This window comes from Eucalyptus grandis, chromosome 5, assembly GCF_016545825.1.
Source record: "Eucalyptus grandis isolate ANBG69807.140 chromosome 5, ASM1654582v1, whole genome shotgun sequence".
Classification (NCBI taxonomy): Eukaryota; Viridiplantae; Streptophyta; class Magnoliopsida; order Myrtales; family Myrtaceae; genus Eucalyptus; species Eucalyptus grandis.
This window is the reverse complement of record NC_052616.1, coordinates 17,624,289-17,696,377: the sequence shown is the minus strand read 5'-3', so window position 1 is coordinate 17,696,377 and position 72,089 is coordinate 17,624,289. Positions and strand designations below refer to the sequence as shown.

General features: G+C 40.3%; 2 protein-coding genes and 1 long non-coding RNA gene across 3 annotated transcripts; 1 reads left to right on the top strand and 2 right to left on the bottom strand.

Annotated features, from left to right (window-relative positions):
* The first annotated feature begins 25,133 nt into the window (after nucleotides 1-25,133).
* LOC104414612 lies at nucleotides 25,134-30,523 on the top strand. The gene is made up of 4 exons (XM_039313396.1): nucleotides 25,134-25,297; nucleotides 25,687-25,751; nucleotides 29,043-29,436; nucleotides 29,992-30,523. Exons 1-4 carry the CDS (start codon nucleotides 25,134-25,136, stop codon nucleotides 30,299-30,301), a joined length of 933 nt encoding a protein of 310 aa, XP_039169330.1. The 3' UTR covers nucleotides 30,302-30,523.
* A 1,548-nt stretch (nucleotides 30,524-32,071) lies between these two features.
* On the bottom strand, nucleotides 32,072-32,907 carry LOC120294148. Its single transcript, XR_005551631.1, has 2 exons — nucleotides 32,845-32,907; nucleotides 32,072-32,289 (listed from the first exon to the last, which is right to left on the bottom strand). It is a non-coding gene; the product is annotated as an uncharacterized LOC120294148 (long non-coding RNA).
* A 20,616-nt stretch (nucleotides 32,908-53,523) lies between these two features.
* Nucleotides 53,524-54,489, bottom strand: LOC120293688 (RNA polymerase II C-terminal domain phosphatase-like 4). Its single transcript, XM_039313395.1, has one exon. The coding sequence runs from the start codon at nucleotides 54,487-54,489 to the stop codon at nucleotides 53,524-53,526; it is 966 nt and encodes a 321-aa protein (XP_039169329.1).
* Nucleotides 54,490-72,089: the final 17,600 nt, after the last annotated feature.

Below are 72,089 nucleotides of genomic sequence, written 5' to 3'. Positions count from 1 at the left end.
AGTAACATTTGCCCATCCGACCCCCCTTGTCAATTGCCTTGATCCGACGAAACTCAGCAAGAAGTTAGGGACATCACCCGTCCCCTTGATTCGGGAGCTACATCCAAAATTCCTTCCTTGAGAAAATTGTCGGAAGCCAATACACATTGAGAGAGGCTACCAATCAATCATGGATTTTCATATCACTTGTTGGGATAGAGCAGTGAAAACTCAATACCTTCACCCCGGAGATCAAAAAAGGTAGAGCTTAAGTACAAGAAGTTTGACATGTGTAATCGGCCTCGCCTGCACTAAAAAGGCTTAACCCAATAATGTCGTCATATCTCAATGGCCCCACTTTTACACCTTTATACGCCTCCGCTGAGTGATCTAGACGTTCGGTACTCGGCCCATTCATTTATTGACTTCTTTCTTGCTTTCTTAAATTTGAGGGTTTAAAACCGAAGCCATTAGGAGGAAAATTCTCTCTCCATCCAGGACGTTTCATACGTCCGAAGTTTTCAAGTATTATTGACAATTTGAGAATCTCGTCCACTTTAATTGATAAATGAATGGCATTTTCGATTATTTATAATAAAATAAGGAAGTTCACGTCACTTAACAAGTAATAACTGGTTATCAAAAAAACAAAATAGTAATTGATTTTTGTGAATGTGCGTGTCGTATACCAGGAGCATATAAGAGTTTTTCATCATGTTCCTAATACTACTTTAATTTTTCACTTTTTCGTATAGCTTTAAAAAGTTAGTTCGACGAAAAATATTTTCATAAGCAATAGAAATTCATACTCAAACCTTTGTAAAATTGATTTGGGATTTGGAAAAACAATAGGCAAAGTCAAAATGGTCCCTTATACTATTGGATAATCCAACTATGGTTTTTGAATTTTAATTTTGTCCGATCCGGTCCCTATACTCTTTCGTGTTGATCCGATATAATCCTCTAAAGTAAGTCGGAAGGTTGGTATCCGATATGCAATCTAGTTTGGCCATAATTTCCTTAATTTTAGGAAAATTGATTATCTCTAGTCTGCTTTTATTTATTAATTTAACTAATTGAAGTGGGATTGCAAAAAGAGAACTTTCTAACACGCCCGCGGCGTCACGCATTGAAAGAAGCTGCGTTGTGAACGGCCAAATAAACGGAACGTTCCGATTCTTGGGTTATGCCTGGGGATGAATATTGCAATGAACTGCGAAGGAATATACAAACACTTTTTAGAACGTTGCAAACGTCCTTTTGCTTACCGAGTGCTAATTACTTGGTGGTATTTAATTTCACTAGATTAAAAAAAAAAAACCCTTTTAATTTACCGAGTATCAGGCCGACTAGTTATTTCGACTCAGGTTTCTAAAACTTTAGATTTTGTTTTTCTAACCTCAGCCGTTCAATGGCATTATTTACTCTGATCTTGCGCAATATAAAGAGCACCCGTCAAGATTCAGATCGTCCGGTTCCATATAACCTAGTATTAAGATACAAGAAGAGGATGGGGCTACGCTGGCAAAAATTCTGGCTCGGAAGAACGTCCATGTTGTGGCAATTCCACTCAGAAGGTAACGACTTACTCTTACAAACACTGTTCTTCTATTGCTTATATGTGAATGAATGAAGAGCAATTCTAAAGGGTTAGAAGAAAATTTTGGTATGTAGATTTCACATAATTGCTATGCATATTGCCCATATCCTTAATAACTCCAAGTCCCCTTCAATGCTATTCTCCCTTATGCCTACCATCGGCTTAATTCAGTAATTGATTCCTTAATCATACTTTGCCTTCGGCATTGTAGCGCCACCACCACCTCGAGATTTCTTCGTGTTAAGGGACTCTCTTGGCGACAGCGGGAATGGCCACCACTGCGCGAGTCGACTCCCTACGGTATGGCATCGGTTATCTGACTCACCGGCCGACCGGCCGCTTCTCCAACGGCCTCAACTTACCTGACATTATCGGTATGTCAATTTCCTCTACTCTGTAATTATTAATTCATGCTCCTAGATTTGTGTCGTGTAGTTTTTTGCCTCTTCTTTTTCTGGAGCAAACGATATGCATGCTTTAACTATATATTTAACATTAACATTTACAGAATGAAGAATTATATGCCACAAATGAAATATGGGCTTCAAAATCATTAAGTCATGCGTATTCTACAACGAGGGTGGTAACTCGATTATCGAAATATCAAGTCTTGCGGACGATTTCAGATAAATCTAATGCTATCTGAGCAAGTAGAGATGCTTTTTTCTTCTAGTACTCCAGGCCCACGCGTTTAAAACTTGCACAAAACGGCAAAGGTATGAAACGTCCTTTTGGGAAAAAAAAAAATTAGATTTACATAATTAAAAGGCGAGTCAAAATGCTCGAGACGCAACGCCACGTAAGAACCAGGTCAACGAATGTTTGCACGAACCTCCGACCGCACTGTCAACATGGAATATTTCTGCTGAGACTAGGTTTTGCGAACGTGTTCTTTTTCTAATATTGGATTTCTTTCACCTAGAAGAATGGATAAATAATGAAAAAAAACGTATTGTACTCTCAGTTTCTTTGTGCGAGTTTTAAACGCCTGGCCTACCAAGGATAAAGTAAATCGCAAATAAAATGAGCATAAGAAATTTCATACGGAGGAGATTGCATTGATTCATACTATAGGCGGGACAAAAAGAAAGGGATAGCACAGGGGAAAAAATTAATTGGAAATATATTTTTCATTGTCAATCACTGATAAATATGCGAAGTGGCAAATTCAATGCATCGATGAACAACTATTACAATCTAAACACACTACATATTTTACAAACGGATAATACAGAGGAGAAAACTCCAACCTCCATTTTACATATTGCACAAACATCTTACGGTACAAAGGCGAAAAGAGAGATAGAGATGTCAAATTTTGGTCATGAGATCAACTAAACAATGTCCAGCCTATTGTTTATCGATGAGTCTTCTCGGCCTGCGACAATGACGTTCAAAAGATTTTGGATGATCGGTTGTGATTGAATGAAGCTTGTGAGTCTCGAAGAAGTCACTTCACATGTGAACTTGAAGATTTGTTTCATCTCCCCAAAAACTTGTTGGTAATCAGGATTTATAGCAACCATAGCAAGGAACAAAACGTAAACAGCCCACTTAATATAAGAATTTTGTACAATCGAGTTGATTGCTATCCCAACAACAAGACATCCTTGTAGGAGAAACGCCAACTTGATGAATGTTGTTCTGTGATTGCCTCGTGTTGTTCGCAAGTTGATGGCAAAGAGCATGATGAGAGCTATGGCTATAACTATTAGGGCCGCTTGCATATCTATAAGTAAATCCTTAGCTCCGAAAAGAGCAACTGACCATGTCAGCGAGGCTATCAAGAATTCTTTGGACTTTTCAATCATGGCATCTCCTTGATCTTCAAGTCTACCCAAAAGAACGATGAAATCAGAAATTATGAGGTTATGGCGCAGGTAAGTAGAACAAGTTCATAGCAACAGCGGTTCACCGATATGCTTATAAACTGCTCGACGGCAAACTAAAATTCAGCTTTAATGACATAACAGACTAATTATAGCAAGTAATAAATGACTCTGTTCGGAAGGAATTTGCGAAAGCTCTCTAAATATAAGTTCTGGCAAACGTAGAGAGCCGAGTGCACTAGATGCTCGTGACTCAAAAAGGAGGGTATAGTTCATAAGGAACAAGATAAACATATGCAAACAACGAAAGAGAGATGATGCAGAACTAACCTCTGTGCTTCATTTGATGTGGGGACGTCGGCCATTGATCTGCGGCACCAGCTCTCTAAGAAAGAGAGATATGCTTCTTTCACCTCTGCGCGAGAGGCAATGATTTCACAGCGAAGAATGCAGACTGCGTTGGGCTTGTCCATTTTTATAAAGCAAATTTGCATTATTCTTATTCATTTTATTTTTATTGTTAACCTATGGTGCATATGTGCATCGCTGCAGAAGCTTCCTCGTCGAGTGAAAGCTTGCGAACACTAACATTTCGGTCGTGCTCGATATTTGAATCCTTGGGGGCGTTTAAAACGTTCCGAGACGTTTTTCTTTTTGTCAAAGTTCTGAGACGTTTTGATTCAATGGAATTTTGCACGCACCCTTACCCAAAGAAAGAAAGCCAAGAGAAATTACTTAGGGTGGAGCCCTTACGTGGGATCTCCTCTCTTCTGTCTTAAGTAATGTCTCCTCCTCATTTTACATTATTAAGGAAGAAAAATACCTTGTCTAATTGTTTTACTAAGCATACTCAACAGGTCGATTTTGATGATTCGGTTAGATACAAATCCAACTTCGGTAGGGGATTCTGATTAGCTCTAGCCAGCTCAACAATCTTATTGATCAATCTAGTCTCCAATTAATTAATTTTTTTTCTAAATTAGTCGAGTGAACTAGTTTTGTGATGTTAGAACTTTATGAAGGACTTTCAGAGATTGCATTGAACAATAGTTGAACTTGAGATTTCATCCTTGTTAAAAGGTCTCGGTTATGTTACCATTTATCCAAGGAGATCACACTAAACTTGCATTTCTATAGTGTCATCAGATTAAATGGACATGTTGAACCCATCGAGCATCTGATTTGGTGGTTGCTGATAATATTAACCGCATTTCTACATTAATGATGTTATCCTCATCTACTCAATGCACGCTTTACTGGGACACCAAATTGATGGGAACGAAAGTATCTCTAGACTAACAGAGCTAGCCTAGGTAGAGGGGTTGCAGGACCCAAACGTCTCCCTGATGTCGAACGACCCTAGACTAGAACTGGCCATGGTTGGGGTCACACAATCGAAGCGAATGATGACTCCCTAGTGTCGCACGAGCCTAGACTAGAACTAGCCATGGCTGGGGTCGCACGACCAAAGCAAATGACGACGACTAGGGTTGCCCTATCCGGCTATCGATTGGCTAAGGTCGCGCGACCTCGGCTAGTCATCACCCGACCTGATGACAGTCCACGATGCCTTGGCGGCCCCTGTAGCATGTTGGACGGCATGACCATCAACACCTGCGGCCACCTCTTTCTTCTATCATTTTCTCTCACTTGGGTTTTCTTTTTAATTTTTTAATATTTTTATTCAAGAAAATTACATGTAAACATTAGGGGTGATCAATTCCAAGTTCCTTATAAGTTCCCCCAGAACCTATAACCTACTATCGGGTACAATTTGTTTTTTGGAATCTAGAATATGAAACCTATCTTGTCACAAGTTCTAGAGTCGGTTCGAGAGTCCAACAGGTTCTTATATATATATATATATATTTTCATTTTTAGTCAAACAAAACAAAAATGAATGCAACAATAATAAATAAGTTTGTTATTCATCAAAGAGAATACAAAATGAACAAAACTATTCATAGGGGAAAATGAATCTTTGGCAAGGAATTCAACTAGATAAAAGAAGGGTGAGCGATTTCAAGTTTTGTATAGGTTCAACTTGGAACTTGAAACCCATTCGTTGGAACATATTCCTCAGTTTTAGAACCTTGAAGTTACCTTACATACCATCAAATCTGGAACCTATCTTGTCACAGGTTTTAAGATCTATCCAAGTTTTACCTATATTATTATTTGAACGATTACAATTCAATAACCATAACTTATATTTATATATACGAAAAATAGGAACATTAATAATGTAAAAATCTTACTCATAAAATGAAAACTCGGACTAGTACTTCTAAATTACACTCATTATTGAATGACATGGAATATCGGAGGATTGCACAAAGACATTGACCAAGAAAAACATTAAAACTTATTGCAGGTTTTAGGTTATAGGTTCCTCCAAATAAGAACTTAAAATCTACCCGTTGAAACAGATTCCTCATTTTTTAGAACTTGAAACATACTTTACTTGGATGGAATCTGGAACTTACAAGTTTCTATTGGTCCGGTTTTCAGGTTTTATCATGAAACCATGCTCACCCTTAATAAACACCAACTTGTAGGGCGAGCAACGATGTAACATTGCCCGATATATCGTCCGCATCAGCATTTCCATTTCTATTTTAAAGGAATGATCATCCGGAAGAAAAAAACACGTATACTCCCGAAAAGTTGTTCAAGAACCTGATTAAATAATTTGGAAAAGTTTACGGGCCTACCAGGCTACTAGGATGCCTTTATCACTTACTTAATAGGTTCTTTCTCGTTCTTAAACTCTTTGAGACTTTACTCGCCAAACGCCAACAAAAGTCAATCGGTGTGGGATGCCCACTTCCATCAAGAGAGACGAATAGACTGCGAATGAGACAATCTGTACTAGGAAGGACATTTCAAGAACGTGGTCAAGAACGTTGGAAACGTTCTTTTGATTATGGGAGGGTCAATTCCTGGCTATACGTTCTTCTCCTGCAAGAAAAAGAAGAAAAAAAACGCCTTGTCATCAAAACGTCCTAATTTATTAGAATAAATTAGTCTAAAGAAAGGAAATCTTCTTCATATCCATGGTTCTCCTTTCTGGGGATCTTTATTCCAATGCCCACGACCGCTGAGCCTTGAAAATGCATTTATAATATTTTTACAACATATTTAAATATAGGAAACATCAAAGAAGCTGACATCTAATCACAAACTGTCATGTAGCGAGCTTGTGAAAGAGCCGTGATGGCTTATTGTGACCGCTTTAGTATGGTTAGGATTACAGAAGGGTCGAATCACTTCGATATGTCCATAATAAGGAATTCAAAATGGACCTGAAAGTTTAAATCTACTGACATATTTAAATTAATGAATCTATGGGAGATGTTTCGAATTAGTTTCTTTTTCTTTCTTCTATCTCCCATCTATTTTATTTAGTTATTCACTAGAGCAATTATGACCTGGAAGTCGATCTGGGGCAAGTGTTCGGATCTATTATGACATAGCCATGAGGCGCACAACGGACCTTTTAATCTTCTACAACCTTTTCCGGGCTTTAAATTGATGCAACAAAACATTTTTTTTTGTGCAACCTAGTGTAAGTGTATTTATTAATATCTCAATTCAAAGTTTCTATACGTCGCTACTTTATGTCTTACATTAGAGAGAACACGTATATATTAATTATTATTTTAATTATTTATATTAATATATTAATTATTATTCTATATTCTATTCTAAATTCCATGAACAGGTATTGGTCATTTCATTACTAATGAAATATTCCAGTATCTATATTTAATTATTCGGAAGTTTGTTTTAATAGCAGAAAAAGAAATTTATATTCTCTACTTTATCTGCGTATCCTTTATACCCGCAAAATACCAAACGAAATAGAAAATGATCTTAGAAAGGATATAATGAAATTCTTGGATTATTTTTACCAGATAAATGATAACGCTGGAAGCGTGGCCTTCCCTTTCCCAAGCCATAATATTGTCCACGCCCACCGGCTCGTCCTCCCTCACGGCTTTGTTTTCAGCGCAACGGAAGCGTACATGAAATGTATCACACAAATTAGAGGGATCTAAGTCTTATAAATTAACCCCATAACTCCCCCCCCCTAAACGATGTGGGACATGAGACGCACCCCCGCGCTAGGGCCATCACAGTGATGATTCATCTCCCACCCTCCCCCTCCTTTTGTCTTTGGAGACCTGTCTAATAACTCAATTAAATACTCAAAATATCAAAACTTGAATTTCAATGAAATTTAACATGTTTGATAATCTTAAATAGAATTGACTTAAATAATTCAATTAAATCATTAATCCACTATAAAAGAGTCGAACACATTAAATCGCCATCAATTGTGCTATGTTATATGGCCGATACTAATTAGACTACCACAACAACGATATTTGGCCTAAATTACCCCAGATGGATTGCATAAGAAAATCATCAAAAGGTTTAGAACTTCATCTACCAAATTGAAAGGAGTTTTGTGCAATAGAACCACATCATGTCTTCCTCAACATGAGCTACAACAATATCTACATATTCTTTTTCGACGAGATATTATGAAAATGACTTGTAAATCTCTTGGATCTTATATCTTGTTGAGATATCACAAGAGAAGAATGGTAAAAAATTGTCTCATCCAAATTACTAAAATCAGTCAATCAACAAGTTTTGGACAGGTCTTCCAACCTCTGCGTGAATTTCACATTTGATCAGGAATAGAGATCTCGCAGAGGACATCACGTATACACTCGAAAATGATGTAAATCCTCGCAAACCCCGACATGATAAAAGCAAGAAGAAGAAAATGGGAGACACTGAAAAGAACCGGACGTATGAAACTTGTGGGGGCGGTTTACATTTGTAAAATATTAAACGAAAGAGTGTCCTGACATGACGTACTAGTCAAAATCCTCTGCCGGCGATTGACATGAAACTTCCCCAATTATCGCTGGCGAATCTGCCACGTTTTTTCCCAGAATTCAACGGGGACTCCTCATTACCTCATTTTGCACCGAATCGAAAAGGATCGGAAAAAGAATGTTCGTTAACTCAAACGAGGTTTTCGACCAAAAAAAAAAAAAAAAAACTCAAACGAGGTTGGGTCCACGAAGCTTTAATGGCAGTACATAAAAAGGTTGGTGGTGGAGTGCCCCGAAGTGGCCCCCGTGGATCTTGGACCGGAGAAGAAAACGTAGGCGACGTCTTAAGGAATCGGGGTGAATAATTTATAAGAAGTAGCCGAATCAGGTCCATTTGGTTTGACATTTAGGAAAAGTCTTAGGGAAAATTGTAAAAGATTTTTGTGGTGTGTTTGTTTCGGTGAAAGTGTTTCTCCAAATTTTCACCTGTTTGGTTAACCAAACATGACTAATCAATCAAAAACACTTTTGTTTAATGAAAATATTCATGCATAAAATTAAGAGAGTGAATTCCTAAACCTAAAGAGGTAAAAACAATTTCCAGAATTTCTCCTACAAATTTTTTTAATATATTTTATTTTCTTCCTTTTCTTTTTCCTTCTCCCTTCATCAATCACAAGAAACAATGACCACTCGGTCGAGCTCAAGCTCACCAGATATGACGAGCTCAAGCCTTGTCTAAGGGTAGGGATAAGCCCCAAGTGAAGATTGATCTCACTGAGACCGGCAAGCTCAAGCCACGCTTGTGGCCTGTTAGTGACCTCGGCAACTGACAGAGGAAGAAGGAAAAAGAAAAAGAAAGAAAAGAAAAAGTAAAAAAAAAATAAAGAATTATTTAAAATTGATTTTTTATTTGCCTAAGGTAAAATCATAAGATTGAAAATTATCTTCCATATGAGATCCAAACACCACAATTTTTTTTTTTAATCTTATATCACTAAACAAAGGAAAATTATCCATTTTTCTAAAAAATGATTTAATGATTTATCGAAAATAATTTCCTTTATTACAAAGTTTTCCCACTTAGAGGGTGAAAGAGTTCATTGCTCTTTTTAAATAAGCCACGGAGTTGGGGGGCATGTCGATGTTACCCTATTTCACGTGAGGCCGGATGCTCTAATGTCTCAAGGCATGAAACCTTTTGTAGATTCCCCTGAAACATCGAATTTGCAATTTGGGGGCATGGGCTACCAAATGCTTTTTGCGATTTCAAATTGCGAGTATAACATGATGATAAAGACAAAAAAACGGAACGCGTTCATTCGGACAAGTTTTTTTTATTCGTGGTTCTCAAAGCCGACCGGTACGTATTAAACGGTATAATGATAGATTCGTGTCGAACGCAGTCTTTGAAAAGATGATGATAGAAGCAAAACGTAATGAAAGGGACAAGGATTGAGTCAAACACAAGAAGGCCTATCTGGCCTTTTCCATGAGGGGTCCCCCTCCAATCCGTTTTCAGTTTTCACCCATCATTTATTTATTTTTGCGTGGTAATAAATGAGATTCAATGCTTTAAGCCTATATTTCATCTTTGAGAAGAGCTTCATGCCATGATTAGCTCGAGTAGTTGTCAATTGACTTTGCCTTTACAGGCTCGTTGCAAATTTGAACAATCCAGTCATGTCCTTTGCCCAAAATCATGTACAAACAGTACTAGCATGAGAATTTTGATTATATCTTGCATAATTCTGTAGAAACTAACAATTAAGCATGTTATGTATTCCAATTATCGCCGAGATTGATAAGGGGAAACAATCTTAATATTAAGATACAGGGACGGCAAAAGGTACAAATGGAAAAATGAAGTATCATCCTTCGCTTTATCTCATAAGACTAAATTCCATTCATGGTCGTTGTACTTTGATGGTTTGCGATTGGGTTGAATCCATTCACCAGATGCCTTGAACTTTCTAAGTTCTTCATGACATATCAAAACATGGGGTGACCACAAAAAAAAAAAAAAAAAAAAAAAACAAGAATAGAGTAATTGTCTGTGAAAAACTAATAGATTAGTCCCTCCTATTGAAGTAACAAATCAAATAGCAAAAATGTCGAATTTCCACTAATCGGTATAAAGATAACATATCAAGCAGATCATTTACAAGATGATCATTTCGCTGTTGATAAAATTGTAATTTTCATGTTTAACTTCCACCAAAATGCTAGAAAAAGTACTAATTGCAGCCACGTGTTTCCATACGCAAAACAAACCCAACTTCTTGGAAAGAAAATGGAACTCTTTCTAAATGAAGTTGTAAGCGGTGAAGGATCTGCACGAATCGACAGCCCCTTTAAGGCATAATTTAGGAAAGGGTATCCCATTTGAGAATGACAATACCTTAAAGTTTGCTCAACCTTTTTAATTAAAGGGAGAGTGTCTCTCTGAGTCTTGGCTCCAACTCAAAAAAGAAAGTTTCCGATACCTCATTCCTTATTCAAATTATGGTTATAAAGAGCAAATCTCAAACTGCTTCTCCCTCTTAAACAAGCAACTGTGTGCACATTTGATTACTTGAAAGAGCCCTTCATTTTTTTCCCTTTTTGTTTGCTTATTTCAGTTGTTGGAATTGCCTGTTACTATTTGCTTATAACGTGCTGTTTGCTGGGGGTGCTCTGTTGAGGTCGAGTATTTCTCTGCGCATCTGCGTATGCAATCTTCCAACTGCTGGTCATTTCTGTTCTTAATTTGGATGGATCTCTTTCTTCTTAAATTGTACAAAGTATCGATGGATATCTTTCTATAGGCATCGGAACCAGGTGCCTTGGTCGATGTTGTCCCGTCACCGCAAGCCCCCTCTTTCTTCATCGAGCTTCATAACTCCACTCGGCCACCACATCCAACGACAGAGCCTTCCATTCTCTATCTCAATTTTGGCCACCTACCGCGCAAAACCTAGCCACCGTTGCAGGGCCACCTCTTGTCCATCCGCTACGCATCACCTCAGTTTGCCGCCAGTGGCAGAGCTCAATGCTATGTTGAGCTCCACCTCTTCTGGCAGAGGTTTTTCATCCGAGTTGGAGGCAACCACTCCTCTGTGCCCATCGGAACTCGTCGGCTAGGCTGAGATCCAACGGTCACAGAGGAGCCGCCAAACTCGGAGTGGTCTATGATGTCAACTTGAGGTGTAATTTCGTCCAATACGAAAACTCAGGATGCATAGGGGTCTTGAATAGTTGGATTCAATCGCCAGAAAATAGTAGAAGAAAGGGGCGAAAAGTAAAGCCAATGAAATTCAATCAAATGTATGTTGAATGGTATATATAGGTCAGCTTCTGCAATTACAGATGTGGTTACATTCTCTTCAGTCTTTTCTCTAAATCAGAAGCAGTACAAAGGACATACAACTACAAATCAATACACACAAGTACAGTATGATTCTGGGCGCTTCAAAAATCAAGCTGAATTTCTGAAAATGCCGTGTCATCGAATGGCTGAACAAGCTGCAGAAACTGGTTGGAGCCTCGGGCAAGCAGACCGGATGATGCCAGAGCATACACTACCAAGCAAAAATTGACAACCAGCCACATGACTAGAGAGAGGTTCGTCCAGAGAAGTAACTCGAAGCCGAGAGTCCCAAAAACAATGTACAAGTACCAGTAGACCCGATTCGGGCTCACGGATCCAGTCACCTCAATAAATGATAATAGGTAGATGACCTCGCAGATGATGTATATTGAATGGAAGCGTGCAATAATGAGCAGCTTCAGTAAACCGAACTCGACGTGGAACTTCAAGGCCGAGTCCGGCCATTCCTGTTGCTGTTGTTGCTGGTCCTGCAGCTGCTGCTGATCGTCATCCCTGCATCAAATCAACCGATCAAGAACGGACTAGTTTGCTCAACTCGCACTTCCGATCTTTTCGAAACGAGGTATTCATGAGCGAATCAAGTACCTTTCGGCTTCAACTTGAATTGTCACGCTCGTGCGATTCGCCATGTTCCTCGGCTCTGGTGTCAACGGCTCTGTTCAAACTCTGCAGATGCTGGAGCTCTGCTTTGTGGGGGAGCTCGATGTATTATGTCTCTCGAGTCTGGTAGATGACGAAGAGGAAGGTGAGCTGAACTTGCTTTATATAGCCTCCGTCGGTAGTTAAAAAATTCTCCGCTTTTCGTAATTGAAAGAAACGGGTCGATCGGGAAATGAACGGGACGTCCCGGCTTTCTCCAGTGTGCAGGGGAGCTAGGGGGGTATGCGTTGTCCGTCTTTCTGAAGTTTCTTTCCTCAAAATGACGGCCCAAGTAATTTCCCAGAAAGAGGGGGTCGACCAGATGTGTCTTAGGCCACGACATCTTTAATCACTGCCTATACTCAAGAAATTTATGTAGAGTTCCTTTGGCAAAGATGGATTCGATGAGTGAATTAGCAAATGATTGAAAAGATACGAGACTCAAATTATCGATTGAGAAGTTAAGGCATCAATACGGGTGTCAACGGTTTAGTTCGATCTGGTTCGGTTCGGGTTTTTTATTTGAATTTTCAGAAAACTTGAACCGAACCATTTTGGTGTGTATTAACTTTGAACTAAACCGCTCCCTCAAACGAATACTTAGTTCGTTTTGGATCTAATCAGTTCAGCTTTTCGGTTTTCTTTTTGAAATATTAAAAAGATGTTTAGTGGAAAATGATAGAGATTGTATAAATTGTAATATTAAGAACAGTGACGAAACTATCCGAATCGGAATATACAATGGTTATTTTTTCATTATCCTAATCGAAACCTAAACTAAACCGAAAATGCACGAAAATTCGGCTCAATTCTGGTTTCAATTCTGTTTTGACACCCCTAAATACAAGCACCATACAAAGTGTTGAATGTTGTAGCACTTGTGGTGCTTCTCCTGGAGCCAATTGCTATATATTAGTTAAGTGCTCCATGCCGGACCGATTCTCTAGCACTAGACTTTTTCCTTCGTCGAACTCTTCGCCGATGCGCCTTGACATTAATGGAGTATCTTTATGCACCGAGCTATCTCTAGCTTGAATCAAAACCTTAGCCCGATAGAGTTTTGACGGATGTTGGCGGTAATGGCATATGCGCTCTGAGTCTTCTCGTCAATTGCTTCAAGGCCCAATCGAACTTAGCAGGGAGTTACGGATATCATCCATCACCTTGATTCGGAATTCACATCCAAGATTCCTTCTTCGAAGTATTCATTGAAAGTTGATATTTAATGGAAGAAGCCACCGAATACCGCTTCAAACGTACCCGATTGGAGTTGCCTTCATTCAAAAACATTAACATGAAAATTTAGCCATTTTATCTCAATGGCCCCATCTATACCCCTTTATATGCCTCTTGTGGTGATCTAGACGTTCGGTCCTTTTCTTTTTTTTTTTTTTTTTTTTTGGCAAAAAGACGTTCAGTACTTGACTTATTTATTTATTGAGTTCTTTCTTGCTTTCTTAACTTTTTTATTATTGACAATTTGAGAATTCTGTCCATTTAAAGTGATGAATGAAAGATGGATTCGATTATATAAAATAAATTAAGGAAATTCACATTACTTAACAAGTAATAAATTGAAAGAAAGATATTTAATAATTTCTTTTTTCTGTGAACGAGGGTGTCGTTCCACACGAGCACACAAAAGTTTCCCTTTCTCATATTCGATCCTTAAATTTTGATTTTGTTCAATTTGGTCCTTACACTCTCACGTTGAACTAATCTAATCCTCCTCATTAAGCGGGAAGTTGGCATCAAACTTGCAATTTAGTTTAGCCACTTGTTGGCATATCAAAAGCCAAATCATTAGGAAATTATTTTTCGCATTCTCCTAAGTAATTTTGGAAAATTAACATCTCTCGTCTGCTTTTTATTTATCTAACTAATTGACGTGGGATTGTGGAGAAGGAACTTTTCTAAGACGCGTTTTGCAGCGGCACACACTGAAAGAAACTGCGCAGTCGACCGCCAAAAGAAACGGGACGTCCCGATTCTTGAGTTCTTTTCTTGAAAATGAAGGAGTCTCAAAGTGAATCTGGAGTGAAGAGGGGGACGCCCCGCATGTCTTTATCCATCAAAAAGAGACAAATGATGACTGGCAGTGACATAGTGTGAACTGCGAAGGAATACAAACGTTGTCAAAAACCGTTGGAAACGTCCTCCTTGTTTATTGGATTGCTAATTTGCTGTCTAATGGTCAGAAAATTGAGCTATAAGCTTGAATTGGATAAGTGAATTAGTCTAGAAAATGGGAATCTTCTTCATATCCATCTTCTCCTTGCCGGAAATCTTTATTCTAATGAAAGGAACTCTGAAAATTTCCCTCTTTTTGTTCTTTCAAAAAGATTGAAGATCCTAAAAGGTTTGATGGACCTCATTCTTATTTTTGATCTAGTTATCAAGAAAATTAAAAAAAGGAATTTCCTTGTTCCAAGATGTATGATCTTTGCTCTAACATCATTGGGTTATGCATGTTGTACGATGCGGGTGGTAACTCAATTATTGCAATCTCAAGTCTTGTAGACGATTGCACGCTATTCTAAAGTACTAGAATTGATGCAATTTTTTCTATAATACTGTGGGACTAGGCATTTTAAAATTCCAGAAAAGGTCAAGGTGTGGAACGTCCTTTTGGAAACAAATAATTATGTAATTACAAGGTCAACAACTCCTTCCGTAAATCTCTAATTCAAACTTGTTGGAATTTAGCTTTATCGGATATCTATTGGAGTACTAGATCTTCCTCTTTATAACCTGTTTCAATATAACAGTTTTCAATGGAATTAAGCAACTGATAGTTATAACCTACCATTTTATATACTATAAAGGAAACTTAGCAAAACCTTAATCAATAACGTGTCAACTAGCCCATTCCATTATGAGCTTTAGTTAAATACAATTGTCTATACTTTGCTGCTAAACTAGGCCCGCTATTAATAGATATCAAAACCCAATTCAATAAAATCATTTAAGACTGCGTTTGGCAGTCAAGATAAAATTCGAGATAGGATATGATTTACCCTATCCTACGTTTGATGCTCACTTAGGACAAGATAAAGTTGGATATAAGAGGGATATAGATAGGATAAAATTATCCCATTGGGGAGATGGGATAAATATGGATAAGATTTCTAATGTCCATAAATAGGTTATTTTTCTCGAATAACAAATTATTAAATTAAGAAAATTGAAATTATATTTCAATATAAATAATATTTGAATTCTAATTTAAGAAAATAAAAATAAAAATAAAAATATTTTTAATTAATCCTATTTTAATTTATATATTCAACTTTAATTCTATCTTATAATAAACGTTCAATCTATAAATTAAATATTTATATTTATTATATATTTTAGGTATTTTTGTATTTTAGGTATGTTAGTACGGTTTATTATTTGATAAAATTTTATTAAAGAATGATGAAAGGGGAAAAAAAGAAATAATAAAGAAAATAATATAAAAAGAGGAAAAATAAAATTAAAAAAATTAAAGAATAGTGTTACGAGAGATTTTCACCATCTTCGTTTATGAATTTAGGTTCATTTAAAATGATATGTTGTTTATATAAAAAAAAAATACGTGATATGATGTGAGCATATCCGACTTTAATATTGCAATTCTTTACCAAATAATGGATATGATATAAAAAAATCTTAGGATTTTATATCTTATCCTATCCGTCTATCGTGATTAGAAATCAGGACGACCAAACGTATTCAAGGGTTTAACAAATATTGAAATATCCGTTAACCCGATTATTTATAATAGAAAATCAATTAATTAATATAAGCTAATATTATAAGAAATATCCAACACCAATCACTTGCCCCCCGGGAATATCTTAACTGCAGTAGGAGGTGGAGGTGGTAGATTTCTTAGACCCAACCACGGTTAGAAACTGACCCGACCACTTTTGGTGTCCGATGAGTTGGGTTTCCAAGCTATTATATCATTTTTCATAATATGGAAAGTTCCATGAAGCGTTGAAGATGTGGACAAAACGTACACAAAGGATTCATGTTTCTTCCAGTTTTGTGGTCTAAGAAATGACAAATTTTGTTCCGTCCTTTTTTTTTTTTTTTTGCATTTAATACCCTTTTGGCCAATTCTTGTTGGTCACTCTAATTTGATCCACTTCACAAGAGTCGTTGCTCTTAAGTATGTGTGATAGGAATTAAGAAAATTGATAGGCACTTTAGAGCTCTGGATATACTTTGACATATTGGATTCAGGTTCTTAGGTTTGGTCACTTTGATTAGTGCTATGAAATAGATAACTTTGCAAATGATAGAAAATCATATAATCATGCTACTCAATGCCCCGATTTATTGTGAATTGAAATACATAATGCTGAGTAGCTTCAACGATATAAATACAATGTATAGTCTCTTGGTTAAGTCAAATATTTTCTATTGTTACTGCTGTTATGATTATCCATGATCTCCATATCCAATTAAATGAATTAATGGGAAGAAAAATAGATTCAAAAGAAAAGAAAACTAGCTACTTAAGCAAAGTTTTTAGAGCACAAATTGACACGAATGAATTACATACCTTTCAAATGTCACTGGATGATCGGCAATGTTGTGCAGAAGGTAGACCTCAACGAACTCCGTGACAGTTTTGGTGGATGAGAAAGTGCAACAATCACTTGGTTGCAGAGTATATATAGAGGTATTCCTACTTTCGTTTTCTAATATCTTCTGGGAGAGAAAACAAGTGTTTCGTTGTTTAATATATTTGGGGAAGGTTCCAAGATTCCTCCCTGGAAATATTAAACAACGAAACACTCAGTTTTCTAATATTCTCTCGGAACCCTCCCCTGAAATATTAAACAACGAAACTCTCATTTTATGATATTTCTGGGAGGAGCTCTGTGCATACTCAGACAAGCTCGAAGTTCAGCAGCCAAGCCCAAGCCCAAATCCAAGCCCAGAGCAAAAATAGTTAAATCTGATTAGGATCGAGACGGATTGACGTGAAACAGATTGATGAAGAAGCTGGTGTTTAAGACAAAACTCGCACCTAATGGGAGCCTAGATAGACTCAAAGCTAGGCTTGTAGCTAAAGGCTTCCATCAAGAAGAAGGTCTTGACTTCACAGAAACCATTAGCTCTGTAGTGAAGCATGCGACAATTCGAATAATCCTATCAGTAGCTATGATGAAACAGTGGACAATTCATCAATTGGATGTCAAAAATGCCTTCTTACATGGAACCTTAAGTGAAACAGTGTATATGGAGCAGCCTCCAGGGTTTAAAGACTCACAAAAACCTCACCATATTTGTCTTCTTCAAAGATCCCTCTATGGACTTCGACAAGCTCCTCGAGCCTAGTTTGATAGGTTTAGTAGCTTTCTACTTGAATATGGCTTTTTCTGCAGCTCCACTGATCCTTCTCTATTCATCCTGCATACTAAAACAGAAACTATTCTCTTGTTACTGTATGTAGATGATATTATTCTAACTGGAAGCTCTTCTCAAATGCTTTCTAGTCTCAGTACTTCTCTGAGTATTCATTTTCATATGAAGGATCTAGGCTCCTTATACTATTTTCTTGGCATTGAAGCTAAACAAACCTCAGATTACCTCTTTCTTTGCCAAACTAAATATGCTATAGACCTCCTCACCCAAGCTCATATGCTAGAATCCAAACCTCTTTCAACTCCTCTTTCCTTAAAACCACCTATTTTAATCAATGATTCTATACCTTTGAACAATCCTACTGAGTACAGAAGCCTAGTTGGAGGTCTGCAATACCTCACATTAACCAGACTAGACATTGCTTATGCCACAAATATACTCTGCCAGAAAATGCAGCAACCCACAATTGCAGACTTCAACAGATTAAAAAGAGTCTTGCGATATATAAAAGGCACTATCAAGCTTGGCTTATTCATCTATTCTCAAAGTACCATACATGTCTATGGTTACTCAGATGCGGAGGCGGGCGGGGTGTGCAGAAACCGGAAGATCAACAAGCTGGTTTCTGCACATATCTTGGATCCAACCTTATATCCTCGGGCCGCAAAGAAACAACCCACAGTGAGCAGATCTTCCACTGAAGCTGAATACCGTGCTCTTGCATCAGCCACTGCTGATCTCACTTGGGTCAGTTTTGTATTACGAGATATAGGTTGTTCTCTTACTCCTCTTATTCATCTGTACTGTGATAATAAATCAACAATCTCTCTTACTCTAAATCCTATCTTACACGCTCGAACCAAACATATTGAAGTAGACTTTCACTTCGTTCGAGAAAAAGTATCCTCAGGATCATTACAAGTCAACTATATTCCAAGTTCTTGCCAATTAGCTGATATTTTTACAAAACCACTGACAAGGAGAGCACATTCTTATATGCGAACCAAATTGGGAATTTGTGCTCTATCCATTCCCAATTTGAGGGGGGTGTTAGAGGAATAAAACAAATATTAAAAGTACAGATTGATGAAGAAGCTGGTGGTAGTAGAGAAACTGAACCTGAGGAAGCCACTGAGGCAGAGGAAGTTGAAGCAGAGAGCTGGAGCAGAGGAAGGTTGCAATCTTCTAAGCAAAGCTCAGAATAGAAATTGATGAGCTGGCGATCCGGCTGACCTGATGAGTGGCGATCCATGACATCAAAATCTGGAACACGAAGTTGATCAAGCTAATTGGAGGAGATGCACAGCCAGAGGAAATGCACGTGTTTTTCATATTTGTTTTTCTGTTGTAACAGTCCTGTAACAGAAATTGTTAAACTAGTATTGAGTATAAAAGGATAAGTGAATGAGAGAAGAGGGTAAGCAGAAGTTCATTTTCTTGTATCTTCCAACTTCTGATCTTCGTTGATTCATCTTAAGATTTTCTCTCCTACTTCTGCATTCGATAATGGTGGAAGTCATGTAAGAGGATGAACCTGAAATGAGAAGAAATCGAAGATAGAACAAGACCTATGTATGAACAAATCTTCGATTTTGAACAATCAATGAAAAATACCTCTGCTTCGATATATTTCTTCTTCAGAATTTCAGGTTCATCCTCTTACATGACTTCCACCATTATCGAATGCAGAAGTAGGAGAGAAAATCTTAAGATGAATCAACGAAGATCAGAAGTTGGAAGATACAAGAAAATGAACTTCTGCTTACCCTCTTCTCTCATTCACTTATCCTTTTATACTCAATACTAGTTTAACAATTTTGTTACAGGTGACATTTACAACAGAAAAACCAATATGAAAAACACGTGCATTTCCTCTGGCTGTGCATCTCCTCCAATTAGCTTGATCAACTTCTGTGTTCCAGATTTTGATGTCATGGATCGCCAGCTCATCAGTTCAGCTGGATCACCAGCTCATCAATTTCTATTCTAAGCTTTGTTTAGAAGATCGCAACCTTCCTCTGCTTCAGCTTCCTCTGTCTCAGTGGCTTCCTCAGGTTCAGTTTCTCTACTACCACCAGCTTCTTCATCAATCTGTACTTTTAATATTTGTTTTATTCCTCTAACAGCTTCCTCACCGAGCTGACATGGTTATCTTTTTCCGTTTAACACTTAAAAAAATTCACGGCCCTAATATGTCCCGATTTTAATTAGATTAGCTATTCGAAAAAGTTTATGAAACTACTAATGTGATATAGCTTGGAAAACCCAATTCATTATATGTTAAGTAATCACAATAGACAAGGTATAGCTCAGTTTTGCAGCGTATTATCTAAAATGATCGAAAAACTTATAATACTTTTGGTATTTTCATATCATTATGTCCCATTTCAAATAACTAAAAAAGATGATAATATGCTATGCCATTCAGTGTGGAGTGGATCGATAAATGATTTTTAATACAACATAATTGGAAAATTTATCCAAAAACCTCTAAACCTTTTTTTTCCCCAGAAACCTTTGCATGAAGCTGGTAGCTGCCTTTGATATCGCCAATTGAGACGTCGCAACAGAAACAGGAACAGACTAAAACATGATAAAAGCAAAATCGCATTCTTTGCAATCACTCCTTGAAATCGCAAACCGCAACACAATAGAAGTAGATAAGACAAAAGGCGAGCTTTCAAGGAACGGGACCGGATTAGAACGAACGGGACGTGCGAAACTTGTGACGTATCAATCAAAATTCTCGAGGGTGATTGGCGCAGAACTTTCCCGATTGCTGCTTCCTAAATTCAAGGCTGACCCCCATGTCGGTCCTACTTTGGATTTGCATAAACTGACGACACCTTTCCAAAGAGGCATCCATCATGGTACGTCTCGAAAGCGGTTGGTGATTGATGGAGTGGCCTGACGTGGGCACTATGGATCTTGGACCGGGAATGGAACGTGTGGAACGTCCCAAAGAATCGGGGTGAAATAGTTTACAAGAATCGGTTCACTTAGACATTCTACTTTAAATTTTGGTTGATGTATTGAAAAAGAGAATCTTTGCATGTATTAATTAAGCATTCTTTTATTGAAAACTTTTGGCGAGGGGAGCCCTCGTCGAGGCTCGCTCTCTCCTAGGCTGGGGTGACCTCACTATATCTAGCGGGGCTAGGGGTTGAAGCTTGTTGTCGCTAGATCTAGAGAGGTCATGCCTCACCTAAATAAGGCTAGCCTAGCCATGGCCGATGGCTGGCCATTGCCTCTAGCCGATCACTAGCAAAAGAAAGGAAGAAGAAGCAAGGGAAAAAAAGAAAAAGAAATTATTAAAAATGTCAACGTCAGAGTCAACAATACCACATAGACCGATGAGCATCCACCTCAGCAATATCTAGTCAAAATTAGTTTGAATGACTAAATTGACACTTGATCAATATATTCAGGATTAAATTGGAAATACAAAAAGTTTAGGATTAAATTGACATAAATATAATATGTTTATGACTTTTTTGAAACATTTTCCTCTTGTGATACTATGTCCTAAGGCATGAAATTTTTGCCAATTCATCAAAAACATCGAGTTTTTAAATTGGGGGCATGGGCAAGCACAAAACGACGGTGGATATGTACACATTGCCATTGCCATTTGCGACAATAATATGATGATGAATAATAGGAGAAGAAAATGGAACGTGTTTATTCAAACAAGTTTATCGTTCACGGTTCTCAAAACTATCCCCATAAGTATAAAATGTCAAAATGATAACAAAACCGAGATGAAAAGGACAAGATAAAGTCAGACAAGAAGACATATCTTGCCTTTCCATCGGTCCCTACCTTCTCAAAGGGTTGAGACGGAAACAATTTAATTTTAGATGTAAGTTTTGACTTGCGTGCCTTGTAAGGAAACGTGACAAAAGTCTGAGAATGAGAGTTAGAGTAAAATAGCGTATGACCTAAAAAAAAAAAAAAAAAAATAGTGAACGCATTGCACAAAAATTATAGCACTTATGGTGCCGCTCTCCCTATAAGCATGTGTCACTTTGTTACATGAGAAATTGCTATGCCAGATCTTTTCTCCATTTTTCACTATTTGTAACACTTAAAAAAGTTAACTAATGAAAATTATTTATATTATTACGAACTTATAGTCAAATCTTTGTAAAATTGATTTACAATTTGAGAAATGAGAGACAATGTCAAGATGGTCTTTAAACTTCAGGACAATTCCAAATTTGGTCCTTAAATTTAAATTTTGTTTGATCTAGTCTTCATACTCTTTTGTGTTGGACTAACTTAATCCTCTGATTAAGGACATTGGCATCTGATATACGATTTAGTTTAGCTGTGAGGCCAATATCTATTGGTATATCGCAATCCATGCTAGCAGGAGACTGTTTCTTACGTTTCCCTGAAAAACTTAATTCATTTTGGAAAGTTGATTTCAACCTCTACCATAGTTATCAACCATTCCTATCTCGATACCTTGACTCCAAGACATCCCAATGTTCGAATGTGATTCGGCCTAGTGGCGGGATTCAGGAATCTGCCTTTGAACCGCCTATCTCCCCGATGGTCAGGGTTTTGGTACTTTTTGGTGTTTGATGTTGTACAATTGAGCTTTTGATCTCTCTCTCTCTCTCTTCCTCACAGCAAAGGTCGCCAGCACCTCCATTGTTGACTAATGCACCCTCTCTTTTTTTGTTTTTTTGTTTTTTAAATTTTTTCTCCTTGTACGCTTTTGTATCGAACGAATCCAATTTAAGAGGACTTTCTAAAAGACACGTCTGCTGCGTCCCGTATGGAAAGTACCTGCCTCGTCGACCGCCAAACGAACGGGACGTCCCGTTTCCTGTGGGAGCTGGGGACGCACGTTGCAATGACTTTTTTGAGTTCCTTTTCCCCTAATCTTGGACAATCAATGCCGCATTTATTTTGAACTGGCACCCGTCAACGAATCGGATCGTCCTATTCCCGTAGGACCCATTGCTGAGATCCAAGAGGAGGATAGGGGCTTAGTGGACGGAAATTCTCTCGGGAAGAACGTTCATGCTGCGGCGCCGATTCCATTATAATTGCTTTGCTTACCGACCATATCCTTCAATGGCAGATTAGTTACGCCTATGATCGAAATAGAAATTTGGACTCCTCGTTCTTACTGTCGATCTTGTTGTCGAGACAATTGAAGATACATTTCCTTGTTTCAAAGTAGTTTATCTTTGCCTTAAAATCATTGGGCTATACAATCTCAAGCCTTACGGAAGATTGCTACTTTGGGCAAAAACAGATGGTACATTCCTCTAATGCTGTAGGCCCAGAAGTTTAAAACTTTGCACAAAAGGGCAAAGCTATGGAACGTCCGTTTGGAAACAAAGGAAAAATCAAATAATCAGAAAGGGGAGTCGAATTGCTGGAGACCCGACAACATACGAGGAAACTGGTCAACAAGTCTTTGCTCGAAATCTCTGATTTCAACTTGTCGGATTCTTTCTTTCATCTTTTATGGGTTTTCTACTCCAATGTGAGACTATTACTCACGATGCCATCAAATTAATGTTTACAGAAACGGTATTAGATACACAATATGTCCGGTAGCCAGTCAGATTAACCTCTTAAGACGTATTTCATCATTAATCAGATTAAGTTTATGTACTATCATTATGGAATATGCTTCCCCCTTTTTTTGTGCGAGTTTTATACGCTCGGTCCTATGGCACCGCCAACTGGTCGAGTCACAGAGTTGTTTTTCGTTGATGATTCTTCTCAGTCTACAATGTTGATTTTCATAAGATTTTCGATAATCGCATGTGCTTTGAATGAACAAGTTGCTGAGTCTCGAAGAAGTTGCTCCAAACATGGACTTGAAGATTTGTTTCATCTCTAGAAAAATCTGTTGGTAATCGGGATTGATAGCTACCATCCCACTGAACATAGCATAGATAACCCATTTGATGTAAGAATTCAGATGATTGAGTTCATTGCTATTCTACTAGCGAGACATTCTAGTCGGAGAAATGCAAGATCAATGAATTGTTCCGATTGCAGTGTTGTTCGTGAATTTTGGTGGTCATCATTTTTGCTAAGTTTCTTGCACATGTTTCGACTAGACTTGGAAAGTAATCGACAGCAACTTATTGCTTGGATCGATGAAGCTGGTAGCTGCTTTTTTTGCCAGAAACTTTTTCCAACGAGTGCTGTCGACATGAATGCTTTGATCTGCTGGAGCTTATGCACGAGGAATGCCGCAGGCCTTGCGAATCCTAGCTGCACCTCGTGGTTGATATGAGTGGCATAGATCAATTTAAGCTAAAGGACTGTGAGTTGACCACTCCCGACGAACAGATCTAGAAACCTGTCACCGAACTCATGGTTATGGAAGTTTGAATATAGCTGCGACAGGAAACACTGAGTGAAATCAGTCGAAACTGTTGGTGAGAACAAGCACATGGAGGTAGAAGTGGCCTCCAGGATAAAACTTGATGATGGGGAAATTGGATTTTGAAACAGTGGGGAAGATGATGTTCCTCGCAGGCATAAGCCCTACTGGTGTGGACATTCTTCATATGCACTGCTGCTCAGGTGAACTAATGCGAGATCGATCAGAGCTTTTCCAAAAGCAAATTGAAACCATATCTCTAGGTTGTTTTCCTATTTTAGAGATAATTAGCATATTCCTGTTGATTCTGCATATCATTTTCCAGAAGCAAATTGAAATCATTTCCCTTTGATCACTCTTCATTTGATTACAATGTCACAAGTCTAGAGAAGCATTACAAAAGACATACAGAACAAGATACGTCTAAATATACTCTGCATTCGATTACAATGTCACAAGTCTCAGTACAAATTACATACATACACACAAATACAGCAGGATTTTAGGTGCTTCAGACATCAAACTGAACTTCTGAAAATAGCGTGTCATCGAACGGCTGAATAAGCTGTAGAAACCGGTCAGAGCCTCGTGCGAGCCAACCCGATGATGCCAAAACAAACACTGCTAAGCATAGATTGATGACCAGCCACGTTACCAGAGAAAGGTTCATCCAGAGAAGCAGCTCAAAGCCAAGAGTCCCGAAACCAATGTACAAGCACCAGTACACCCGATTTGGGCTCTCGAGTACGGTCACCTCGATCAATGATATTAGATAAATGACTTCACAGATGATGTACAGCGAACCGAAATGCGTGATTATCAGCAGCTTCAGTAACCCGAAGGCAACGTGGAACTTTCTGGCAGAGTCCAGCCACCCCTGTCGCGGCTGGTGCTGGTGCTGTGGCTGCTGGTCATCGTCTCTGCACGGGGACAGAAAGAAATCGATCAAACCGAAAAAGAACAATCAAGATCGGACCACTTGCTCGACCCACAGTCCCAACCATCACAGCAGTTTTAGAAACGACGTATCCACGAGCGAATTAGCATACCTTTCGATTCCGACTTGAATTGTTACGCCTGTATGATCCGCCATCTTCCCCCAGCTCTGGCGTTGCCACTTTCTGCTTGAACTCTGCAGATGTTCGAGCTCTGCTTTGCGGAGCTCAATGAACTTGTCTCTTTGAGTTGCGTAAGAGAGGAAGATGACGGAGCCGATTCAATTCTTGGTTCCAATTTGATGGAACCGATGAGTAACAGTGTGATTCTTGATTCTAGGCGTGAAACCGCTTACCCGCTCATCCGGTATATATATTCAAAAAAATAAATTCCATCGCAATTATTTATTTATTTTGTGGTATTTTGATCAAATATATATGTGTGTATATGTATATTTGACACACACACACACTTGTAGTTATTAAATATTATTGACTATTTTTGTCTATCGTAATAAGATTAATCCCTTACACTTTTTTTTTCCATTCTAATAATCCATTTACTTACTTTCTCAATCAAAACAAAATAAACAAACGAATATGAAGTAGATGATTGATTGGAGATGTCGGTAAATGTTGTGGTGCTTTGTCGTCACAATATGAAATTAAGAGCTAATATAAGGCTGAACAAGTTTTGGTGTTCTAAAATAGAAAATAGGTTTAGCTTGATATTAATTGATTAATGCAATTTTATAGGGATTGGGGGATAAGTTCTATGGACTCGCCCAGGAACCGAATCGGACCAATGATTCGGTTCCCAGGTGGATCCATGGGTCCAATGGATGTTGGCTTTCGGTTCTAATTTTTCAAAATCGATCTTTAATAGACGATTCCTAATTTCAAGGTAGGAACCGCTCATCCGAACCATGCTTACCCTTAGCTAGTAGGATCATCAATTACCTTGGCCTAACTAAACTTAGTGGCAAGCCAGGGCCCTCTATAAAATAATTGTCAAAAACTGATGCACGTCGCAATAGAAATTCAATATCTTCGTTCAGAAGATTGCAAAGATAGAGCCCCAATCGAGGCTTTTAAGCAAATTGGATCGGACTCGCTTTCGATAAAAAAAAAAAAAAAAAAAAACCTTAAGCGAGCTTCATACCACGTAATTCTTCCACGTGGGTCGTCCCCCGATCCTTTTCACACATGCACCTAAATAAGCGATTTAATATAACTATTTTTTATTGGACTGCGAAATGAATCCGCGATATCTCAGTGGCCCGTTTTTAAACCATTCTAATGCGCCCCTTCTGAATGATCCGGACGTTCGGTACTTTGACAATTTATTTATTTAGTTCTTTCTTGCTTTCTTAACTTGGAGAGTCAAAAACTTTGTAAAAAACGTGTGTGGTGGCACGAACGACTGCCACCGTGGAAAGGAGATTCCATACGTCCCCAAGTTTTCAAGTTGTATCGACAATTTGAGATTTTCGGCCACTTAAAATTGATAATTGAAATAAGGAAGTTAGTTACTTAATATGTGATAATCGATTATTGAAAAAAAGAATTGTGATAATTAGTTTTTAATGGGAAAATTATCTAGAAAGTCATAAACTTATCATACTTTTATCAATTTAGTCATAAAATTTTCAATTTTGTTAATTGAATTTTAAATATTTTCACATTTTACCAATTGAGTTTATTCAACCAATTTTAACTAGAAATTGCTAACATGGATGTTAGCTATTTTACATGGCATGGCTAACATTGACGTAGATAATTTTTAATTATATTTTATTATTTTTGAATATTTTTAACAATATATTTTCTTTGCTTATTTTCTTTGCTTTTTTGTTCTTCTTCGTGCCAACAAGGTTCACGGGTGACCTTCGCAGTGGCCACTAGTGCCCTCACTTGGAGCCAACGAGTTTGCAAAGGCCCTCACTTGTAGCCCTGCCAATAAAGGACAAGGCATTTGTGTTCGGCGAGGGTTGCCGATGACCCTTGCTGACACAAAAAAGAATAGTTAAAAAAAGAAACAGCATAATAAAAATAAAATTTCAAAAAAAAATTATTAAAAATTATTTACGTCGGTGCCATCCATGCCACTTAGGACGGCCAATATGCACGTCAGCGATTTTAAGACTCAATTGTTAATTGAATCAATATGATAAGTTTTATGATTGAATTACATTTTTGGAAATTTTTAAAATTTAATTGCACTTTCATTAAAAATTTTAGGATTTTTAGTGCACTAATTCTTTTTTAAAATTCTCCAAAGAAGGAGTTTAACATGTTGAGTCCTTGTATTCTTTGGCATCGAACTAATCTAATCCTCCTCATTAAATCGGGATGTTGGCATTAGATACGCAATCTAGTTTAGCTGTGTGTGCTAATACTTGCTGGCACACATTTCTCCATCAGAAGCCACGCCAAAGAGACTGCTTTTCTCATTTCCCTCGAAAAATGAAAATCATTTTGGAAAAAAACTAAAATCTCTCGTCTGGATTTATTTATTCATTTGACTGATGAACTTGGGATTGTTAGAAAGAAAGTCTCTAAGACACGTCTGCCGGGTCATACGTTCAGAGAAGCTGTCTAATCGACCGTGAATTGAACGGGACGTCCCGTTTCTTGGTTGCGCAATAACTTTTTGATTTCTTTTTCTTGACCCCACGCGTCTTCGTCCCTCATTTAAATTCTGTTTTTGCTTTCTTAAGCTCCTCAAAAATCGATTTGGTGCAGAATACCCTTTTCCATCGAAAGGGACAAAGGACTTCGAGGGAGATAATGTCAATCGAGAAGGAATACAAGCATTGTGGAGAGCGTTGGAAACGTACAGATGTTGATTGGAGCGCTAATTACTGCCTAGTTGTCATCAAAGTGAGGTTTATGCCTGAATTGAATAAGCACAAAGATGGGATCTTTGATCAAAAGGAACTCCTCTTTTTCATTCTCTTAGTTTTTTTTTTTTTTTGGCCAGGCCGTCAATTTGTGTTAGATTCGTTTATAATTCGTACGAATTTCTGGGGTTAAAACACAAACTTTCATTTACCACAATAAACCACCCCCCAAAAAAAAAAAAAAAAAAACAAAGGTGTTAACTCACATTAATGAATGTTCCAAAACTTTGCAAAATAAGAGAGTTTAATGAATATAAACAGATTTTTGTTTTTGGAAGAGATTTAATATCTGAAAAGTTTCATGGATTTCTGTCATCTATCAATCATTTGATAACCAGATGATATGTCTGCGTATTAACTTCTTTTAAAATTGGGGCGTTTAACAATCATTTGACTTACTTTTATCCCACTGTCCGCTAGCGCCGTAGGACAAGGCGTTTAAAACTTGCACAGAAGGTCGAGATATGGAACGTCCTTTTGTAACATATAGAAATTACGTAATTAGAAGGCGAGTCAAAGAACATGCGTCGTAACTAGTCAAATCAACTTCTTCAGGTGCAGATTTACCAATTAGCGAGAGTAAATCGATAAGAATTTCATGTAGATGGAGCAAATATACAAAAAAATTGCAAGTTTTATGTGTGGATGGAGAACTACTATAGTTTGACCACACTTTTACATATCCTACAAGCACAATACAGAGGGAAAAGCTTACAAACGTTTTACATATCGTACAAAAATCTTATTGTGCAAAAGACAATGTAGACAAGGGGTGTTGAATTCCATATCTCGAACGACTAGGCATTGTCCTCCCCGACTATGCTTTCGTCACCACCAACCAGTTGATTTGCAGGGTTGTTAGTCATCGGTAGGGGTGTCAAAAAGACCCCGACCCGACCCGACCCGAACCGACCCGAACCACGACCCGAACACAAAACATGTATTAACGTGTTTCGTGTTCGGGTCGTGTTCGGGTAACAAATATAAAACAAGCAAATAAAATGTGTTTCGTGTTCGGGTCGTGTTCGAACATTGTTCGACCCGAAACCCGAAACAAGTTCAAAACCCAAAAACACAAACGCTTTAGGCTTTAGACTTTAGCCCCAAAAACAAGAACAGTCGAACACAACTCAAGCACTGAAGGCTGAACTTGAAGCACATACCTCGTCGGCTCCGCCTTCTTCTCCGACGAGTGCGCCTTCTCGTGAGTCCGCCGCCGCCCTCCGATCGACGCGCCTCCGCCTCTCCGTCGTCGTCGCCACCCCTCGTCTCAACGCCGGAACCCTAGCCGCCGCCGAATCAGTCGATCGTCGTCGTCCGTCGCCGAAAACCCCTCCCCTTCCCCTTCCCAAATCCCTTCCGGGTCTTCTCCGAACACGCGCCTCCTCTCGTTCGCGCCGACCCGCAACGCCCGGCAGAGGTGCTCCCTCCAGGCAGCCGCGTACCCGAGGCCCCAGGAGATTCAGTGGAGGAAGGAGCTCACTAACTCCGTCCGGCTCATCGGGATAGTCTCGACGCTCGTCGAGGCCAGGGACTTGCCCTCCGGGAAGGTCGTCGCCTGGACCCGCCTCGCCGTCCGGAAGTCCCTCACCGACACGACGTGGTAAATGCGTTTTTTGCCCCCCTCCTTTTTTCTCTTGTGGCAAAGGATGGGTGTTTTGGGCACATTGTTGTTCGTTTAAATTGGAATGTGGCTTTCGTTTTCTGCGGATAATGTGGTGGGTTTTAAGTGGAAATTGGCTTCTTGACTTGTATTCCTGTGGGAGACTTCGGTTGGACCAACGGTGTCGGTGATGCTGCTTGGGTCTCTGTTTATCTTGAGTGATTGAATTTTCTTCGGGTTCATTGGTTTTGGTATTAGAATCGGTCCATTCTCAGTAAGTTTCGCTCGCTGACGGTCCATTCTTTCCTTTTCATCATTCCATTTTCTGCGCATCCATTCTTATATCAATAGCTCGTGTTCTGTTGTTGCTGGGTCTTCTTGAATCTCTATTCTTTTTGTGATTCTTCTCGAGCTTTTGGGTCCTGGTCAGATGCTGTTTCTTTTGGGGTTCTGGAGCTGAGCGATCTGGTTACGTGATCGCAAAGTTTGGATTTTTTTTTTTATCTCATTTGGTTTGTTGTTTTAATTGTTGTTGCTTCCTTGCGTCTCTTTCAGGCTTTGCCGAATCAGCAGATGTTCAATCACCCGGGCTTCAAGCTTGTCATTGTTGGCGATAAGGGCATGGGTAATTGTCACTGGCGTGCTCTGTTTTACCAATTTTGATTCAATCGCTCGTTACTTTGTATACAGAACAGGTGCATATGCTAGATGCAAGAAAACTGAAATTTGCCGGAATTATTGCAAGTTGAAAAATGTCTGTCAAGTCTGCCTTTGGACCGGGATTCTTCTCACCGTCACCATCATTTATCAGTACTTTGAGACCTTTGAGAAAGAAAAGGCAATTGAACAATGTGGATTAGCATGAAGCAGCTTCATCACTGCAGTATTAGGTTGGTATGTTTCTTTGGAGTATCTAGAGTGGAGCACGAGTAGTGGCTCGCTTGTCCTGTGTAGCTGGTCTTTCATGAACTTAAGTTGAATTCTGCAATTCAGCACTTCATTAATGTGGCCAGTTGGGTAGGTGTTACTGGAATGATCCTTACTATCGCAAAATGTAATTGTCTCTTCATAAATCATGAGAATCGAAAAGGAAATTTGCAGTGGTCTTATGGGTGAGTTTGATAAAAAACTCAGTTTTATTTTGGATATGGAACCTGCCCAACAGGTTGAAGTGCCAAAGCTTTAGGTTTCTTGGGATTTTTCTTCGCTGCTCTGTTTTTCTACTTGGTGCTCTGCTATTGAGTTTTTATCAGTTAAAAAGACTTAGATTGATCACTCGCAAGAATGGATGTTAAAATCAGGTTCTTGTAATAAACTGTTTGCATAAGAATGGGATCAGGATGGGATGATTGCTGCAGAGTTTTAACCCAAACCCCAAAGAAAAGAAAGGTAAAAAAAAAAAAAAAAAAGGCAAGAAACCCAATAACCCGACCCGACCCGACCCGAACCGACCCGAAACACATTAGACCATTTAATGTGTTTCGGGTCGGTTCGGCCGGGTCACAATATGTGACCGATTGTGTTTCAGGTCGGGTCGGGTAACAACAAAACCCGACCCGACCCGACCCATTGACACCCCTAGTTGGAATAGTAATTGACTCAATCGTGCTGAATTCTTACATCAAGTGGGTCATCTATGGTTTCTTCATTGCTTCGGTAGCTATAAACCCCAATTACCAACAGACTTTTTGGGAGATGAAACAAATCTTGAGGTCCATATGCGAAGCAACTTCTTCGAGACTTGGCGAATCGTTCAATCAAGTACAAGTGGCTATCCAAAATCGTTTGAAAATTATTGTTCGGGGAGAAGAATCACCGATGACTAGGGGTGTCAATGGGTCGGGTCGGGTCGGGTTTTGTTGTTACCCGACCCGACCCGAAACACAATCGGTCACATCTTGTGACCCGGCCAACAGCCGACCCGAAACACATTAAATGGTCTAATGTGTTTCGGGTCGGTTCGGTCGGGTGGGTCGGGTTATTGGGTTTCTTGCCTTTTTTTTTTTTTTTTTTTTTACCTTTCTTTTCTTTGGGGTTTGGGTTAAAACTCTGCAGCAATCATCCCATCCTGATCCCATTCTTATGCAAACAGTTTATTACAAGAACCTGATTTTAACATCCATTCTTGCGAGTGATCAATCTAAGTCTTTTTAACTGATAAAAACTCAATAGCAGAGCACCAAGTAGAAGAACAGAGCAGCGAAGAAAAAATCCCAAGAAACCTAAAGCTTTGGCACTTCAACCTGTTGGGCAGGTTCCATATCCAAAATAAAACTGAGTTTTTTATCAAACTCACCCATAAGACCACTGCAAATTTCCTTTTCGATTCTCATGATTTATGAAGAGACAATTACATTTTGCGATAGTAAGGATCATTCCAGTAACACCTACCCAACTGGCCACATTAATGAAGTGCTGAATTGCAGAATTCAACTTAAGTTCATGAAAGACCAGCTACACAGGACAAGCGAGCCACTACTCGTGCTCCACTCTAGATACTCCAAAGAAACATACCAACCTAATACTGCAGTGATGAAGCTGCTTCATGCTAATCCACATTGTTCAATTGCCTTTTCTTTCTCAAAGGTCTCAAAGTACTGATAAATGATGGTGACGGTGAGAAGAATCCCGGTCCAAAGGCAGACTTGACAGACATTTTTCAACTTGCAATAATTCCGGCAAATTTCAGTTTTCTTGCATCTAGCATATGCACCTGTTCTGTATACAAAGTAACGAGCGATTGAATCAAAATTGGTAAAACAGAGCACGCCAGTGACAATTACCCATGCCCTTATCGCCAACAATGACAAGCTTGAAGCCCGGGTGATTGAACATCTGCTGATTCGGCAAAGCCTGAAAGAGACGCAAGGGAAGCAACAACAATTAAAACAACAAACCAAATGAGATAAAAAAAAAATCCAAACTTTGCGATCACGTAACCAGATCGCTCAGCTCCAGAACCCCAAAAGAAACAGCATCTGACCAGGACCCAAAAGCTTGAGAAGAATCACAAAAAGAATAGAGATTCAAGAAGACCCAGCAACAACAGAACACGAGCTATTGATATAAGAATGGATGCGCAGAAAATGGAATGATGAAAAGGAAAGAATGGACCGTCAGCGAGCGAAACTTACTGAGAATGGACCGATTCTAATACCAAAACCAATGAACCCGAAGAAAATTCAATCACTCAAGATAAACAGAGACCCAAGCAGCATCACCGACACCGTTGGTCCAACCGAAGTCTCCCACAGGAATACAAGTCAAGAAGCCAATTTCCACTTAAAACCCACCACATTATCCGCAGAAAACGAAAGCCACATTCCAATTTAAACGAACAACAATGTGCCCAAACACCCATCCTTTGCCACAAGAGAAAAAAAAAGGAGGGGGCAAAAACGCATTTACCACGTCGTGTCGGTGAGGGACTTCCGGACGGCGAGGCGGGTCCAGGCGACGACCTTCCCGGAGGGCAGTCCCTGGCCTCGACGAGCGTCGAGACTATCCCGATGAGCCGGACGGAGTTAGTGAGCTCCTTCCTCCACTGAATCTCCTGGGGCCTCAGGTACGCGGCTGCCTGAGGAGCACCTCTGCCGGGCGTTGCGGGTCGGCGCGAACGAGAGGAGGCGCGTGTTCGGAGAAGACCCGGAAGGGATTTGGGAAGGGAAGGGGAGGGGTTTTCGGCGACGGACGACGACGATCGACTGATTCGGCGGCGGCTAGGGTTCCGGCGTTGAGACGAGGGGTGGCGACGACGACGGAGAGGCGGAGGCGCGTCGATCGGAGGGCGGCAGCGAACTCCACGAGAAGGCGCACTCGTCGGAGAAGAAGGCGGAGCCGACGAGGTATGTGCTTCAAGTTCAGTCTTCAGTGCTTGAGTTGTGTTCGAATGTTCTTGTTTTTGGGGCTAAAGTCTAAAGCCTAAAGCGTTTGTGTTTTTGGGTTTTGAACTTGTTTCGGGTTTCGGGTCGAACAATGTTCGAACACGACCCGAACACGAAACACATTTTATTTGCTTGTTTTATATTTGTTCTGAACACGACCCGAACACGAAACACGTTAATACATGTTTTGTGTTCGGGTCGTGTTCGGGTCGGTTCGGGTCGGGTCGGGTCGGGTCTTTTTGACACCCCTAATTCCAACAACAAGACATCCTAGTATGAGAAATGCCAAACTGATAAATGTCATTCCACGATAGCTTTGTGTTGTTCGCGAACTGATGCTGAAGATTGCAATGAGAGCTACAGAAAAGGCGATGAAAGTCGCTTGCTTGTTCATAAGGAAATCCTTAGCCCCGAAAACAGCAAATAACCATAAAAGTGAGGACATCAAGAAATCTTTCGATTTTTCAATGACGGCATCTTCTTGCAATTCCAGTCTACCAAAAAGAACAATGAAATCTGAATTGATTAATATAGCCTAAAATTACAAGCTAGATCTTAGTATTAATGACATGCAAAGTCCATAAAATTAGTTCCAACGGGTAAATCTGCTAAAGTCATAAATGACTCTTGATCTTATGGATGGATTTGCAGAAGTTGTGCAAATGAAAAGTTCCAGTAAACATGGAAAGCCATGATCACTGAATGCTTCCGATCCAGAGGAGGAACAGGTAACAAGGAACGGGGAAACATGCAAAAACTGACCTCCGAGCTTCAGCTGAAGTAACGTTGATGTCAGACATCGATCTTCGCTTGCTTTCGGACAAAGAGAGCTGATTTTTTTTCACCGTGGCTCGAGAGGCGAAGAGCTTGCAGGGAATGCAAATCGAGATAGGCTTCATATCTATCCAACATGGTGTTCTTATAAGCCCTTTTTCATTTGATTTATTTATCATTTTTATTTTTTGTTGTTGACTTCAGGACCAGGTAGGCTAGCTCGAGACTAAGTTCATACGGCGGATGGCTTAAGAAGCTTCTCGTTGCGCGTTCAAGCTTGAACACAACATTTCATTCGTCCACTCGATGCTTTGAAACTGAGGGACGTTTGAAACGTTCTTTTTTTTTTTTTTTTTTTTGTTGATAATAGATAATGCATTCGATCAACGAAATAAACCAGTCTTACAAGGCAACGATGGAGAAAATTCCGAACATAAAATTTCCGAAAGGGGTAAAGGAGTGTTAGCCAACCAATTTAGAGGAAGTTTTTTGGCCCGATGTGTCCTGGCCAACCAATCCGCAGCTCGATTTGCTTCTCGGGGGCAATAGACCACTGTTACATTTTTGCACCTTGTTAGCTCTTCTTTGCAGGTTTGCACTATTTCTATTAAATTCCAAGGAGGCTCGGCCCGGCCCATTACCTTGTCCACGACAGGTAAACAGTCACTTTCAAATATCCACATAAGTGTTTGACTTTTGTCTCCTCCCACGTGTTGCAGATGAAGACCTTTTAAGAAGCGGATTCCGTGCAACAGGGATTCAGCTTCGGCTTGCTGCGAGGAGGAAACCCTAGCCTCCGTGACAAAGCCTTCAAGAACCTGTCCAAAGGAGTTTCGCACGATTCCAGCGATGGAGCAGATGAATTCGCCGGAAATCCAGGCCGCATCGACGTTTATCTTCATCTCGGTTGGTGCTGGCAGGTTCCATCGAACAGGTAAGCTTCGATTTGGGTGTTTTAAACTCTGTTTCGTCTTCCATCTGCTGAAGGTGAGATGCTGTTCGTGTGCTAGATCCAACAGATCCGCTGGTTTCGGATGCTTTTCTCTGAAGATCCAGTTGTTCCGAGCCTTCCAGATGTTCCATAGAACCACTCCTGTTAGATCTCGTGCGGGTGAGGCTCGGTTGACGTCGAAGACCCCCATCAACCATTGATCACAGCGTTTGATTTGGCTTTTGGTGCTGATGCCCTTTAGTCGTGGATCCTTCCATATTTTTTTGGTCCATTTGCACAATAGAAAGGTATGTTCTGTGGTTTCTATTTCGGAATTGCAAATCAGGCATAACAGGTCGGGTGCTGGTTTCTATTTCGGAATTGCAAATCAGGCATAACAGGTCGGGTGCTATTTTCCTTTTGTATAGGTTTTCTCGCGTGGGAAGGGCATTTTGGCAGAGGCTCCAGATGAAGGTCCGAATTTTTGGGGGTACGGTAAGACTCCATATTTTAGTCCATAGATTTCGTGGAGGTTTGAAGGAACATGATGCCTTGTTTTGAGTTGTGCTGGGGAGTTTTGGATAGACTCTGTTATATCCACTCTTCACAGTGTACTTCCCTGCGCTATTTTCTGTCCACACTAAGCTATCCTGCTTCGGGTTCTGATTCAGGGGGATCGCTAAGATCGCATTAGCAATGTTTTCATCAAAAAGATGGTGTATTTTCTGTTCCTCCCAAACATTAGCGTCTGCATTGATCAACTCTGACACGTAGATAGGTTCTTGGTAGTTTGCTGGTCCTCCAATAACGCCTTGCTCTAACCATTTATCTTCCTTGATTTTAATGGTTTTTCCATCCCCCACTGACCATTTAGTATCTGTTGCTATTATATCTCTTCCAAGTAACAGGCTCTGCCAGCCCCAGGATGGGCGTTGTCCCTTGCGTGCTCTCCAGATATCTCCATTTGGGAAATAGATTCCTTTTAGGACTCTGCTCCACAGAGCTGATGGAGAAGTGGCTAATCTCCAGGCTTGCTTACCGAGCATTGCGCGGTTGAAGGTTATCAAATCCTTAAATCCCATTCCTCCGTCATCCTTTCGAGTTTTTAATACTTCCCAATTTTTCCAATGTGTCCCACGCTGAGAGTCTCCTTTTTGCCACCAAAATGATGCAATTCTCCTTTCTATTGCGCGACAAATAGACATTGGCAGCTTAAATATGGACATGGCATAAGTTGGAATAGCCTGCACAACGCTTTTAATCAGGATCTCCTTCCCAGCTTTGGTGAGTAATTTTTCTTTCCAGCCTTCTAGCTTTGCATTTACTCGTGCCAAGATCCATGCAAACATTTCTTTCTTTGAATGACCCCATTCCGTTGGGATTCCCAGGTACTTGCCTGTTTTCTCAAATATAGGGACTCTAAGCTCATTGGCCAGAGTTCTTCTTAGAGATAATGGGCTATTACTACTGAAAAAACCCCCGATTTGTTTAAATTAACAGCTTGCCCCGAAGCATAGCAGTACTGATTGAGGATATGTGCCAGATTTTGACATTCGCTAATAGTGCCATCCAGAAAAAAGATAACATCATCAGCGAAAAGTAAATGAGATAGCGTTGGGCAAAACCTGTTTAATTGTATCCCTTTAATGTTGGCCTCTGCAATTGCTTTGTTCATCAACCAAGTTAATACATTTGAGATTAGAATGAATATGTATGGCGATAGAGGGTCTCCTTGCCTTAGTCCTCTCGAGGGGGAGAAAAATTGAGTTGGTTCTCCATTGATCTTGACACTGAATGACACCGTTGAAATACATTGCATGATTAGGGACACCCATTTTGCACAAAAGCCCATTTTCAGCATACAGTCCTGTAAGAAATCCCATTCGATTCTGTCATATGCCTTCTGCATGTCTAGTTTTAATATTGCCTGAAATTTCTTCTTTCTCTTGGTGATGCACAACTGATGTAAGACTTCCTGCACTATAAATATGTTATCCTGTATTTGTCTGCCTTGCACAAAGGCACTCTGCTCTGGTTCAATAATGGTAGGCAGCCACTGCTTTAATCTGTTTGCAAGAAGCTTGGAAATAATTTTGTAGCTAAAGTTGCACAAGCTAATGGGTCTGAACTGAGCAATATTCTCTGGGTTTTTGACTTTTGGAATCAATGCAATATGGGTTTGATTGAGATGGGGATCAAGAATACCTGTGTGGAAAAAATTCTGGACTAGCTGGAACAAGTCGAACTTGAGAGTATCCCATGAATTTTGATAAAAGAGGCCATTAAAGCCATCTGGGCCAGGGGCTTTTAGGGCTCCCAATTGAAAAACTACTGTTTGCACTTCCTCCATCGTTGGATTAGCCACCAGATGATCATTGATGTTCTGGGTCACTGGAGAAGGACACTGATTAAGGACAGGTTGGTAGTTTCTGGGCCCCTCTGACTTATAAAGATTTATGTAAAAAGATTCAATATGATTTTTGAGGGCTAAAGGATCTCGGCACCAGCTGTGATCTTCCATTTGCAGCATAGTAATTTTATTTTTCTGCCTCCTCTGTACCGTTGTTGCGTGAAAGAACTTGGTATTTTGATCCCCCCATTGCAACCACTTAATACGCGATCTCATACCCCAGAATTGTTCTTCCTGTTTTCTCAATTTTTCGATCTGGTTGATAATATTTTGGGCTTCCTGTCTACTGGCTTGCTGAATTGGTTGGTTAGTAATCTCCATTAAAGCCTGATTGAGCTCTTTAATCCTCCTAGGTGCATTGGCAAACTTCACTTTACTCCATTTGGCAAGAGCTTGTGCAGTCTCATACAATTTCCCTGAGAAACTGGGCTGGGAAGGGATGTTGTTTTCCATATGTGTTGTATGAGCTCATGATACTCCTCATGTTCTGTCCAGAATGCTTCCATCTTAAAAGCTCGCTTTCTTTTCTTGATTTCAGGGTATAACTGAAGTAGTAGAGGGCTGTGATCCGAGCCAATAGCCGGGAGAGCTTGAACTTCAGCTTCATGAAAGGTGGTTCTCCATTCCAAGGTACATAGAACGCAATCTAGTCTTTTCTTAACAAGAGCCTCCCCTTCCCTGTTATTTGCCCATGTGTATGCACACCCATGACTGTCAATGTCCATTAGGGAACATTCATTAAGCATATCTCTGAAAGCAGCAATTCTATGGTTATCCGCCTCTCGTTTCCCCACCTTTTCCCATACATATAATACCTCATTAAAATCTCCTATACAAATCCATGGAATGGAATTAGAAGGCTTAAGAGCCCTCAACTTTTGCCATAATATCAGCCTCTCGCCAAAATTTGTAGATGCATGAACAAAGGTTATCTGCATTACATTTCTGCTATATGGATCAATGCATTCCACATCTATGAACTGCTTTGAATTGTCTTTTACTTTCAATGCCGCTTCCTCATTCCACATTATAGCTAAGCCCCTCGCTATACCTGTTGGATTTTCTAGGAAGATGTTCTGGAATTGTAATTTTCTGCGTACTCCTTCCACCATCGTTGCTTTGTTTTTAGTTTCCATTAGAAAAACCATGTTGGGCCGTTCAAGAGCGACTAAGGCTCTTAGTTCTTGGATTGTCAGGGGGTTGCCCAGCCCCTGACAATTCCAGCTGATGATTTTCATGGCGTAGTGGGTGGCTTATTAGGGCTAGCCACCAAAGCCCACTCTTTGCCATCTTTGATCAGCTTAACTGGGGTCTCCATCAGGTCCGTGTCATCAATAAGGATAGGAGATGGTTTAGGTACACACTTCTGTTTCTTTGCCTTCTGCACCTTCATGTTCTTCTTGCTGCATTTCCCTACTTTCGAGAGAAGAGGTTTCTGAAATTCAGAACACATAATCTGTTTGCTAGTATCCTGATTTGCCTTTAAACATACTGCAGGGTCTGCCAGTACCTCAGGTTCTTGAGAGCTTTCTGTTCGTTTTTTGCTGCATGCTGCAATTCGCATGTCAGAGGCTTCTTCTCTGCCTGCTATGTCTATTTCATGGGTTCGGATGGGTGAATTAGGTATGGTCTCTTGCACTGTGATCTCTTCTTCTATTTTACCATAAAATGCCTCCCAATATGGGCTATGATCACATGCTTCTGCCTTCAACCAGGATCCATATGGTCCGATTTTATTTGCTGCCCATGGTGATTGTTCATATGGGATCTCTGCACAATCACTAGCGTAGTGGCCGATTCTGCCGCATGAATAACAGTAATGCGGTAGGCGTTCATATTTAAATTCCACCCAAAGCCATTTGGTTCCAATGTCCAAGATGGCCCCTGATTTCAATGGAGCAGTCAGGTCAATTTCCACTCTGACTCTGTCTCCTTTTTGTTGATTAGTACCTGTTGAGTCGGAATGGATTTCCAAGACATGACCAATTTTTCTCCCCAGGTCATTAAACACTTTTTCTACTCTCCAGCCAGGGGGGATCCCTCCAATACGCACCCAAAACGCAGATCTGGTATAATCATAGCAGTGCTCTGGTATTTCTGGCACACACTGTTTAAGAACCAGCAAGTTGCTTGCAAAAGACCAAGGTGCTGATTTTAGTATTCTCTCTTTTTCCTCCTCTGATTGAAAGACAAAAGTAAATAGTCCTGTTTCTTTTTGGACACAGGTTACACGTTCCAATTTCCACGCCTTCTTCATTGTGGAGAAAAAAGCAGGGAAGTTAACATTCGGTTTAGAGTATAATTTGCCGAAGAGAGTGCGGTTACATTCATCCCTTTTTTGAGGAGGTATTTCAGTGAACACTTCGACAACATCATTCTCGGACCATAAATGGCCGAGACTTTTACATAGAGCTGCCACTCTTAATTCATTATCTTCCTTGCTCTCCATACGCTCTTACAGCAGGATATAGACTTGTCAAAGAGAATGTGCAGAGATTTTTTGGGTGCCAAGCTAGAAATAGAAGTGGCTTGAAGGGAGCTCAATAATAGTCGTAGCAGGAACCTGGAACAGTTTGGGATCTAGAGGGATAAGGGATAATTAAGAAGTAGATAAATGATCCGAATCAGGTATTTATGCGTTCAAATCTTCTTTTTTCTACTCTTGCAATTTCTGCCGAAAGTCTAATGAGGAAAAATACCCATCTCTATCATCAACAGGATTGCACTCCGTCAATAAGGATTATGAAGCCCTTTGGAAGAATGTGGATAAACCTCATAAAGAATCATCCAAGCTAGTAACCATCCTCCCAACCCACAACAACAAAGATCCAGAATCCCCGTGAGGAATGAAAACACATCAGCAGAAATCCAACAGCCCAATCTATCATGAAGAAGAGAATACCGGGATCCCACCTTTACGGAGCCGCATCTACCCAATCAGTCGAATGAAGAAAATACCCATCTCGATCAACAACAGGATTCCACTACGACAAAAAGGATTACGGAGCCCTTTGGAATAATGTGGATAAAGTATCGTCAAAAACCAGTAGCCATTCTCCCAACCCACAGCAACCACAGATCCAGAATCCCAATGAGGAATAAAGGGAGACAGCCGAAAATCCACTCACATCTGCAGAAATCCATCAACCCAGACTAGCATCAAGAAGAGGATACCAGAATCCCACCTTTACGGAGCCGCGTCTACCCGATCATTCGTGCTGTTTATATCCGCAGGAAGGGGGGAAGATTGTTGTTCTACTATACGAGAACATCTCAACATTGAACATGATCAAAATGGATAATACTTCTTTCTCTTTTCTTCTGTTTTTGGAATTTTAGGACGGCAAATAAAAAGGAAAAAGGGGGCTAAGGGCAGATTGGATTTAGGGTTTGTAAAGGGGAACGCTACCATGAGGGTAGAGAGGAGCTCTCAGGGGCGAGAGAGATTGCATACGTTTGAAACGTTCTGAAACGCATCAAATCTAATGGAATTTCGCATGCAGTTCGATTTTGCACGCACCCTTTACCCAGAGAAGAAAATGACAAGGACACTTAGAGTGGAGCCCTTCTGGCTTCCGTGGAATCTCCTCTCTTCTCTCTCTCCTCATTTTTTTTTATGAATTAAGGATGCAAAATCATCATCTACTTGTTTTAGTGAGAGTATCTAACCGCCGATCTAGATGGTTCAATAAAATATAAATCCAACTTCAATAGGGAATTTCACTGGTTCTAGCCAGCTCGGCAATTCTATTGTCTAGTTTAGTCTTAAAATTTCATAGTAAATGACCATTAAAGGTAACTAGATTTGTGATGCTGGATATTACTTTCATAATTCATATGCACTGATTAGCTAAACATAGGAAAGGATTCAAGACAGGTATTATGAATGATGTGGCGGCTCTTTCTAGATTCTTAAAAGAGGCACAACGGGAACTAAATTTGGTTCGTCTTTAAATTGATTTGAGACCTGTGTAAACCTTAAAAAGATTGTCCTAAATGTACTTCATGTCTTTTCTTAACGTTCTTTCCTAATTGGAATCCTCTGAAATGATAAGGTAATCATGCCCTATCATATCAAAATCAGAAAACTGCACCTATTTCCATGGAAAGTTTGCCCCACACCAAAAACCTACACCTAAACACGTGACCCTCCATTGAGTTACACGTGTGAGCTGTGTTAAAAAATCATACAGGGATAATTGGTGTGATGTGGAGCAGTTAATATATCTTGATTGGTCTATAACTTATTGATTTAAGTTTTTCGACTAAATACGTTGAAGGGTTCGGACTTGGATTCCCTCTTAGTAATCTCTTAGTAATCTCTCTAGATGAATGTATCAAATTTCTGTTGCATACTTCAAGCGCTCCCCCCTCCCCCCTCTCTCTCCCTCACACACATCACCAACCCTCTGACATAGCTACAGCACCCGTGCCTCCACTATCACGGTTGCCGTCTCGTACCGCCAACCGTCCACCCTCTGTGGCACCCTTTATTGTGAACAATGATAGAAATGCCCCATCCCAAATTAATCCACACTGAACATATTTAGGATTAAGTTGACAAAATTGAATTGAAGCTTTAGGATCGATTGAGCAATTTTCCCCCTAAAAATGCAGTAAAACCTCGCAACCCTGGCGTGACAAAAGCAAAAAGAAGAAGAGGGAACTTCCAAGGAACGGGTCAAGATGCAAAAGAACGGGACGTATCAAATTTTTGAGGACATCCGACTTGGAATATGATACATGAAAGAATGTGGCGATGTATTAATTAAATCCTTTGTGACGACTGGCGCAGAACTTTCCACTGTTGCCGGTGAATCCATCGCGTCGTTACCTGAATTTACACCGAAAACTAAAAAGAACGAGGTGGTGGAGTGGCCTTAGGGTGGGACCTCTTGGACCAGGAAATGAAACGTATGGGACGTCTCAAAGAATCGTGGCGAAATAGTTTGTAAGAAAAGGTTCCCCTGGACATTCCAACGCTTCAAATTTTGGTGCATGTACTGATGAAGAGCACGGTTGCATTTACTAATTAAACGAGTTAGATAAGAAACATGGTGATGTATATCGAATTAGATGGCAAAGCAGTTTACTCCTCTTCTACGATCAATCATAGAGTCGGGCGGCAACCGACGACAACCGCCTCCTCTTGAAATTTCTTTCGCATACATATGCAAATTAATTTTATGTTAATCGCATCGGCCCCCAAAAATGATTCTTGGGACGTTTCATAGGAAAATGATGTTCTACTGCTAATGCAAAATCCCAAAAGTTACAAACATGGGTATAACAAATGAACATGGAGAGAAATAGTAGAAGAAAGAAGGCGACAGAAAAGCCAATGGAATTGAAGTAAAATGTTCAGTGAATGGTATTCTTGTGGGTAAATGACATACACCGTAAATCGACATCGATAAACACCTCACAGATTACTGTTACAAGTAAGGAAATTGAATCAGAACCATTACAAATGACATACACAACAGAAGACTCATACACGCAATTACAGCAGGAGGGATAGGCGCTTCAAATATTGAACTGAACTTCCGAAAATGGCTCGTCATCGAGCGGTTGAACAAGCCGTAGAAGCTGGTCGGAGCCTTGCACAAGCAGGCCAGATGATGCCAAAGCGTACACAAGTAAGCACAGATTGACGGCGAGCGACGTAACTGGAGAAAGGTTCATCCATAGAAGCAGCTCGAAGCCAAGAGTCCCAGAACCGACGTACAAGCACCAGTACACCCAATTCGAGCTTGTGGGTCCGGTGACCTCAATCAGAGATAGTAGATAAATGACTTCGCAAATGATGTTTAGAGATTGGGAACGTGTGATTATCAGCAGCTTCAGCAAACCGAACAGGACATGGAACTTTTTGGCCGAGTCGATCCACCCCTGTTGCTGCTCGTGCGGGTGCTATGGCTGCTGAACCTCGTCCCTGCATCAGATCAGAAAGAAATCGATCAAGGACTTGTTGGAGTCAACACCTAATATAATAATGAAAGTCCCATTATGCATGAAGCCTGGACGTGGGAAGCAAGTGTACGCATGAAGGAATGGATGGGCACATATTAAAATAATAGTATAATTGTTACTGGATTCTTCAAGGAGCAAGAAGCAAAGTTTAACTTTGCTAGTACTTGCACGTGAAGGAAACGCAGCCCACGTTTTTGACTGCCAAGAAGAAAAGTTTAACTTTAACTCTTGCAAGTTTGAAGTCCATGCGGTGAAATGCTTATAAATATAGGGTTACGTTAGTTTATTTAGAGTAGGGAGAGAGACAGTGAGAGAGTGAGATTGTAGAGAGAGTTATGTTTAGCAAAGCTTGTGTGTGTACTCCATTAAGCCTTTACAAGGCATATTGTGTAATATAGTCTCTCTTTGTGTGTGCACTCTCTCCCTCCAAATCCTTTTGGTTCCAACAATTGGTATCAGAGCTAGTCGGCCAGGGACCGTGTCAAAGCTAGCGATAAGGGATCGTGAATCCAAAGCAGGCCAAGGATTGGAGTGTCAGAGCCTAGGAGGTCAGGAACCGAAGTATCAAAACCAGTGGCCGGAGACCGAGAACCTAGAGCAGTCGATCAAGGATCGTGAACTCAAAGCTAGCAATGGCTTCCACCAACTCTGTTCAACTGCTACTCCCAAAGTTGAACGGAAAGAATTACAACAACTGGTCCATCCAGATGAAGGTTCTTTTCAAATCTCAAGATTTGTGGAACCTAGTGGAGAACGGCTACACCGAAGTGGCCGATGCCGAAGCATTCGATGCTTTAAGAAAGACGGAGAAAGATTTATTGGTGGAAACTCGGAAGAAAGATCAAAAAGCATTATTTACGATCTTTCAAGCCGTGGAGGAGACGATATTTGAGAAAATATCGAGCGCGGAGACTGCGAAAGAAGCGTGGGATATATTGCAAAAATCCTACAAAGGCAATGATCGTGTCAAGCGGGTGCGGCTCCAAACACTTCGAGGAGATTTTGAGTCTTTACGCATGAATGACTCAGAATCTATCTCGGCTTACTTTGATCGTGTACAAACCATCGTTAACCAACTGAGGGTTAATGGTGAAGAACTCCAAGATGTACGAGTCGTAGAAAAAATCTTGAGGTCTTTGACTGAAAGGTTTGACTACGTTGTTGCGGCGATCGAAGAAGGCCAAGATATATCAACCATGACGTTGGAGCGGTTGATGGGTTCATTATGCTCGCATGAGCAAAGAATGAATCAAAAGTCCATCGGTTCGTATCCCGAGCAAGTATTGCAGAGTCGGGTTGTTCAATCAAATCAAGGAGATTATCAAGGTGGACAAGGTCATGGAGGTACCCGAGGTAGGGGTGGAAATTCAAATTTCACTAGAAGATATAAAACACGTGACAAATCAAAAGTCAGGTGTTTCAAGTGCAATAAATTCGGACATTACAAATCCGAATGTCAAGCAGAGGTGACGGAACATGCACATATCGTCAATGATGACGAAGATGTGGTGCTAGCATGTATCGTGGATGATGCACGTACTCTCTCTAGAAATAAAAGAGGTTTCAATAGCCAATGGAGAAATGATGTTGGCATTAGGAATAGCAAACGGTGGAAAAGTCATAGTGAATGGCAAAGGCGACCAATAGCGAGGAGCACTCAACCAGGGAGAGCACACCGAGATTGTGACAAAGATAACAAAAGGTATAGTAAACGGTGCTACATTTGTGGCAAAGTAGGTCACTTTGCCAGAGTCTGTTGGTTCAAACAGGTAAAAGGAGAAGCTACAACTTTTACCAAGAAGAAGAACCATAAAGAATGGAGTCTCCAAGCGATTGTTGCAGCAGAGGAGCAAGAAGAGCCTGTAGCCACCGGTATCATCAAGGCAGATGATGTGATAGCCATTGAGACATCCCCAAAGAAGAGCAAGCCATGGGCAAGCTCGAAGAAGCAAGAAGCATCTTCAACAAGCGGTCATGAGAAGGAACTACAAGAGATGCGGGAGATGTTGAAAGAGAAGGATGAAATGCTGAAGCAAAAGGACAAGGAGCTCAAGCTAAAAGAAAGAGAGCAGGAGAAGCTCCAGTACGAGCTCAAGGAATTGCAAAGGCTCAAGAAATGTTGCCCAGAGAAGAAGATCCCCAAGGGCAAAAACAAATGGAAGATTGCAGAGAAAAAGTTCCATGAGAAGGAAAAAGAGACTGATACGCAAACTGAAATGGCATTGATGAAATCCGAGCTTCGCAAAGCTCAGTTGGAAGTCACAGTTGCCGAGGCAACTGAAGAAGATGAATATCAAATGCTATAGACGAAGAGTATTAGGTGTTGAGGAGAGTGTTGAGTCAACACCTAATATAATAATGAAAGTCCCATTATGCATGAAGCCTGGACGTGGGAAGCAAGTGTACGCATGAAGGAATGGGTGGGCACATATTAAAATAATAGTATAATTGTTACTGGATTCTTCAAAGAGCAAGAAGCAAAGTTTAACTTTGCTAGTACTTGCACGTGAAGGAAACGCAGCCCACGTTTTTTGACTGCCAAGAAGAAAAGTTTAACTTTAACTCTTGCAAGTTTGAAGTCCATGCGGTGAAATGCTTATAAATATAGGGTTACGTTAGTTTATTTAGAGTAGGGAGAGAGACAGTGAGAGAGTGAGATTGTAGAGAGAGTTATAAGCTTAGCAAAGCTTGTGTGTGTACTCCATTAAGCCTTTACAAGGCATATTGTGTAATATAGTCTCTCTTTGTGTGTGCACTCTCTCCCTCCAAATCCTTTTGGTTCCAACAGGACTGACGAGTTGCTCGACCTGCAGTCCCAACCGTGACGGCAGTTGCCGAGACAGTATCTGCATGAGTGAGCTGCGTACCTTTCAGTTCCGGCTGGAACTGGTATGCTCACGTGATCCGCCATGTTCCTCTGCTTTAGTGTTGCGACTCTCTGCCAGAGCTCTGCAGATGCCGAAGCTCAGCTCTGTTGGCGCTCGATGAACAGTGTTCCTGAGCGCTGCGAGCGAATGCCGGTGAGGAAGAAGATGAGCTGCGCGCGGTGCTGTATATATAAGGCCCTCGGCTATTAAAAAATTTCCTGCTCTTTTCATTTTTAAAAAAGAGAAGGGGGTTCCATCGCCAAGAGAACGGGACGTCTTGTTCTTCTGCAAGTAGTTTCGCAGCGAAAGGGTCAGCCCGATTCGCCTTCGGCCCCACATCTTTATGCAGACTGTGCTCAAGAAATACATACAGTACCTTCGGTGAGAAAGGATTCGATCGATAAATAAGCTAGCGATCCATCAAAAGGTTAACGTGGCTCAAGACATCAGACTAAGAAATTACGGCACCCGAATAAGTATTATACGAAAGTCAGGATACTTGTGGTGTCTTTGTCCGACCAACTGCTTTGCATTCAATTTTTTCTGCAACCCAATTGGTTCTTTGATGTGGGACTTGACATCCCAAATGTGCACCTCAACATCCATTCAAATGTCTTTCCACACTAACGTTATCTTAACTCAAATCTAAACCTGAACCAGATAAAGTTTTGCTAGATTTTAATACGAGTAACATTTACGTAAGGACATCACCCGCCTCTACCCTGATTTGGGAATTACATTCTAAATTCCTTCCTTGAGATGATTGCTGAAAGCCGATACATATCGAGAGAGGCCACCGATCAGCTACAAACTTTTATATCACTTGTTAGGATAGAGCAGTGGAAGCTTGATACCTTCGTCAAGGAGATCACAAAAATAAAACTCAAGCACAATCCGTTCGACATATGTAATTGGCCTTGCCTGCAGTAAAAAACTTAAGCCAACAATGTTGTCTTATCTCAATGGCCCCACTTTTACACCTTTATAGGCCTCCGCTGAGTGATCTAGACGTTCGGTACTTGGCCCTTTGATTTATTGACTTCTTTCTTGCTTTCTTAAATTTGATGATTTAAAGCCAAAGCCAATCGGAGGAAAATTCTCTCTCCATCCAGGACGTTTCATACGTCCGAAGTTTTCAAGTATTATTGACAATTTGAGAATTTCGTCCACTTTAATTTTAAAACAATGGTGTATTCGATTATTTATTTTAAAATAAGGAAATTCATGGTATTGACAACTGATAACTGTTTATAAAAAATAACAATAATAATTGATTTTTGTGAACGTGAGTGTCGTATCCCTAGAGCAGATAAGAGTTTCTCATCACGTTCCTAATTGAAGTACTACTTTAATTTCTCACAATTTGGTATAGCTTTTAAAAGTTAGTTCAATGAAATTTTTTCATAAGCAATAGAAATTCATACTTAGATCTTTGTAAAATTGATTTACAATTTGGAAAAAAATGAGAGGTGATGTCATCCGGTATGCAATCTAGTTTGGCCGTGGGGACTAATATTTGTTGCCATCAGCAACTCACCGTTTTTAACGTTTCCTTCATTTTAGCAAAATTAATTATCTGTAGTCTGCATTTATTTATAAATTTAACGGAAAAAGTGGGGATTGTAAAAAGGAAGTTTCTAATCACATGCCTGCGGCGCCACGCGTTGAAAGAAGCTGCGTTTGGTGATGGCTGGGGATGAATATTGCACGAACTGCGAAGGAATACAAACATCGTCAAGAACGTTGCGAACGTCCTATTGTTTACCCAGTGCTAATTACTTGGCGGTACTTAATTTCACTTAAAAAACATCCTTTAAGTTATCGAGTTTTTGGACCAACTATTTATATCGCTTTCTAAAACTTAAGATTTTGTTTTTCTAAACTTAGAGGTTCAATGTAGCATTTACCTTGAAGTTGCGCTATAAAAAGAACACCTATCAAGAATCTGATCGTCCGGTTCCCATATAACTGATTACCAAGATATGAGAGGAGGATGGGGCTATGGGGACAAAAATTCTTGCTCAGAACAACGTCCATGTTGTGGCAATTCTACCCAAAAGGTAACGAGTTACTCCTACGCCAAGTCCCCCGTCAATGTTATTCTCCTTTATGCCTATCCCTCCGCTTAATTCAGTAATTGCTTCCCTGGTCATCACCGTGCGCGTCGAACTCCTGTGGTATAGCATCGATTATCTGACTCACCGGCCGACCAGCCGCTTCTCCAATGGCACCCAACTTACCCGACATTATCGGTATGTCAATTTCCTCTACTCTGTTGTTATTACTTCATGCTCTTGGATATGTGTAGTGTAGTTTCTTGCCTCATCTTTTTCTGGAGCAATGATATGCATGCTTAACTATATATTTAACATTAACATTAACATTTACCGAATGAAGAATTATATGCTACAAATGAAATATGGGCTTCAAAATCATTGAGTCATATGGATTTTACAACGAGGGCGGTAACTATGGGCTTCAAAATCATTGAGTCATACGGATTTTACAACGAGGGCGGTAACTTAATTATCGAAATATCAAGTGTTGCTATCTGTGCAAGTAGCGATGCTTTTTTATTCTAGTACCGTAGGCCCATGTGTTTAAAACTTGACAAAACGGCAAAGGTATGGAACGTCCTTTTGGGAAAAAAATATATATTTACGTAATTAAAAGGGGAGTCAAAATGCCGGAGACCCAACGCCATGTGAGAACCAGGTCAACTGGTCCCTGCTAGAACTTCCGACTGCAATTTGTCGGAAATTCTCTCTCTTTATTATTTCATGTGATGACTACTGACGATGCGGTTGAATTAATGTTTACGTAAACGGTATTATTAGATCAAGAACATGTGTTGTAATCAATCAGATTAACGTCATGCACTGTCAACATCGAATGTTTATGCTAAGACTAGCTTTTGTGAACATATCCTTTTTCTAGCGTTGGACTTCTTCACTTGAAAGAATGCATAAATAATGAAAAAACGTATTGTACCTCCAGTTTTTTTTTGTGTGCAAGTTTTAAACGCCTGGTCCTACAATTTAAGAGGACGAAGGATAAAGTAAATCAAATAAAATGAGCGTAGGAAATCTCATCTGGTCAAAGCACCATACTTTATCTCATTGACAACTGATATTTTGCGGGAAATCGCATTGTTGATTCCCACTATAGGCAGGAAAAAAACCTAAAAGGGATACCATAGGGGACAAAATTAACGGGAAATATATTTTACACTGTCAATCTGGGGCAAATATGCATAGTTGCAAACTTAATGCATCAATGAAGGATTACTATATTCTGACCGCACTTTTACAAATCATACAAACACAAAATACAGGAAAAAAAAAAAAAACAAAAACCCACCATTTTACATATCGTGCAAACATCTTATGGTACAAAAACCAAACGAGAGATAAAGCGTGTTGAATACTATCATGCCATCAACTAAACGTTGTTCACCCTGACTCTGCTTCCGTTGCCACCAACTGGTTGAGTTGTGGAGTTGTTATTCACTGATGGTTCTTCTCGGCTTGCAACATTAATGTTCAAAAGATTTTGGATGATCGGTTGTGATTGAATGAAGTGTTTGAGTCTCAAAGAAGTTGCTTCGTACTCGGACCTGAAGATTTGTATCATCTCCCAGAAAACTTGTTGGTAATCGGGATTTATAGCTACCATAGCAAAGAACATAACGTAGATAACCCACTTGATGTAAGGATTCTGTATGATCGAGTAGATTGATAACCCAACAATGAGACATCCTTGTAGGAGAAATGCCGAATTGATGAATGTTGTTCTGTGATTGCTTCGTGTTGTTCGCGAACTGATGGCAAATAGCGTGATGAGAGCTATGGCTATAACGATGAAGGGCACTTGCATGTTCATAAGTAAGTCCTTAGCTCCAAGAACAGCAAATGACCATCTTAGCGCAGCTATCAAGAATTCTTTGGATTTTTGAATCATGGCATCTCGTTGTTCTTCGGGTCTACCCAAAAGAATGACAAAATCAGAAATTATTAGGTTATGGTGCAAGTGAGTAGAACAAGTTCATAGCAACAGCGGTTCACCTTTATGCTTAAATACTGCTCGACGGCAAACTACAATTCAGCTTTAACGACATGCAAAGTCCATATGATTAGCCTTAATTCAGACTAATTATAGTAAGTAATAAATGACTCCGGTTGGATGGATTTTGCGAAAGCCCTATAAATAAAAGTTCTGACAAACGTAGAGAGCCGACTGCACAAGAAGCTCGTGAGTCAAAGGAGGGTATTGTTCAAAAGGAACGAGATAAACATATGCAAACGGCGAAAGAGAGATGATGCAGAACTAACCTCTGTGCTTCAGTTGGTGTGGCGTTGATGGCGGCCATTGATGTGCTGCACCAGCTTTTGAAGAAAGAAAGAAGATGCGTCTTTCACCTCTGCGCAAGAGGCAATGATCTCGCAGATAGAATGCGGATTTCGTTGGTTTGTCCATTTTTATAAAGCAAATTTGCATTATTCTTATTCATTTTATTTTTATTGTTTACCTTGATGTGAGCTCGAGACTCCGTTCATGTGGTGCATCGAAGCTTCCTTGTCGTGTGAAAGCTTGCGGCGACAACATTTGGCTCGCCTGCTCGGTTTTTGAACCTTTGGGGCGTTTAAAACGTTCTGAGACGTATTGATTCAATGGAATTTCTTACGCACCCTTACCTAAAGAAGAAAGCCAAAAGAAAATATTAAAGGTGAAGCCCTCATCAATCTCTCTCTTCTGTCTTAAGTATTGGTCTCCTCTTCATTTTATATTTATTAAGGAGGAAAAGAACCTCGTCTAATTGTTTTGCTAGGCGTACTCGACGGGTGGATTTAGATGGTTCGGTTAGATACAAATCCAACTTCGGTAGGGGATTTTGATTCGCTCTAGCCAGCTCAACAATCTTATTGATCAATTTAGTCTCCAATTAATTAAAAATTTTCTAAATTAGTCGACGGGACTAGATTTGTGATGCTAGAACTTCGTGACAAAGACTTTCAGAGATCGTATCGGACAAAAGTTGAACTTGAGATCTCATCCTAGTTGAAAGGTCTCAGTTATTTTACCGTTCATCTGAGGAAACCGCACTAAATTTGCATTTCCATAGTGTTCACCAGATTAGATGGGCATGTTGAACCCATCGAGCGTCTGATTTGGTGACTAATGCGGCTGATAATATTAACCGCATTTCTATATTAATGATGTCGTCCTCATCAACTCAATAAACACTTCATTGGGACACCAAATTGAAGGGAACAAAAGTATCTCTAGACCTTCTTTTTTTTTTTGTTGGTAAAATTATCTCTAGACCTAACAAAGCTAGCCAGGTAAAGGTTGTGGGAACCAGACGTCTCCCTGGCACGACCCTAGGCCAGACTAGGGTTGCCCCATCCCAACTATCAACTGACTAAGGCCACGCGACCTCAGCTATCCATCACCCTTCCATTTCTATTTTAGCGGAATGATCATCTGGAAGAAAAAACACGTATACTTTAAGGACCTAGTTGTCCCAAAAAATTGTTCAAGAACCTGATTGAATAATTTAGAAAAGTTTAGGGACCTACTTCGATGCCTTTATCAACTTTTAAATTAGGTTTTTCCTCTCTTATACTCTTGAGACTTTACTAGCAAAACGACATACAAAAAGTCAATTGATATGGAAATCCCATCTTCATCGAGAGAGACAAATCAAAAAACTGCGACTGAGATCATGTGTACCGGGAAGGACAGTTCAAAAAATATTGTCAAGAACGTTGAAAACGTCCTTTTGATTATTGGAGTGTCAATTACTGGCTATCCGTTCTTTTCCTGCTACAAAAAGAAGAAAAAAAAAACACCTCGTCATCAAAACGTACTAATTTATATAATAGATAAATTAGTTTAAAGAAAGGAAATCTTTTTCTTATCCATGTTTCTCCTTGCTAAGGATCTTTATTCCAATGCCCACGACCGCTGGGCCTTGAAAATGCATTTATAATATTTTTACAGCATATATGAACATAGAAAACATCAGAGAAGGAGACATCTAATCACAGACTGACATTTAGCGAGATTGTGAAGAGTCATGATGTCTTATCGCGACCGCTTTTGTATAGTAAGGACTACAGAAGGTCGAATCAATTGAATTTTTCCATAATAAGAAATTCAAAATGGACCTGAAAGTTTAAATCTATTGGCATATTTTGATACATCATTTCACTATAAACTTGTGAGTTTCGAGTATGGCGAACTAGATATATCATTTGTGGTTTCTAAATAGATTTTTTTGCGAAGCAAGCGAGGTCTACTTTAACGTGAATTATATATGCTTTTGTTGGTATGAATAGGTTGCAATTTGTAATCTCTTATAGCTACTTCACGACTTTTTTTATATGGTTAAGCGCATGCATAATGTGATCTGAGTCCCTTGACTGGTGATATTTCAGGTTTTACGCACCGATGGAGTGACCTTCATTCTGACAAGCTCAAGAACAAGCTTTGAGAATAACAATCCACCTCGCTGCGGCCAAAGCTTCGAAAACCGCGATGCGCAACTTGTTGATTAAGAAGCGATACTTGGATGCAAAGCGGGAATTCAGGAAGAGAACAAGAAATGATGGGAAGCTAAAACATGAAACTTTCTACCAGTGACAGATCCTTTCTCAAATTTCTTATAATTAATTTTAAAATTTATAAGCAATGAGCGAGCTATTTCCTTGTAAGCGTGGCTGCTTAGTTGTTGCCGTCGTATTAATGCAATAAATAATTGGTATCTTGCGCCCAAAATGGCATCTGGTTATGTTGGAAAGAAAATCATTTGTATGTGAAGACGTGAAATTTGACCAATTTTAAATGAGAATGATCAAAAATGTCATCTTTTACTATAGTCGAAATAAAAATTCTAAGCCTAAGATAATGTGAGGGATAACTCATTTTCAACCAAATTACACAATGGACTAATGATGGAAGAAGGCAAATTATCCCGGTAAATCCACTTCGTTTACCTTAAGGAGTTAAATAAAAATCAGTCCAAATCAATCTCAACTCATTACGATATTTGAAGAAATACATTTCACGGTATACAAACAATTGTCCTTGCATTACGTCTGAAATTAAGATGAACGATATGACCATTGCTAGGAGTTATTGCTTCTGCTGTAAAGCTTGATGGAAACAACTGACTCTCCCCAAACATTTGGGGCAAAATCAATCTTCAACTTACAACACCAGAAAAACAGAATTGAACTCAATCTTTTACAGTGCATCTCCAGGAGAAGCTTGATCACCAGATATATTGCGGACTCGGCTCTGGACCTGTTGCACAACCTCCCGCACGTCCCTGCCCTTGATTCCTGGCTCCGAGTCAAAGTAACGCCGGTGGATTTCCTTGAGAACCTGAAGAGTGGTTGCTAACACGCTGTCTTGCTCGCCATCGTGACCGAAGCTGGGCCGCACACACCGCTTCTTGCTTCCGTGAGAGAAGAAGTAAAATGGCTCGATCGCTATCAGGTTGGCTGCATGATCCGGCCACACGGTCTCGGTGTCGTCCATGATCAGTATGTTGGATTCTTTGGCCAGGACCATGTCGAGGCTCTTGCGGCCTCTGACCGTGCAGTCCTCCCGTGCAATCACCCGATCGCTGAAGTATAGCCCATCGGGGTCCAGCAGCTTCGTCATCCTGGATGAATACACACGGCCACCCATCGTGTAGACCGTGAGCTCGAACATCTCATGGGCCTCTCTCAAGAACTCCCGCACGAACGGCCTCAGCTTGGTGATGGAACCCTCGCTGGTCTCTGACCCGGTCAAGAAGACGTCGCCCTGGCCCTCCGGACCACCTACTGCGTTCCGCTCGGCCTCGGGAATGAGTCGGTCCTCCTCCTCGGGGGTGAGATTGAAGAGCCGGACGGTGTGGAGGAGGGTGTGGTCCAAGTCGAGGACCAAGTGAAGCTTCTTCAACCCTATTGCGGCCGTGGTGCTCAGCTCACGCATCTTATCGGCGAACTCGTAGCTAAGCCTAAAAGAAGGATGAAGGAAGCCAAAGGCAACGCTGTGATCATCGTCGACAGCGCTTTCGCACAACAAACACTTGCCTTCATGGATCGCGGGATGCGGGCACTCTACCTTTTGCCGTTTCGTCCCATCGCAAGCGATCGAAAAGGAGAGCGATGGGTTTGGGCGGGCGAAGGAGGTCGGCGTGGATTTAGACAGATTGGCCATGGCTGGTTCGAACGATGAATTTGAAGATGAGAGACGAGATGGAGGAGCGAGAGGGAGAGTAGCTTTGAAGTTTGTGTGTTTTATAGGGCTGTGAATGAATATGAGTCGGTGGTACCCTTCGTCCAATAAAATCTGGGTTGTTTGTTCATTTTCTTTTGTTCTTTCAAAATAAAACAGAAGATGCCTGCAGCATGTTGTACATCTTGCCATTTTCCTATGATGGAAGTGTCTGAAAAAGCAAAGTTTTTATTTACTTGACGATAATTGACATGATAAAATCCGATATAAATATGGTGTGTTTACAATGTCTTTACGCGTATATAAAGTGACCTCAACACAAATTTATTATATTTGGATAGTTGTTAATCATATTTTATGGTGAAAAACTAATGATCGAACAATAAAATAAACATAATATAAAAATAAATTAGGGAGAGCAGCACATGAATTTATTAAGTAATATAACGAAAATTATAATCATATTTGAGTTACTCCTATACTTTTAGTATTTTTACTCCCAAATTACATCAAGCTTACTGAAAACTTATCTCGAAACAACCTCTCTAGTTCACAAAGGAATTCACAAATTTTACCACAAGATTTATTAGTTTCAAAGTACTTGTAATTTTTTTCATGATGTAATTCGCAAGGATAGCACACAATTGATTTTTAAGGTAAAAAAACACGTTTGCTCACGAAACAACAAAAAACCAACACCCATCTCTTATATTATTTGGATCTAAAAAGGACAACTCATTTTGTGCAACTCAAACTGGGAAACCTACAAAAAACCAACACCCATCACTTAAAGGAATAGAAGGAAAATTTGTTAAATAGATTTCATATGATTCCTATGCTTGTGGCCATATCCTATATAGCAAATTAGTTATGCCAACGATTGATGGAAATCTTGCAGTCCTCATTTTTATTTTGATCTAATTGTTGAGGCAATTAAGAAAAGCGATTTCCTTGTTGCAAGGTATCTTCGCCTTGAAATTATTGTGCCCTGGTGCTGTAGGGCCAGGCGTTTAGAACTCGCACAAGGGGACAAGGTATGAAACGTTCTTTTGGAAAAAATATATAGTAAAAGGCGAGTCAACATGCTGGGACACAACTGTCGGCTGGGTCCACCTTCCTGTGGGCCCAGCTAGCATTAAAAAAGAAGAAGGAAAAAATAGAAAGTGAGGAGAGAGAAAAGAAGAGAGTGAGGCCCCGTTTGTTTGTATTTCTTTTTTTGTGTTTTTAAACACTTTTTCTTTTTTTTGTTCTTGGAGAAAAAAAGAGCAACGCGTTTGGAGTGCGTTCCTTTTTTTTTTCTTTTTGTTCCGAACAAAAAAAGAAAGAAAGAAGAAAACACAAATTAAACACTTTTTTTTTCTTTTTTTCTCTTATTTTGTTCTTCTTTCTTTTGGCCGGCCGCCAGGCCTCGGCCATGGCCGGCGATCGGTCGACGAGGGCGGCGGCCCGCCCGGCTCCACGGCGAGGCTCGCCGGCCCGGCGAGGCCGACGCCGCCAGATCCCCAGCGAGGCCCGAGCTCGCCCGGCGGCGGGCGAGCCTCGGCCTCGCCCGCGGTGGCCCGGCGAGGCCGCGCCGCCCGCCGCCGGGCGAGCTCGGCCTCGCCGGATCAAGGCGAGGCCGACCTCGCGCCGGCCCGGGCGAGCTCGATCTCGCCCGGATCCGCCTCGAGCTCGCCCCAGGCGGCGAGGCCGAGCTTGCCCGGCGGCCGGCGAGCCTCGGCCTCGCCGGTGGTGGCCGGCGGGCCGCGCCGCCCGCCGCCGGGCGAGCTCGGCCCTCGCCGCCGGTCGCCGCCAAAAGAAGAAAAAAAAATGAAAAAGAAAAAAGAAAAAAAGGAAAAATAAGAAAAAAATAGAAAAAATAAAAGAAATAAAAAAATTATCCAAATTTACCAAACATGTTTCTGTTTATTTTTTATTAGAACAAGTTTACCAAACGCGTATTGTTCAAAAATTGTTAGAACATAAATTTTTTTCTATTTCGCTCGGAACAATTTTTAAACAAACACAACCAAAACGCGCCCTGAACCACCGAGGAAGTCAACCGAGAGCATGGAGAAGAAGAGAATAAAAGGATGCAACTCTAGTCTCGATTCAAGTGCTAAACATTGACGAAATTGGCTCAAATTTGAATATATTATTCATGAGATCAAGGACTACGAGTTGATGATTTTCGTTCGTTGAGAACCATCTTCAAATTCTCTCATTACAGTTATAATTTTTTTGCTCTAAATTTATTTATTTACTTATATGATGATGAAATGAGATTGGAAAATTGATATTGTGTCTCTAGCATGTTACTAGAGAAAATACTTTATCTATCCTGCTATTCTTGGTGATTATGGATGGTTCTATCTTTCCATTCATGTATATCATTGAACAAAATGGATTTCTATTGTGTTGTTGCATAGCAAAAAGACAATGATCCGTAGCTAGTCAAAAGGATGATTAATCACACTAGGACCAAGACATGGCTCAAACTCCTACCGGAGGTCGCAGTGGGGAATTTTTCACAAAGAGCAAAAGCCGCCCCTTCTTCCAATGGAACTATAATTCCTATTCCTATCCATTTATTCCCTCTTTTGGTCTATCTACATTCCAAGAAATTCATACGCTTTATGATGGAGAAAAACCAAGCATTACGATGCTAAATTAATCATGCCATACTCTTAAAAAAGCTTGAATGACCTTCAACAAAATGGTACCTATACTCGAAACCGACATAGGTAGCCAAGCAAAGTAACACAGGGGGCAAGCTCATGACCAGGTGTGTCATAACAAATCAAATTAACTTCTTAAGATGTAAATTTATCATTGATCGAGAATCCTCCCTTTTTTTCACTACCAACGTTAAGATGAAGATTCAGTTTTCTAATGTATTCTCAACATAGAATATTCTGCTATAGATTCTTTTGTGTGAACAATTTCTTTTTCTTTCTTTGTCAAGAAGTTTTCTAATGTTAGAATTCTTCTTAGAAGAATCAATAAAAAAAAGGTGTGGGTTAATTGCCAACTAAATGTAAAAGACGTATTATACTTTTCTTTGTGCAAGTTTTAAACGCCTGGGGTCCTACAACATTAGAGGACCTTGGATAAAGTAGAATGAATTGTGAATGAGAAAATTCATCCAGTCAATTGATTTATTTAATTCATTGACCACCGTTATTTTGCCTGAAATGGCATTGTTGATTGACACAAAGGGTAGGACAATAATAAAAGTGATACCATAGGGGACTCAATTAATTGGAAATAGATTTGCACCGTCAATCTCGGACTAATTAATGAAGAATCACAGCAGTCTAACCACACCCTTGCGTACCATACAAATACATAATGCAGAGGAAGAAAATCCAAACATACATTTCACATACATCTTAGGATACAAAGAGAAAAATAGAAATAAAGGTTCTTGATTTCCATCTCAAGATCAACTAGACATTGTCCTCCCCGACTCTGACTCTGCTTCCATCACTGCCAACCGCTTGAGTCGTAAGGTTATTATCCATTGATGATTCTTCTTGATTTGCAACATTAGTTTCGAAAAGATATTCGATAATCTCTTGTAATCGATTGAACACATTTCTTATGCTCGAAGAAGTTGCACTGCACATGGACCTGAAAATTCCTTTCATCTCTTGAAAAATATGTTGGTGATCGGGAAATGTAGTGATTGTAGCAAGGAACATACTATAGGTAATCCACTTGTTATAAGAATTTGGTACAACCTGGTCGATTGTTGTCCAAACAATAAGATATCCTAGTAGAAGAAATGCGAAACCAATGAACGTCGTTCCATGATCATTTTGTGCTGTTCGCCAACTAATGCCAAAGAGCACTGCGACAGCTGCAGAAACTGCGATGATCGCTTGCTCGTCTCTAAGAAAATCCTTAGCTCCGATTAGAGCTAACGACAATGTAACCGAGGAATTGAAGAAACCTTGAAATTTTTTAATGGTGGCATTTTCTTGTACTCCGAGGCTGCATGACAGAAACAAGAGAATCTGAAATCATTATTCTACGGTGCAAGTAAATAATACAAGCTTATAGCAAATTGCTCTTTCCGGAGGTACATGCCTACACCATCAACTTATGGTCGACCTACATGCTCAAATCATGCTCGACAGAGGCTTACTTATCTACAAATGAAACTGCACAACGAATCAAATCAATTGTGCACGGGATAGACGATGGTGAGATTTTCTGCCGAATTGCGGGTCCAAAATTTACAAAATAAAGCTCATCATCATGCAAAGTCCATATAATTAGTCTGAGTGGATTAATTGCAGCAAGTAATAAATGACTCTCTATCTATATAGAAAGATTTTGGGAACGGCACCCATATAAAAGTTCCAACAAACAACTAAAAGCGTACTAGATGCTCATGTCCCAAAGGATGATATAGTTCACAAGGAACGAGATAAAAATATGCGAACAATTAAGTGTACGAACCAACGTGAATTTCAACTATATTTATGCAAAACTAACCTTGGAGCTTCGGCTGAAGTTATGTTGATTTCAGACATCGATCTGCTAGCTTTCGAACAACGAGAGTTGATTTCGGACCCTGATCTGTGTTAGCATTCAGACAACGAGAATTGATTTCGGACCCTGATCTTTGCTAAGCTTTCGAAAATAGTAGGGGTTTTTATAGAGGCACTTTTATCTTATTTTCATTTTTTTTTTTTTGTTGACTTCCATATGGGCTTGCGTGACTAAAGCTCTTGTGGTGGATCGATGAAAAAGCATCGTCATTCCGCGTTCATGCCTGTGAAGACAACGTCTAATACGTTTTGATAAGTATTAGATTTTAGCTAAAGTGTCGATTTTTGCATGCACTCTCGTCGCAAGAAAAAAGCGAAAGGTAAATGTCTAACGTGGAGCCTTGTCTGGATCTCCTCTCTTCTGTCTCTCCTCATTTTAAAAATAATTGAGAAGAAAAATGCATTACCCAGTTGCTTCACCGTGCGTACTCAACGTACTCAACGGGTTGATCCAGACAGTTCAATTAGATAAAAATCCAACTTCGGCAGGGCATTTTTTGACTAGTTCTAGCCAGCTCAATATCCTATTGACCAGTTAAGTCTTCATAATGGAAATTTTTCGTATCGATCGATCATTAAAAGGAACTAGATTTGTGATGTCGGGAGCTCCTTCCATTAATATGATGCCCTCATTAGCTAAACGTGGGAAAGGAATCAAGATTGGCATTATGCGGAATGATGTGTGGGTGGTTCTGTTTTATAAACTCCGAGAAAGGCCCTTCGGGAATAAATGTGTTCCTTCCTTAGATTGATTCAAGACCAATTGTAATCCCTAAATAGATTGTCTTAATTATATTTCATGTCTTCTCGATGTTGTTATTCTAATTGGGGTCTTCTAGTATTAGAAGGTAACCACATGGAGTCATAAGGTAGGTTCTAGATTCTGGGTATGCATGATCACTCCCAGGTTTTAAAAAACTGAGGAATCAATCCCCATATAGTAAGTTTCAGATTTCAAGTGGAATTTGGGTCAACCTTGGAATAGCTCATCCTTAACTTTAGCCATGCCTCCATCATCGCGGCTGTTGTCCTCTATCGCGCACCATCAAACCTTCGTCACACCCTTTATTATAAATGAAGATAGATGGGCCTACAGTGGTCGCAACCTCACTGACAATGTGGGCAGGATCGCCGGAGGCATGGCATCGTTTCGTTCAGGAATGCATCTGCCATCCCCGCCCTAATTTTATTAGAGATGCCTCATCCCCATGCCATGCTAACACCATATGCCATCCTAACACCAGGCTTATTTATGTGCGAAATCAGCATACCCATGACCTAGTTGGGTATGCTGATTTCCGAGCCCTAGTTGTCCCATGACCTCACGGAGAAAACAACGCTTCAGCCTTCATGCTGATGGACTATGGTGCAAATGAAGAAAGAATAAAACCACTTAAGAAAAGAACAAGGATAAAAACCAAGGCATTCATGTGGTTATGATGTCGACAAAATCCATAAAGTCCAAGACACACATGCTCTGGTCGACGTACGTTCAAACAACTGATGAAGGAAGTACCTCGATCGGATGATTAGGATATAGGCTCGTGCTTCATTGTCAAACCCAGCATTGATAAATAAAAGAAAGTTCCATCGTTGTCCAGACTAACCGGCCAAGCTGTAGCTTGGGGCTTAATTAAAGTCAAAAGCGCGTAGCAAACGTTCTAAGACGTTTCCAAAGAATATAATGTCTTAAAGATGGCCAAACTGCCACAACGGCCATTGTCCTCAGATTTGACTAAAAAGGGAATGAAACCAGACAAGGCAGAACGATTGAAAAGAGGTGAATTTGATTATTTATAGAGATCTTGGAATTTTCATGGCGATTTTGCAAAGAAGGCGTGTAACAAGTGTATGTTATGCCACTGGAGTTTAGATGATGTAATAAATGAAGAGCTTAGGAAGTAGAATTATGGCCATTAGATGGAAAAAAAAAACATGAGCAATTTTAAGTACTTGACTAGCATGACATGGCAGCAATGGTGTTCACTGTAATTGGCCTAGATAGATTTCATGAGAAAATCATTAAAAGATTCAGAACTACGTTAGCCAAATTGAAATGACTTTTTGTGTGATAGAACCACATGATGTCTTCTTCAACACCAACGATGACCATATCCAGATTTTCTTTTTCAACAAGATATTAGAAAATGGCCTGTAAATTCCTCTCACGCTCACATATCGTGGAGATATCACAAAAGAGAAACGGTAAAAACCCTCCTATCCAAATTACTACAATCGGTAAATCAACATGTTTAGGAGGGGTCTTCTAACCTCTGCGTGAATTTCACATTTGATCAGCAATAGACATCTCGGGGAGGACATTACGTATCCACTTGAAAACGATGAACATCCTTGCAACCCGGACGTGATAAAAGCAAGGAAGAAGAAAAATGAGGAGTTTAAAACGAACGGGACGTATGAAACTTGGGAGGGCGTTTTGCATCTAGGATAATAAAGACTGGTGACGCACTAGTCAAGATCTTCGGACGGCGATTGACGTAGAGGCTAGAGCTTCCCCATTGTCGCCCGCGAATCGGCCGCGTCTTTTCTTTTCCCAGAACTCAACGGGGGACCATATCGCCATCTGAATTTGCACCAAATCGAAAAGGATTGGAAAAGGAATATTCTTCACTTTTAAACGAGGTAGGGTCCACGAGGCTTTTATTGCAGTACGCTAGAAAAGGTTGGCGGTGGAGTGGCCTGTGGATCTTGGACCGGAAAAGAAAACGTATGCGACGTCCTAAAGAATCGTGGTGAATGATTTATAAGCGGTGGCTGATTTGGGGTTTGGTTCGGCATTTAAGAAAAATCTTAAGGAAAATGCAAACAAATTTAGGGTGTGTTTATTTCAGATTTTCACCTATTTGATTCACCAAAAATGATTAATCCATCAAAAATACTTTTGGTTAACGAATATATTTATGGATAAAATTAGAAAAGTGAATTTCTAAATCTAAAGAAGTGAGTCGTTTCTATCAAATTTTTTAGTATGTTATTATTATTTTTTTCTTCTTCTTGTCTTGGTTTGCCAGGTCTTGGCGATGACCAATGAGGTTGGGCTCAAGTTCGCGAGATCTTGATGAGCTCCAACCTCATTTGAGGCCAGCAACAAGTCATAAGTGAGGATTGACCTTGTCTGAGACGGACAAACTCAAGCCTTGTCACTAGTTTTTGTTGAGCCTAGCAAAGGAAGAAGGAAAAAGAAAAGAAAGAAAAAGTTAAAAGAGAACATAAAATAAAATTTTAATTAAAAATTCGATTTTTGTTTGCCTAGATAAAGCGATGGGATTTTTTGAAATGTAATTTCCTTTATTAAGAAGCTTTTCGATAAAAGAAATACAATAAGGTGTCCACTTAGATGGCGAAAGGGTTGGTTGCTCTTTTTGAATAAGCTAGGGAGCTGGGGGGGCATGTCGATGTAACCCTATTTTCCATGAGGCAGGGTGCTCCAATGTCTCAAGGCATGAAACTTTCTGCAAATTCATCCGAAACATCGAATTTGCCAATGGGGTCATGGGGGTCACATATGCTTTTTGCGGTTTCAATTTGTGAGTATGACATGATGATTAAGACAGGAAAAGGAAACGCATTCGTTCGGACAAGTTTTTTTATTTGTGGTCCCAAAGCCGACTGGTACGTATTAAACGGGACGATGGTAGGTTCGTGTCGAACGCAAGACTTTGAAAGGATGATGATTACCTAGTGAGTCAAGCAAAACAAAATGAAAGGGACAGATTGGGTCAAACCCAAGAAGACCTATCTTGCCTTTCCATCGGTCACACTCCTATTCGTTTTTACCCATCATATCTTTATTTATTTTGATTTTTTCCGAGTGAAATAAAATGTGATTCGACATTAAATTTCAAAGATCGAATCCCTCAACACGGAAAAAAAAAAAACAATTGATTAGTCCCTCTTATTGAAGTAAAAAATCAAATTGCTAAAATGTCGAAATAGTTATGCTGCAGAACTTTCTACTAATTAGCATGGAGATAACACATTAAGTAGATCTTTGGAGATTTATTCCCAACTTGTTTCTATTCAATTTTCATTTTTTTGTCCGGATTCCATGTTGATAAAATTGTAATTTTCATGTTTTACTTCCACCGTGATTATAGGCGTACTGTACTTGCTTATCGCAGTGAGATGTTAAAAAAGATACCAAATTCAGCTACTGTTTCCACACACGAAACAAGCCCAACTTCTTGGAAAGATGATGGAACTTTTTCTGAATGATGGTGTAACAGGTGAAGGATCTTTACAATCAAGAGCCCTTTTATGGCATAATTTAGGAAAGGGTACCCCATGTGAGAATGACAATGCCTTAAATTCTGCTCCCCCTTTTAATTAAAGGGAAGAGTTTCTCTGTTTGAGTCTCGGCCCCAGCTAAAAAAAGAAAGTTTCTGATACAATATCCCCTTATTCAAATGGTCTTTTTTCGTTGTTTGTTTGCCTGTTTCAGTTGTTATAGCTACCGTTTACTGTTTGCTTATAAACGTGCTGATTGTGGGGGGTTGCTCTGTTGAGGTCGAGCATTTCTCTACGCATCTGCAAGTGCAATCTTGCGACTGCTGGTCGCTTCTGTTCTTAGTTTGGATGGATTTCTTTCTACTTAAATTGTACGAAGTATCGATGGATATCTTTCTCTACGCATCGGAACCAGGTGCCTTGGTCAATGTTGTCCCGCCACCACAAGCCGCCTCTTTCTTCGTCGTAACTCCACTTTGCCGCCACATCCAATGACAGAGCCGCCCCGCCCTCCCCTCTCTCATTTTTCGGCCACCTGCTGCGCATAACCTAGCCACCATTGCAGGCCACCTCTTGGCCACCCGCTGCGCATTACCTCAGTTTGCCGCCAATGGCAAAGCTCGATGCTATGTTGAACTCCACCTCTTCTGGCAGAGGTTTCTCATCCGAGTTGGAGGCAACCACTCCTCTGTGTCCATCGGAATTTGTTGGGCAGGCCGAGGTCCGACGGTCATAGAGGGGCCACCAAACTTGGAGCGGTCTGTGATGTCAACTTGAGGTGTAATTTCGTCCAATATGAAAACTCGGGATGTATAGGGATCTTGAATAGTTGGATTCAATCGCCAGAAAATAGTAGAAGAAAGGGGAGAAAAAGAAAGCCAACGGAATTCAATAAAATGAATGGTGAATGGTATTCATAGGTAAGCTTCAGCAACTACAGAACATGTATGTGACTACATTCTCTTCAGTCTTTTCTCTAAATCCGAAGCAGTACAAAGGACATAAAACTACAAATCAATACACACAAATACAGTATGATTCTGGGAGCTTCAAAAGTCAAGCCGAATTTCTAAAAATGCCGTGTCGTTGAATGGCTGAACAAGCTGCAGAAACCGGTCGGAGCCTTGGCCAAGCAGACCAGATGATGCCAGAGCATACACTAACAAGCAAAAATTCACAACCAGCCACATCACTAGAGAGAGGTTCGTCCAGAGAAGTAGCTCGAAGCCAAGCGTGCCGAAAACAATGTACAAGTACCAGTAGACCCAATTTGGGCTTACGGATCCAGTCACCTCGATCAATGATATCAGGTAGATGACCTCGCAGATGATGTATATCGAATGGAAGCGCGCGATCGTGAGCAGCTTCAGTAAACCAAACTCAACGTGGAACTTCAAGGCCGAGTCCAGCCATCCCTGTTGCTGTTGTTGCTGGTCGTGCAGCTGCTGCTGATCGTCGTCCCTGCATCGAAACAACCAATCAAGAACGGACTACTTTGCTTCCTGTACTTCCGGTTGTGACAACGGTTTTCAAGATGCGTATTCGTGAGAGAATCAAGTACCTGTCGACTTCGTCCTGAATTGTCACGCTCGTGTGATTCGCCATGCTCCTCCGCTCTGTTCGAACTCTGCAGATGCTGGAGCTCTGCTCTGTGGGGAGCTCGATGAACTGTCTCTCGAGTCTTGTAGATGACGAAGAGGAAGGTGAGCTGAGCGTGCTTTATATAGCCTCCGTTCCTAAAAATTCTTCGATCTTTCGGATTGAAAGAAACGGGTCGATCGCCAAATGAACGGGACGTCCCGGTTTTCTCCAATGTGCAGGGGAGCCGGGGAGGTATTCGTTGTCTTTCGTTCTGAAGTTTCTTTCCCTAAAATGACGGTCCAAGTAATTTCCCCGAAAGAGGGGGTCGACCAGATGTGCCTTCGGCCACGCATCTTTAATCACTGCCTATACTCAAGAAATATATGTATAGTTCCTTTGGTGAGAACGGATTCAGTGAGTGAATTAGCGAATGATCGAAAAGATACGAGACTCAAATTATTGACTGAAAAGTTATGGCATCAATACATGAGGGTATCGACGGTTTGGTTTAATTGGGTTTGGATTTTCAAGAAACAAAAATCGAACCGTTTAGGTGTGTATTAACTTTGAACTAAACCACACCCGAAACGAATACTCGATTTGTTTGAAATCAGATCATTTCGGTTTTTCAGTTCTCTTTTTTTAAATATTAAAAAAACGTCTAGTGAAAAATGAAAGAGATTGTGTGTAAATTGTAATACTAAGAAAATGGGTGAAACTATCCAAATTAGAATATACAATGGTTATTTTTTTCATTATTACAAACAAAAAATACATGAAAATTCGGTTCAGTTTCGTTTTTGGTTCGATTCCTACACCCATACGGAGGGTTGAATGTGGGGGCACTCGTGGTGTTTCTCCTGGAGCCCACGGCTATATATTAGTTAAGTGCTCCACGCTCGACCGATTCTCTAGTGCTAGCCTTTTTCCTTCATTGAACGCTTCGCCAATGCGCCTTAACATTAATTGAATATCTTTATGCACTGAGCTATCTCTAGCTCGAAACAAAACCTTAGCCCGATAGTGTTTTGGTGGATGTTGGCGATAATGGCATATGCCCTACTAAGTCTCCTCATCAATTGCCTCGGGGCCCAACCGAGCTTAGCGGCGAGTTAGGGATGTCATCCATCACCTTGATTTGGAATTCACATCCAAGATTCCTTCTTTGAAGTACTTATTGAAAGCTTATACTAAATGGAAGAGGCTACCGAATACCACTTTTGAACATATTCAATTGAAGTCGTCTTCACTCAAAAACTTTAACATAAAAATTTAGCAATTTTATCTTAATGGCCCCATCTATATCCCTTTATATGCCTCTTATGATGATCTGGACGTTCTGTCCCTGTTTATTTATTTTCTTTCTTACTTTCTTAACTTTTTATTATTGATAATTTGAGAATTTTATCCGCTTACAATGCTTAATGAATGATGGATTCGATTATTTAAAATAAATTGAGGAAATTCACGTTACTTAACAAGTAATAAATTGAAAGAAATATATTTAATAATTTTTTTTCTGTGAACAAGGGTGTTGTTCCACATGAGTAGCAAAAGTTTCCCTTTCTCAAATTTGGTCCTTAAATTTTGATTTATTCAATTTGGTCCTTACACTATCACGGCGAATTAATGTAATCCACCTAATTAAAGTGGGATGTTGGCATCAGATTTGCAATTTAGCTTAGCTACTTGTTGGCATATTAAAAGTCAAATCATTAAGAAACTGTTTTTCACATTCTCCTGAAAAAGAAAAAAAAAGTAATTTTGGAAAATTAACATCTCTCATATGCATTTTATTTATCTAACTCATTGACGTGGGATTGTGGAAAAGGAACTTTCCTAAGACGCGTCCTGCAGCGCACACATTGAAAGAAACTGCGCAGTCGACCGCCCAAAAGAAACGGGACGTCCCGATTCTTGAGTTCTTTTTTTGAAAATGGAGGAGTCTCAAAGAGAATCTGGAGCGACGCCCCGGGGGGGGGGAGGGTGCCCCGCGTCTTTATCCATCAAAAAGACACAAATGATGACCGGCAGCGACATAATGTGAACTGCGAAGGAACACAAACGTTGTCAAAAACCGTTGGAAACGTCCTCCTTGTTTATTGGATTGCTAATTTGCTGTCTAATTGTCAGAAAATTGAGCTATAAGCTTGAATTGGATAAGTGAATTAGTTTAAAAAAATAGGAAATCTTTATTCTCATGAAAGGACCTCTGAAAATTTCTCTCTTTTTATTTTTGTTTTTTCAAAAAGATTGAAGATCTTAAAAGGTTTGATGGACTTCATTCTTATTTTTGATCTAGTTGTTGAGAAAATTAAAAAAGGAATTTTCTTGTTCCGAGATGTATGATCTTTGCTCTAACATCATTGGGTTATGCATGTTGTACGATGCGGGTGGTAACTCGATTATTGCAATCTCAAGTCTTGTAGACGATTGCACGCTATTCTAAAGTCCTAGAACTGATGCAATTTTTCTGTAATACTGTGGGACCAGGCGTTTTAAACTTCCAGAAAATGTCAAGGTGTGGAACGCCCTTTTGGAAACAAATAATTATGTAATTACAAGGTCAACAACTCCTTGCTTAAATCTCTGACTCGAACTTGTCGGAATTTATATTTCTTTTATCTTTTCTGGCTTTTTTTTTTTTTTAAACTCTAATTTGATCATTACTAACGATAATTACATATGTCATAATCATTGAATTAGCTTCTTAAGATGTGAATTTATCATTAATTTTTTTTTATCAGAAAGGATGATATATTGATAAAAAAGCGTCATGTGGGAAAGAAAGAGCAACCCTGAGCTAGGGCATCGTTACAAAGGAGATCGAGCATCACTTGAGGAGGGGAGACAAACCAAGCGGAAGAAAGAGATTCTCGTCCGTGGGCCTTGGTGGCCCAGTCTGCTAGGGCATTGGCCTCCCGACGACAGTGCTGTAGACGGAGATGAGAGAAGCGTTGAAGGAGATCGAAGCATTCGGCGAAGAGGGCTCAGCACTCCCACGGCGGCAGGTGGCACCGATTGAGGGTTTCGATGAGGATGATGCTATTGGACTCCACGACCAAGTGAGAATCTGTTAAATCTTGCTGTATCAAGTCTTTGAGAGAGAAAAGTAACGCCTGGATCTCTGTCTCGAGAGCAGAGGAGGCAGATACAGAACGTGTGAGGCCTCTGAGCAATCTACCCGAGTGGTCGCGGGCAATACTAGTAATGGAGCCTCTTTGATTCGCCGTGGGAAAGAGCCGTCCAGATTGATCTTCAACGTGCCCTGCAGTGGGGGTTGCCAAGACCGATTAGGGTTCAGCCAAGAGGAATGGCCCGTGAAGTCCTTATGATGGATTCGTTTCTGGAGATTGGCCAGAGCAAAAGCGGAGTCAACAATCTGATTGGGGAGATTCGAAAGCGGCGAAAGACAAAATGGTTCCGAGCCTTCCAGATTTCCCAAAGAAGGCTCGTGACTTGCTCAAAATCTGGTAAGCCTCTGTTCTGATTGAGGAGATTAGCTAGCCAAGAGTCCATTCGGTTAGGGATGTAAGCATAAACATTGAGCTGAACTTGGTAATGGTTCCATATACGTCGAGTCCATGGGCAATGCAAAAAAAGGTGTTATGTAGTTTCTGGGGAGGTAGAGGAGCAGAGAACACAAACCGGGTCTAGAGTGATCCTTCGACGGAAGAGATTGTCCTTCGTTGGTAATGCGTTTGACAAATAGACCACAAAAAATTACGTATTTTGGGTGCTGTCTGAGCTTTCCATATCTGCTTCCAGACATACTTGGGTGGTTGGTAGGAAGAAGAAGCATGAGCGTGTACGTGCTGGCGTGTAGATTGATGAATAACATTATGTCCACTCTTTACAGAATAGATACCATCCTGAGTGCTTGTCCATATGAGTTTATCTTTAGTTGATGGTGGCCAAATTTTTAACTGAATGATCTGCTGTACAGTGGGATCATCAAAGAAGCGATGCATAAGTGCGACATTCCAGTTGTTCAAAGAGGGGCATATAAGACCAGCCACGGTTTGAGGTTCATCTCGGAGAGCTGGGCCACTCAGAATTCCGACAGGTAACCATTTATCCTCGCGTACCTTTATTGATTGGCCATTTCCCACTGACCATTGAAGTTTTGGACTAATGGAATCTCTACCTAATAGGATGCTCAGCCAACCCCAGGAAGGTCTGTGACCTCTATCCACATGCCAGAAGGTTTTGGAAGGAAAGTACAAACCTTTAAAGACACGGCTCCACAACGACGAAGGATCTTGGAACAGTCGCCACGCTTGCTTGGCCAGGAGGGCCTTATTAAAGGTAAGAAAATCTCGGAATCCCATACCTCCAGTTTCTTTTTTTGCTTTCAATAGATCCCACTGTTTCTAATGAATGCCAGATTTATTGTTATTAGTTTTCCACCAAAACCTGGATATTTTCTATTCAATGGATCTGCATATAGAAACTGGGACATTAAATATAGACATAGCGTACTGAGGTAGGGCTTGAACAACTGATTTTAAAAGAACCTCTTTACCCCCTTTTGAAATGAAAGACTCTTTCCACCCCTCCAGTTTTGCATTTACCCTGTCAAGGAGCCAAGCAAACATGCCCTTTTTTTAGGAACCCCAATCCGAAGGTAATCCTAGGTATTTACCTGATTTTTCCCAAATAGGAACTCGAAGTTCACTAGCCAGGTTAACTTTAAGAGGCTGAGGGCACGATTTCCCCATAAATAGACCAGATTCGTTTATATTAATGGCTTGACCAGTGGCTAGGCAGTACTGATTGAGGATGTTACCGAGATTTTGGCATTCGCTAGTTGTACCCTCCACGAAAAAGATAGAATCATCATCGAAAAGGAGATGAGATAAAATAGGGCACCATCGATTGAGTTTTATACCCCTAAGAGAGCCCATGTCAACAGCTTGTAGGATAAGAGAGGAGAGCAGATTTGCCACCAGGATAAATAAATAGGGGGATAGCGGGTCGCCCTGGCGAAGACCCCAAGATGGTTGAAAGGAAGGAAGCAGTTCGCCATTAAATTTGACACTAAGAGAGGTAGAAGATACACAGTGCATAATCCAGGAAATCCGTTTATCTTGAAAACCCAACCGACAAAGATAGGCAGCCAAGAAATCCCACTCCACCCTGTTGTAGGCCTTCTTCATATCCACTTTCAATATACCCCGAAACTTTTTCTTCTTTGTTTCGAGTTTTATTTAATGTAGAACCTCCCGAACAATGAGTATATTGTCTTGTATTTGTCTGCCTGATACAAAGGCACTTTGCTCTTGGGAGATTAACTTAGGTAGACAAGTTTTCAGGCGATTTGCTAATATTTTGGATATGATTTTGTAACTAAAGTTACATAAGCTAATTAGGCGAAACTGATCTAACCTTTCAGGATTTGGAAGCTTGGGGATTAGCGAGATGGAGGTCTTGTTTATTTCCGCTAGCAGCACTCCTGAACTCAAGAATGTGTGAACCATCTGAAAAACATCCTCCTAAATGATATCCCAGTGGTGGTGGTAGAAGAGGCCGTTCAAGTCGTCAGGACCGGGGGCATTGGTCGCACCCAGCTGAAAGGTAGCCTGTTTTACCTCTTCCCTTGTAAGTTCAGCAGTCATAAAAGTGTTCATTTCAGCTGTAACTACTGTAGGACATTGAGCTAGAATAGGACCAAAATCCCGATAGCCCTCTGAAGTATAAATGTCCTTAAAAAAGTTGAAAGTCATATGTTTAAGCTGATTGGGGTCTTGGATCCAGTTTTCATTGCTGTCCTTGAGGGTGCTGATGGTATTTCTTTTCCTGCGTTGGATAGTCATAGCATGAAAAAATCTCGTGTTTTTATCCCCGCATTGCATCCACTTAATGCGGGAACGCATTGCCCAGTAGTGCTCTTCTTGTGACCATATGTTCTGGATTTGAGCCTTCAGAGAATTGATGTGGTTGTTGTTATGATTGACTACAGATTGGTTGGTGCATTGCTGAAGCTGTTGCTGAAGGAGATCGAGTTGACGATTGCCTGCTTTGAATTTATGTCTACTCCACTGCGACAACACCGCAGAGGTAGCCCGGAGCTTCGTGGAGATTGTAGTAGTAACAAGAAAGGAAGAAGACCAAGTATCATAAACCACCCTGTGACAGTCAGGATCTTGCAGCTAGTAGGATTCAAAGGTAAATGATCTCTTTCTTTTAACTGAGTTGAGAACAGTAGTAAGAATAAGTGGGCTATGATCCGATCCGATGTCAGGTAAGGCTATAACTTCGGCATTCGCATAGGCCACTCGCCAGTCAATTGTGCCTTTCTTTGATTATTGCCTCGCCACTTCGCTGATTAACCCACGCATAGGCACAGCCCTTAGTCTCCAAATCCAATAAGGCACAATCATGTAGCATTTCTCTGAAGGAGTTTAATCTATACTGTTCTGCTGGTTTCTGCCCTAGCTTTTCCCAATGATGTAAAGCCTCATTAAAATCACCGATGCACAGCCAAGGCAGAGTATGTAAGAGGCTGATTTGCCTCAAATCAGCCCAGAAAGGTAGTCTTTGGTTATAGACAGCAGGAGCATGTAAGAAGGTAGTACACATAGGGGAAAGGCAGTATCATCAGAACATATAGCATTAATAAAAAAGGAACTGTGAGCAGTAACTGAGAGAGAAACAGAGTCCCGCCAAAAAAGCACCATACCCCTAGCCAAGCCGATAGGATTAACAACGAACCTATGAGGATAATGCAGCCGCCTCTGGATGTTCATAATAACCTGTTCCTGGTTACGAGTTTCCATCAAAAAAATAATGTCGGGCCGTTCTTGAGCCACTAAGGCCCTCAGGGCTTGAACTGTTAGGGAATTGCTCAATCCCTGACAGTTCCAACTTAATATCCTAATTTGTCCATCGGTGGCTTTTTCGGGCAAGCCACCACAGCCCAATCCTCGGCCCTCGGGGCCTCCAGTATTGGGGTATCCAAAGGCAGACTCTCGTCAAGAGTGTCGTGTGAGATAGAGCGTGAGTTATACGGAGAAAAACGCTTAACCTTTTTTCTGTGGATTTTTCTTTGTATGCAAGTGAGAATGTTTAGTTTTCTTGGAGGAAGAAGCCTCAGTTTTGGAATCTGGATGATCATATGTCTGTTCTGGTGCAAGGTGGGGAGGAACCAAAACCATATGCTCTGATGAGGAGTGCAACTGCTGAGTTGGTTGAGCCTCCATTGGAAGGGATTGC

Bases quoted from the DNA above. Each gene is read 5' to 3' on its own strand.
- LOC104414612 (XM_039313396.1), top strand. From the start codon at position 25,134: ATGTTCGAGCTCTGCTTTGCGGAGCTCAATGAACTTGTCTCTTTGAGT. The intron at 25,752-29,042 runs GTGGATCCATGG...CCTTCTCGTGAG, and splicing joins ACCAATGATTCGGTTCCCAG to TCCGCCGCCGCCCTCCGATC. The intron at 29,437-29,991 runs GTAAATGCGTTT...CGTCTCTTTCAG, and splicing joins TCCCTCACCGACACGACGTG to GCTTTGCCGAATCAGCAGAT.
- LOC120293688 (XM_039313395.1), bottom strand. From the start codon at position 54,489: ATGGCCAATCTGTCTAAATCCACGCCGACCTCCTTCGCCCGCCCAAAC.